The following is a 65,025-nucleotide window of genomic DNA, read 5'->3' as shown; positions in this document are numbered from 1 at the left end:
TTTGAGGATGTCCTTAACATACTTTGATTGACTAAAAAATGTGCCTTCCTCAATTTGCTTAATATTAAATCCTAGAAAGTAACTCAAATCTTTCATTAGACTCGTTTTAAATTCACTACTCATTATTTTAGAAAAATCATCACAAAGATTTTTATTTGAAGATCCAAAAATGATATCATCCACATAAATTTGAACAATGAGTATATCCTTTCCACATCTCTTCAAAAAGAGAGTTGTATCCACACTTCCTTTTCCAAAAGATCTTTCAAGTAGGAAGGTGCTCAACCTCTCATACCAAGCCCTAGGTGCCTGTTTTAATCCATATAATGCCTTTTTCAACTTGAAAACATGATTTGGGTATTTAAAATTTTCAAAGCCTGGAGGTTGTTCTACAAACACATCCTCTTGAATTATCCCATTTAAAAAGACACTTTTGACATCCATTTGATACAATTTAAATCCTCTAAAATAGGCAAAGGCTAGCAAAACCCTAATTACTTCAAGTTTATCTACAGGGGAAAACGTCTCCTCAAAATCAATCCCTTCAATCTGATTATACCCCTTAGCTACTAATCTAGTCTTATTTCTAATGACCACTATTGAGTCATTCATTTTATTTTTAAATACCCACTTAGTTCCAACTACACTTTGATCCTTTGGCCTTGTAGTTAATTCCCAAACTTTATTTATTACAAATTGATTCAACTCTTCTTGCATGGCCAAAATCTAAAATTCATCCGATAGTGCTTGATCAATATTTATGGGTTCTATAGTTGAAATGAAGGCTGAATGATTGACTTTCTTGTTTAATCCACACCTAGTCCTTACACCCTCACTAGATTCACCTATAATCAATTCCCTTTGGTGGTTTTTAGAAAATCTCAAATCTCTAGGCAAAGGGTTTTCTATCTCCAAATTTTCTTCCACATTTTCTTCCAAATTTACTTTATCAAACTTTTGAGAGTTATCTACAATCTCAACTTCTTCAATATTTGGCTCTTTCATATTTCCAGATTCATCAAATACAACATGTGTGGTCTCCTCAATTACCAAAGTTCTTTTATTGAATGCCCTATAAGATTTTCCAACACTTGAGTAACCGACAAAAATTCCTTCATCTGATTTTGGATCAAATTTTTCTAAGGCAGATTTTTCATTGTTATGAATGAACACCTTGCAACCAAAAATATGCAAATGAGATAAATTAGGTATTCTTCATTTTAGTAACTCATAGGGTATTTTATTTAATTTTGATCTCGCATTCACCCTATTCAGAACATAACATGTAGTGCTAACCGCCTCAGCACAAAAATATATTGGAAGTGAGTATTATGCCAACATTATTCGGGCAGCTTTTATTAATATTCTGTTTTTGCTTTCGACTACCCCATTCTGCTGAGGGATTCTAGGTGCAGAAAAGTTGTGATCAATTCCTTTTTCCTTACAAAATTCATCAAATTTCTCATTCTCAAATTCTACTCCATGATCACTTTGTTTAGAAATAATTTCACACCCTAGTTTTCTTTGAATCCAAGTCAAAAAATCTCTAAATTCCTCAAATTATTCACTCTTATGAAATAGAAATCTAACCCATGTAAATATTGAGTAATCATCCATAATCACAAATCCGTATACCTTCCCTCCTAGACTCATAGTTCCAACAGGTCCAAAAAGATCCATATGCAAAATCTCTAAAGGTTTACTAGTTCTATGATCCTTATTGGATTGAAAAGATGAATTCACTTGCTTTCCTAGTTGACATGCATCACAAAGGTGGTCCTTGATAAAGTCTAGTTTAGGTATACCTCTCACTAAGTTCTTTTGGGTAATCCTCCTAAGGTTTTTCATGCTAGAATGACAAAGTCTCCTACGCCATAGCCATGACTCATCAGATATAGTTTTCAAACAAAAAGCAGTAGGAGAATTAATGCAATTTAAATCTAGCATGTAAACATTGTTTACCCTTTTACCATTCAAAACATCTTTATCATTTAGGCTTAATATACAGCTAGTAGGAAAAAATTTTACACAATAACCCTTATCACATAGCTGGCTTATACTTAACAAATTATTCTTTAACCTTCTACCAATAACACATTGTCAATGAAAAAATTCTTAAAATATCCAATCATACCTGATCCAACCACCTTCCTTGTGGTGTCATCTCCAAGTGTAATCTTGCCTTCACTCCTGGCTTCTAGCGTTATGAATTGAGCAGTATCTCTAGCCATATGCTTTGAAAATCTGCTGTCCAGGTACCATATGCTCTCACGAGGTCTTGTGTGAGAGCGACCCAACAAAATTATCAAACGTTAGACCTGGGAACCCAAACGAGTTTGGGTTCACCTTTTAGCAATTTATAATCAGATGCATGTATGATATGTCTAGGTTTATGCATCTTAGGTCTCCACACCAAATTAGTTTTCATCTTCAAAGTACAGGTGTGAGCTATATGTCCAAACTATCCACACTTATTACATTTTACTTTAGGAAATAGATTTTTAAGTCTTCTACCATTTACTTGTCTATTTAGGGATTGCATGAATTTAGGATATAGAATATGATTAGTAAAATCTTCAAGTCTGGGAAGTATTCTATTATCCTCAAGAGATTTTATCTTTAATCTAAAAAATGAGTTCATATCTTTCAAAATTTAATTTGTATAATTAGTTTTATAAAGTTTTCTCTCAAATTCATTCTTAGAATTTTTAAATTCACTTTCAAGTTTTGCATAGGATGTTTTTAAATTCTCATGATTTTTATTCAAATCATCAAACTCATTAAGTAAATTCTTGTGGTTGTTGTCAATTAAGGCATGATATTTCCTAAAGATTTCATATTCTTTTTTAAGCTCTTCCAATTCTAAACTAAGGCTAGCATGCATTTTCTTCATTTTCTTATATGATTCATGTATGTGTTCAGAAACTTCAAAAAGTTTGTCATAAGTTAAATCACATACCTCTTCTTGATCTGACTGATCAAGATTGTCGGCCATTAAGCATAGATTAGTGACTTCCTCTTCCTTTCTATTTCTGACGAGTCCAAAGCTGAGTCCGCCCAAAAAGCTCGTTGAAACTTCTTGCCCTTCTTCACAAATGGTTTCTCCTCTACCTTCTTCTTACTAGGATTGGCTTTAAGTTTTGGGCAATCCGTCTTTATATGTCCAGGTTTCCTGCACTCATAGAAAATAATTTCATTTAAAACCTTGGCATTTTTATTGAATTTACCTCTATTCCATTATTGGCGTCACTTTTGATTCCTCTTCAAAAAGCTTATGAACTGTCTAGTCATCAATGTGATGTCGTCTTCATCCTCAGGTTGTGAGTGTTCACTCTCAGACTCTTCCACATTCAGTGTTATGTTTTTCTCCCTTCGTGGTTCACCTGCATCAACCTTTCTTTGGCTAACTCCTTGCTCGTAAGCAATAAGCAAACCAAGAAGATTGTCAATAGAGTAAATGTTTAAATCCTTAGACTCTATAATTGAAATAATTTTAGCATCAAGTAAGCAACGAAGAATCTTATTAACCATTTCAACATTTGTTAACTCCCTACCCAATGCATGCAAAGAGGTGACTATTTGTGTGAATCTTGTGTACATATTAGAAATAGATTCATTTGGTTTCATGTGAAACAGTTCATAATCATGCAACAAGATATTAAGTCTAGATTTCTTAACCTCATTAGTCCCCTCATATGTTATACAAAGTCTATATCCCATATTTTCTTTCCACTTTTGCAAGTGGAAACCCACATGTAGTCTTCTGATTTTAAAGCACAAAAGAAACTATTCAAGAATTTGGTATTTAGTTGTGCTAAGTCACGTTCTTCTACTGTCCAGCCTGCAAAAGGTATTTCAACTCTAACTCTGTCAACTAATCTAGTTGGTTTTGTATATCCTTCATGGACTAAGATCCACATACGATAATCAAGTGAATGTAAAAAAGTAAACATGCAAGTTTTCCAAAAATCAAATGGTGTATTGTCAAACAGTGGAGATCTAGTTATAGAGTAACCCTCAGGTGTGTTTCGGTTTCCAAATATAGCCATCTACGTTAATAAAAAATAGTCTAAACTTATGATTTTGAAACAAAGCTCTGATACCACTTATTGAAACTCGTTCACTATAAATTAGGTTGTTAAGCCTAAGTTTATGTCCCACGGCTAACCAAGAGGGGAGGAGAATTGGTATTTTAAAAATTAATCCCTCTTTTGAGTATTTTAAACCAAAATTAAAATTTAAATGATATTTTGTAGAAATAGTTTTTCAACTACAGTTTTAAAATAATAAATCACAAATATAAAAAGTAGCGAAAAAATAAAGACACCAGATTTATAGTGGTTCGGTCAAAACTAGACCTACATCCACTCCCCGGAGGCACCCTCCGAGTATTGCACTAATACCACTAGTGACTCTCCTTTTTCACCCACAGTAAGGCGGAGAAACCTTTACAAAACTCTTTTCACCACTACCCGGTGCGGCAGAGAACCGTCATCCTTTTACACTATCCCCAGTGCTGGCAGAGAACCATCCATCCTTTCACACTCTCCTAGTGTGGGCAGAGAACCCTTCGTCCTTTCACACTCTTCTAGTGTGGGTAGAGAACCCTTCATCCTTTCACACTCTCCTAGTGTGGGCAGAGAACCCATGGTTGTTCACACTTTCCAAGTGTCGGCATAGAATTAGATCTCCTTGATAGATCTTCTCACAAGAATTCTAGAATGAAGAAATAAAAGAGTGAAGTAATCTCAAATCACAAGTAGAGATTCTTACCTTTGAACACCAAGTGAAGCTTTCACGCTCCAGTGGTAGGAATTCTCCTTTGAATGCACTCTCACACTCTCTCCTTGACTCTTCTTTCAATAGGCACGAAGATCAATGAGCAAAAATATTGGGTGGCAGTAAAAATTGGACCTTATATAGGAGAGTCAAGAAAAACCATCCAAAAACTATAAATATTCAAGTCAACACGAAATGGATCGTCCTGGATGATTTTTCTTAAAGTGTCGGAAACGATCCTAATGAATATTTATACGAACTATGTTTTTACATGATCATAATCCTGTACGAACTAGGTTCATCCGGACGAACAGTTTTTTCATAGGTCGGTTCCCAAAATACCATAGGATGTAACCAACTTACTTATGTCAGTTCCCATCGTCCTGGGATGAACAGAATTTCATCTGGAAGAAATGTTTACAGAGAGTAACTCGTCCAGGAATGATTATAAATGTCGTCTGGATGAAAATTTTACAGAGACCAACTCGTCCGGGGACGAAAATAATTTCATCTGGATAAAAATTTTACAGAGCCTAGCTCGTCCTAGCATGATTATAATTTCATTTGGAAGAAAATTTTACAAAGCCTAACTGGTCTTGGGACGAAATAATTTCATCCTGGACGATCAGGACTTAGAAAAAATTTTCTCCAAAACCTGTTCGTTCCATTGCTCTTATAAGGAGATAACTGACCTGATCGTCCTGTACGAATTGTATTCGTCCCGTACAATCAGTAAAAAAATTTTAACATCTCCTCATGTGTGTGTGTGTTTATTCACTCAATTATAATCACTCCCTCTCAAACTTAATTCATACAAAAATTACAAGCTTCAAAATACAAGATATCTCATATTGAATTTGATTTGAAGTCTTCAGTAGTTTGGAGTTTGATTTTCCTGAAATGTTAGTACACACAAGATCAAAAAAAAAATTCCAAAAGGTGTTAGGAGATAACTACACATAAAACAATAATATTTGGAATCATCAAAATTATGCAAGTTGCAAGAATGTAAAACATGCAAATAGCGACTCTCTTAACATGTTTTACTACACAGTCCACTTCCAACATTACCCTCCACTAAAATGATTTGTTCATCCTCCTAGTCATTCACAATAGATTGAGAAGGCACATTATTAGTATAATTATTATTTACCAACATAAAGTCCATATCAGGCAAGTTTTTCTTAAGAGCACAAGGAGTAATAGCAGAAGTTAAAACCATATTTAGATTTGTAGTGATAGCCAGAATTTGTTCATTCCCATTTTGATAACCATAATCTAAATAAGAGATAGAATTAAGATTTTCTCCCTAAACAAGACTAGGTTCATTGACATTGGTGGACTGCGGTTCAATATGAGCTATGGCAAGTTGTATAGATTCCTTAATAATTTTTTGTACCTTAGGAACATTCCCCTCTATAACAACAGGATTAGGAATCACATTATCATGATCAACCAAAGGGACATCATTTCCAAGCAATTGTTTGGTGGATTCCTTCTCCTTCTGAAGATGGGGGTGTAACCTATTACACTCATTCAACCCATGGCCTTGCATCATATATTGAGAGCAAAAAATGGGCAAATTTTTAATATCAACTTTTTGTAAATAACATTCAACTATGAACCAATCCAAATCTCATTTGAATGTCTATTAGAGATATCCAACTCAACTAAAACACGGGCCATAGACGAATGAGAGATAGAAGTCATAGCTTGGTCTGTCTACAAAGGCCTACCAAAAATTAATGCAAAACTAAATAAGATTTGCAAATTAAAAAAGTGAAGACTAAGGTTCATGAAGGAGATCCACACAGGGGTAATAGAGGATTCCTCACAAACATCAAAATGTGGTGTTCATTTGAGTAATCTCTTCTGACAAGCTTGAATGTAGTAGGATCGTCTTGAAAAATATGACTATAATCCAGATCATTACTAAGTTGAATCACAATAAGTTTAAGATCTAAAAAGTCGGTATGAAAAGATCCAAAAAGTTTTACATTAACGAAAAGCTTACGAATGACATCCATATTAGAGCGCTTAAGAAGAAAAATACCATCCAAAGCAAGAGAAAAAGGAATGGCTAGCTACAAAACCATAGAATCATCGAACATAAAAGTCAGACAACCTTTAAAAGAAGTTTGAATGAGTGAAGTTTATTAGAAGAAGAAGAAGAAGAAGAACCAGCCAAAACCTCCTTAAAAGATTGAGACTTGCCATCCGGAAATGAAGTTGTCACAACATTAGATGACGACAGAGACAATATCTCCCAAAGCCAGTGAATTAAAAAAAAAAAACTTCAAAACAAAGCGCAAAACCAATGAATCAAACAACAAGAAAACAAATCTAAGAGAAAAAACCATGGTAAGCACTCCATGAGTGAGAAGAAAGGAGGATGGGAGCTGGAACCCTCGATCACCTCCAATTCACCAGAGAGCACAAGCGCACAGTTTGTCAATGTTTAAAGGAAATTTAGTTTTCAAAAGGTTTTAGAGTTTTAGGGTTTTCAAGGTTTTTTGGTCTACCACGATCAACATGACAAATAATTATGGGCTTATTTTCAAAGTAATTTTCCATAAGATGTATTGCCAAATGGTAAAGACAATGTTTGAAGGTTTTGAAAACTTTGAAAATAAATTTAGTTTTTGTGGTTAGGATGCTAGGAATGCTTCCAAATTGATGGGATTGAACCTAAGGAAATGCCTAATTAATATGCTTTGATTAATCATGAATATAAGGTCATTTTATAGGGTTTTGAAGGATTAGAAATTTCCCATGAAATTGGATTTGCCAAATTAATTTTGGAATTTAAATTTGACTTCTAATTTGGATTGATTTGGGATTGAATATGATTTGATGTTCTAGACCTCACACAAAAATGGAGATCATCAATGGAAAAAACTAAAAAATAATTTCATTTATTTTATCTTATAATGCCTTAAATATAATATTAGTATTTTGATAACCTCACTAAATATCTCACTGTTATAATTTTGTATAAATTGATCCAATACTACCTTCACAATATGGATAACATTATAAAAAATATGGGAAATGCCATCTATTAAATTAAATTTCAGAATTATTACATTAGAGATACTACTAATTAGTCATTGCATTATGGATATCTCCAAGAAATTACTAGCAACATTAGGGGTGTCAAAATGGGTATTCGGGGCAGTTTTGGGTCTCACCCAGAATAGAATTTGGTCCAATTTAGTTGACCAAAACCTTAAATAATTTTATAAATGGGTTAGAAAAATAGACCCGGACCTGACCCCCTGGGTTATCGGGATTACATGATCCAATCCATTGATCCAAACAAACATAGGTAATGGTTATACGGGAGAAAAAACAATGCTACAGGCCTATGAGGAGCAACCACGAGTGAGCATCTACAGACGATGGTCATGTGGGTGATGTGCTTGGGAAACTAGGTGAGGTGACGAGCACAAAAAATATGAGAGGGCTATATGTATTGGCTATGTGGGTGAGCCGAGGAGAGGCGATGATGCGATCGTGACTATGAGGTAACATGTGTTGGAATTCATGACCTCTAGTTTGAGCTTTTGATGATGACAAATAATACGGTCTAAATATCTATTCATTGAATATCATTTGATTTCTGTTAATGCTTGTGAGTACTAACATTTCAGGAAGATCACAAATTACTTAGGAAAACAGGAAGACTCAAGACTGGTTAGATTAGGAGTGTGAGTCTGAAATAATGTAATTTTCTATTTATTTTACTTTTTCTTTTCTTGCATCTGGCCACAAATTGCATGTAAGTTTGAGCAACCAGGCACATAAACAGGGGGAGAGGGTTTTTTAAAAAGGAAACAAAAAATGAAAATCTTTTCTATTGATCGTACTGTATGACTTTATATCATACTATATGATCTCATATGGTAAAATGATTTTCTGTGAACAGATCGTACTGTATGATTTTTCTTGTACTCTACGATGTGTTACAAATCCAAAACCCTAGCCGCCAGATTAGTTCAAGTATGTTTTATTATCCATTCGTACTGTATAAAAATCTTCGTACTGTATGATTTTATTTGAATACTTACTTAAATTAATCCATAATTAGTGGATTAAATCAAGGACTAATCTCTAATTGGACATCATACTGTACAAACCCGTTCATACTATACGATGAACAGAGGCTAATTTTGATCATCATGGAGATCATCCTGTACGATCCCTTTATTTGGCCTCTTCGTACTGTATGAAGTTGATCGTACCATACGATTAACAGAGATGAGTTTTGATCGTCCTGTCTATCATCCTGTATAAACAGATGAGTGGAGGTTTGTATGGTATGATCTTATATCGTACTGTATGATTTATTTTGAATTGTTCGTAAACCTTCATTCCAGGATGAAGACAGTTATACATATCGTACTGTACGATGTCATATCATACTGTACGATAGTAACGGCTACTTTGAATATTTCAGAGATTTTGGAGCCTATTTTATGTATCAAATTAGTAATCTTTTGGAGGGAGACATAAAGAGGGGAACATGATTAGAGAGGGAATCCTTGGGAGAGAGCACTTGAGAAGTTTTTAGGGTTTGAGAGAGGAAGGAGAAGGTGAGCTTGGTGAGGGAGAAGAGGTGTGAGGGAGATCACACGATTGCTCTGTTCTTGCTGCATCTTGCTCCTCCTGTGGCCCGAGAAGAACTTGTGGGAGGCTCTCTAACGGGGAGACACATATACATCCGTGACCTCGAAGGTACTCTGCCTTCTCCAGGAGGGAGAAAAATGAGAAGGTACTTTGCCGTTTCCAGGAGGGTGAAAATAGCGCTTGGCACTCCGCCACGCCGGGTTCGTAAAAGTGAGTCTTGTAAGGGCTTCTCCGCCTTGCCAAGAGGGGCAAAAAGGAGAGCTATAGTTTATAGTGAAATTCCTGGAGCGGAGGACTCCGGGGAGTGGACGTAGGTCATGGTATGACCGATCCATTATAAAATTTTGGTGTGCTTTTTCCTTATCATTTTTTATTATTTGCTTGCACTTTATTTTCATAATATTTGCTTGGCAAAAATTGTGAAAGAAAAAAAAAGAATTTCATTGTTGCACGTTGAGTTAAATTGTTTGCCTTCGTAGTAGTTAAAGTTTCATGTTAGAAAATTTAAAAATAGCAAAAATTAGAACTCCTGCTTAGGTTTTAAATTATTACTACAAAGTTTTCACAATTTACCCCCCTCTTGTCAATCTAGTAATTTTAATTAGTATCAGAGGCTGTTTTCAAAAAAAATGTTTTAGAAAATCTTGAAAAACTATCTTGTCGCATTTTGGTAATCGTAAGACTACGGAGGGTTATTCAATAACCCGTCCACCACTTTTTGATAATATCCCATTTCATTTCTGGAAAATTAGAATGTATACTTTTTTACAGTCTATTAATTACTGTATGTGGATGTTAGTCAATGATGGATATGTTGCACCTTTTAAAACTATGAATGGAGTGAAAACTCAAGTACCTTTTATTGAATGGAGCAATGAGGATAGGTAATTAGCTCAATTAAATGCGAAGTACTTAAATTGCTTTTTCTGTGCATTAAATTTTGAGGATTATATGAGAGTTTTTACCTGTGCTACTGGTAAGGAGATTTAGGATAGATTGTGCAGCACATACGAAGGAACTAATGAAGTTAAATAGTATAGGCTTAACATTTTGTTGCATGATTATGAACTCTTCCGTATGAAACCTAGCAAAATAATATCTGACATGTACACTAGGTTCACCCAAATTATGGCATCCTTGCATGCATTAGGTAGAGAAATTTCAAAGTCTTAAAGGTTAACAAAATTCTTAGATGCTTACCTAGTTCCTATTATGCTAAAATTACTTCCATCACTGAATCTTAAGATCTTAATGTTTATTCTATTAATAATCTGCTTGGTTCACTCATTACATTCGAGTAAGGAGTAAGTCAAAGGCAAAGTAATGCAGGTGAAAAGAAGGAGCGAACGGTGGAATTAAAAGCAAATAATTCAGAAAGCGAAAGTTCTGCAGGCGAGGAAGAAGATGATATAGCATTGATGACCCGACAGTTCAAGAACTTCTTAAAGAGAAAACAAAGGCAACATTAGAACGGCTGGAATAAAGGTAAAAGCTCGAAGTTTAATAAAGTTTCATTTGATACAATTTATTTTAAGTGCAGAAAGCTAGGCATCTTTGAGCTGATTGTCCCAACTTAAAGAGCCCACTTGCTAAAGAACAGAGCGAGGACAAAGCCAAGTATAAGAAAGGAAAAATGAAGACACAAAAAGCTTTTTGGGCTGACTCTGCCTCAAAATCATCAGAAGAAGAAGCAAAGGAGGATGTAACAAATTTGTGTCTAATGGCTAACGATAATCTTGATCAATTGGATCAAGATGAGGAATGTCAACTTTTATATCAAGATTTATTACTCATTTATAAAAAAATTCATGACTCGTATAGGAAGTTGAAAAAGATGCATGCTAGTCTTAATATTGAGTTTAGTAGTTTACAAAATGAGCATGTTAACTTAGTCAGAGAAAATTATGATTTAGATAGAGATCATATGCTACTTCTTGATAAAGTATGATTCATTAAATAAGAAGCATATTGAACTAACTGAAATGCAAGAAACCTTGAAAACCACTCATGTTGAACTAGAAGAAGCTTTTGATAGACTAGACAAACTTGCATTAGAAGTAGATCACAGTGAGCATTTGTTAAAAATAGAAGTTCATGGATTGACATATCAAAATAATACTTTTAAAGAAAAAATCAAAGAACTAGAAAAAAAATGCACCACTCACATTAACCAGTCTAACTAACCCCCCAACACAGCATGCATCACACAACTTTAGGAAGAGGCATCACCACCCACATAGGTTAGTGAACCTATTTTCTGGTGTTAGGTACTTCTCTTGTGGCATGCTAGGTCACATAGCCCGCACTTGCACAATTCACCGTAGGACACACTTAGTATGGAGATCTAAAGTGCATCCATCACAGCATAGCATGCATACATCTCATTCATGCAAGCATAAGGAGGAACCCAAACTCACTTGGGTTCCCAAATATAATCCTTAAATAAAATTATAGGGATGCTCTATCAAAAGACCTAGTGAGATCATATGGTACCTAGATAGTGGCTTCTCATAACACATAACTAGAGATATGAAGAAGTTCATTCTACTGGAGACTAGAATGGGAGGAAAAGTAATATTGGGAGACAACACTACCAGGAAAGTAATAGGCTCATGTATTATTGGTAACGCTAAGAATTTTTTAATTGAAAATATTTTATTAGTTGATGGTATGAAGCATAAATTACTTAGCATTAGTCAACTATGTAATAAAGGTTTTGATATTAAATTTCTATCTAATAAATGTATGATTAGTTTAAATGAAAAACTTGTTTTAGAAGGAAAATGAATGAATAATATTTATTTGTTAGACCTTGATTGCATTGATAGTTCAATTTTTTTTTTCCTAAAAACAATAGTTGATGACTCATGGTTATGGCATAGGAGACTATGCCATGCTAGTATGAAAACACTTAGAAATATCACTAAAAAAAACCTAGGTATAGGCGTACCAAAGTTAGACTTTACTAAGGATCATTTATGTGATGCTTGACAACTAGGAAAATAAGTCAAATCATCCTTTCATTTTGTTAAAGATGTGATCACCTCTAGGCCATTAGAAATCCTACACATGGACGTATTTAGACCCGTTATCACAGCTAGCCTAAGAGGGAAAAACTATGGACTTGTGATTGTAGACAACTTCATTAGATTCACTTAGGTTAGATTCCTAGCACATAAAAATGAGTCGTTTGAGGAATTTAAGGTATTCTCCACATGAATTCAATGAAAATTAGGTTGTGAAATCTCAATCAACTATAGCAATCATGGTGGAGAGTTTCAAAATGATAGATTTGAATCATTTTGCCAAGAGATAGGAATAGAACATAATTTCTCAGCCCCTAGAACACCTCAATAAAATGGTATAGCATAAAGGAAGAATAGAACCTTGGTAGAAGCCTCTAGGGCAATGTTAGCGAAGTACACCCTTCCAAGATACTTTTGGGCAAAAGCAGTCAACACAGCATGTTATGTTTTAAATAGGGTAAACATAAGATCTAAGCTGAATAAAACTCCTTATGAACTCCTTAAGGGTTGAACACATAATCTTTCACACTTACATGTCTTTGGGTGCAAGTACTTCATATTGATTAATGGAAAACTTCCCTTAGGAAAATTCGATCCCAAGTCTAATGAGGGTGTCTTCTTAGGTTATTCATCTGTAGGTAATGCCTATAGAATCTTTAATAAGAGAACCCTAATAGTAGAAGAGTCCACCTATGTAGTATTTGATGAATTAGATAAGACCTCTGAATATAAAATTGAAGATGATGAAATAGAGGCAATTCAAGGAGTAGATACTATGACTTTAGGAGAAAGGGTAGAACCTCAGGAAGATTTGCCTAGAGAATGGAGATATTCTTCTAGTCATCCTAAAGATTTAATTTTAGGAGACCCTTTAGAAGGTGTAAGAACTAGGCATGGACTTAGGAAAGAGGTTAGTCATTCATCATTCATCTCTATGATAGAACCTACAAGTATAGATCAAGCCTTAGGAGATGAATTCTGGATTCTAGCAATGCAAGAAGAGCTGAACAAATTCACCAGGAATGATGTTTGGGAGTTAGTCAAGAGGCCTAAAGAATAAAGTGTTGTTGGAACAAAATGGGTGTTCAAGAATAAGGTGAATGATTTAGGAACAATAATAAGAAATAAAGCCAGATTAGTAGCTAAGGGGTACAACCAAATTGAGGGAATAGACTTTGAAAAAATCTTTGCCCCTGTTGCTAGACTAGAAGCCATAAGAGTGCTTTTAGTTTTTGCTTATTTTAAGAACTTCAAACTATATCAAATAGATGTAAAGAGTGCTTTTTTGAACGGGGTAATTAAGGAAGATGTCTATGTTGAGCAATCCCCCGGATTTGAAAGTTCACAATTTCCAAATCATATATTCAAATTAAAAAAGGCACTTTATGGATTAAAGCAAGCACCTAGAGCATGGTAAGAAAGACCTAGCTCATTCCTATTGGATAGAGGATTTGAAAAGGGTAGTGTAGATACTACACTCTTTTTACAAAAAATCAAAAATAAAATTTTCATTATTCAAATCTATGTAGATGACATCTTGTTTAGATTTTCAGATAAAAATATGTGTGATGAATTCTCAAAAATAATGAGCAATGAGTTTGAAATGAGCATGATGGGAGAACTTAACTATTTTCTTGGCTTTAATGTGAAATAAATGGATAATGAAATATTCCTTAGCCAAACAAAATATATTAAGGATGTTCTAAAAAAATATGAAATGGATAGTTCTAACCTCATGAACACTCCAATGAGCTCAACAATTCAATTAGAGAATGATCCTAATGGAAAATTAGTAGATCAAAAAAAATATAGAGGAATGATTGGATCCCTTCTCTACCTGATTGCTAGTAGACCGGACATAATGTTTAGTGTGTGCCTTTGTGCCTATTTTCAAGTTGATCCTAAAGAGTCTCACCTAACTGTGGTCAAGAGAATCTTTAGGTATCTACTAGGCACCCCGAACTTAAGAATTTTGTATCTTAGACACAACACTTCCTTTTAAATCTTAGGGTACTCAGATTCTAATTTTGTAGGATATAGGAATTAATAAAAAAAGCACCTCTATTACCTGCCAATTCATAGGAAAATCATTAGTCTCTTGGTCCAATAGGAAGCAAAACTCAGTAGCCCTTTCCACGGCCGAGGCAGAATATATTACAGTAAGAAGTTGCGTTACACAAGTACTATGGTTAAATTAACAAATTATTGATCTTGGCCTACTTGTAGGAACCATCTTAATCATGTGTGACAACATAAGTGCAATTTGCATCTCTAAGAACCCAATTCAGCACTCTTGAACAAAACACATAGACATTAAACACCCTTTCATAAGAGATCAATTTGCTAAGGGGGATATAGAATTACATCACATCGCTACAAGAGATTAATTGGCTGACATATTCATAAAATTACTAGCATTCAACACCTTTAACACCTTGAGAACTAGACTAGGTATCATAGACATTAATGCATAAAAAATAAAAACACATAAAAACACAAAAAAAAAAAAAAAAATCTTCTAAGGATGTTCTTGATCATCACACACTCACTACACAAAACCACCAAATTTGATATTTTATTATCATAATGTACGATCCACTATCGTACTATATGATATATGTAAATCTACACAAAATATAACCCATATGCGAATTTCATTTCTGCTGATCGTACGGTACGATACCCATCATCCTGTACGATACAGCTAGCAGCCATTCAATCCGTCTGGTATGATATTATTGATCATCATATGGTATGACACCTCCTCTTCGTACTGTACGATCCACATCAGTGAACGGATTGTGATAAATTTTAACTCTGCTTGGTATGATATTATTGGTGTTCGTACTGTATGATACATCCACTTCATACTGTACGATCCACCTCAGCAAAAATGGATGAGAACGACTTAAAGGTTCCTGGTACGATATAATTATCGTTCATACTGTATGATACACCTATTCGTACAGTACAAATTTTTTTGTCAAAGGTCGTACCGACGACCCTCGTGATGATCCAAATCCTTCTTATCGTACTGTATGATACTGATCATACTAGACGAGTTGACCACCTTTTGATGAACCTGCTCGACAAAACATTTATTGCCCTATAGTACTGTATGATATTTCATCATACTGTATGATGTATGAAAAATTATATAAATTTGCTTTCTTGGCAGTTCTCTTCACTCATAATTCTTCACTCATATCTCTTATCACTTAGTCTACTTGCCTTCCGGATAATGTCGAGTTCCAGCAAGAGGGGTCATTTGGTAGCTGGAAGCTTATCTTCCTCTAGCCATCAAAGCGCTCACTTTATAAAAGCTGAAAATAAAGAGGCCTATCACAAGTTCAAAACCTACAAAATTACACCGTCCAAATTGCTCAATCAGGCTGCTCTAAATTTCGAGGTACTAAACCTCTTCGCTTCCGCCACTTTCTAGTTCCTTCTTACTCTAGCTTTTCCATTCAACTCTAAACTCCTATTTGAATTTCTAGCAAATATTACCTACACTGTCGACAATACAACTTTCCATTCCTTTGTCTGTTGTCAAAACATAGAGATTACCAAAGATGACATCGCCCAATATATTGGGCTATCCACTGAAGGACCTAGGGTTCATTCCTTTCTCTAAAAAAAATTTGACTGGAGTGATGTTAATCGTGTCCTTAGGAATGCAACCTTATATCAACACCATCCACTCGTCCAATCACTCAATTGAAATGCCAAAATTATTCAGCATGTCCTTAGAACCTCTATAGTACCCAAAGCTGGCAACCGAATCAACATGACTCTAACTTTATCTGTCACTACCTATCTTATCATGTCCAACACCAAATTCGATGAGGTAGATTTGATAATTTACTACATTCATCATATGATTTTCGTTCTCCTCCCTACTACTCGTTGATCATCTTATAGGATACATCCTTCAAAATAAATACCAATTGACCTATCCTGGTGAACCTGATAATCTCACAATCTTTTAAATGGATGCCTCTTTCTATATTCTTTTCCATTGGAGACAAGAGCTTGAAGAACCTGACTTTGATAATGAAGAAGGAAACGCTGCCCCTGAATCAGCTCAAGCTCAACCATGATGATATGCAGCACCTCGAGCACCTACACAGCTTATCCTCATGATGATTTGGTCAAACGCTTCGACCAACTTCAGACTCGTCTCAATACACACATACAAGAGAAACATTAGTAACATGAGGATGACATGAAATGGTTTGGTGAATGCTTCACTGTGATTGATCATTGATTTGACACAATCTTTCACTATTTCCAACAAAATTCACCTCCACCTCCAAGTGATCAGGATCCTTTTTTTTTTAAGTGTATATATGTTGTATTTTTTTCTTAGTGTTGTTTGCTCCTCTTTTTGGTGCTGTCAAAAGGGGGAGAAGTTTGTTGTAGTCTGCTCTTATGTTTTCTTATGTTTAAATAGAATGCATTTCTTTTTCTATTTTGTACTGCATTTTCTTTTTTCTTATTTTATATTGCATTCCTTTTTCTTATATTTAAATAAAAAAAATAAAACAAAAAAAATGCCATTTAAACTTGCCTATAACAAATATTATTTGTCATCATCAAAAAAGGGAAGATTATTGAAATCCATAACCACTAGTTTGAGCTTTTAATGATGAAAAATAATACTGTCTAAATATCTATTCATTGAATAACCTTTGATTTCTGTTATTGCCTATGAGTACTAACATTTCAGGAAGCTCAAAAATTACTCAGGACAACAGGAAGACTCAAGACTGGTTAGATTAGGAGTGTGAGTCTGAAATAATGTAATTTTCTATTTATTTTACTTTTTCTTTTCTTGAGTCTGGCCACAAATTGCATCTAAGTCTGAGCAACCAGGCACATAAACAGGGGGAGAGGGTTTTTTAAAAAGGAAACAAAAAATGAAAGTCTTTTCTGTTGATCATACTGTACAAATTTATATCGTACTATACGATCTCATCTGGTAAAATGATTTTCTGTGAACAGATCATATTGTACAATTTTTCTCATACTCTACGATGTGCTACAAATCCAAAACCCTAGCCACCATATTAGTTTAAGTTAGTTTTATTAACTATTCATACTGTACAAAAATCTTCATACTATACGATTTTATTTGAATACTTACTTAAATTACCCATAATTAGTGGAGTAAATCGAGGACTAATATCTGATTGGTCATTATACTGTACGACCCCGTTCATACTATACAATGAACAGAGGCTAATTTTGATCGTCACGTAGATCTTTTTGGACAATCCTTTGATTTGGCCTCATCGTACTGTATGAAGTTGATCGTACCATATAATGAACAGAGATGAGTTTTGATCGTTCCATTTATCTTCCTGTACGAACAGATGAGTGGAGGTTTATATGGTACGATGTTATATCATACTATACGATTTATTTTGAACTGTTCATAAACCTTTGTACCATGATGAAGACTGTTATCCATATTATATTGTATGATATCATATCGTATTGTACGATAGTAATGGCTACTTTTAATATTTTAAAGATTTTGGAGCCTGTTTTATGTATCAAATAACTAATCTTTTGGAGGGAGACATAGAGAGGGGAACGTGATTAGAGAGGGAATCCTTGGGAGAGAGCTCTTGAGAATCTTTTAGGGTTTGAGAGAGGAAGGAGAAGGTGAGCTTGGTGAGGGAGAAGAGGTGTGAGGGAGAAGAACTTGTGGGAGGCTCTCTAAGGGGGAGACTCTTCTACATCCGTGACCTCAAAGGTACTCTGCCTTCTCAAGGACGGACAAAAATGAGAAGGTACTCTGCCGTCGCCAGGAGGGTGAAAATAGCGCTTGGCACTCCGCCACGCCGGGTTGGTGAAAGTTAGTCTTGTAAGGGCTTCTCCGTCTTACCGAGGGGGGCATAGTTTGTAGTGAAATTCCTAGAGTGGAGGACTCCGAGGAGTGGATGTAGGTCATGATTTGACGGAACCACTATAAAATTCTGGTTTGCTTTTTCCTTATTATTTTTTATTATTTGCTTGCAATTTATTTTCAAATATTTGCTTGGTAAAAATTGTTAAAGAAAAAAAAAAGGATTTTATTATTGCACGTTGAGTTAAATTGTTTTCCTTCGTAGTAGTTAATGTTTCATGTTGAAAAATTTAAAAACAGCAAAAATTAGAACTCCTGCTTAGATTTTTAATTATTGTTACAAAGTTTTCACAATTCACCCCCCTCTTGTCAGGGCTATGTGGGCATGTGCTACATGTGGGAGTGATGCTAGCACCACTGCTCTACCAATGCTGGTGTAGTATGATGGAGTTAATGTTATGAAGGAAGGTTGGTGTGTAGCCAAACTCAGGTCATCTAGGTTAAATTTAGGTTATCAGGTAGAACAAAACCTGACCTAATAATTAACACCCCTAAGCAACATCAATATCCCCCGTCGTATATTCAACCTCAATTTAATTATTTGATTAGACAAAAAACTTCTAGGATGTGGCCCATATGCATTTGGCTGTGGCAATAATTTGATTATTTAAACTATTTCGTAGAGACTGCTATATTCCCTATTAAAGCATTTTTTAAATAATATTCTTATGTGATCCAATTAAAAAGTATGTTTCATTATTATTTTCATTAAAAAGAAGGAACCTTTCAAAGGGTGAATGGATCTACATATATACATGATAAATTTATTCTTTTTATCAAATAATGGTAGATCTATACTCTTCTCAACTTTTATTTTAGGACCAACACCATAGGAGCATTTTCTCATATTTTTATTTTTCTCATTTTATTTAGGTTAGATAATTAACACTATCTTAAAAGCTTGTAATTTTGATTAAAAATTTTAAAAACTTCTTCAAATATGGCATTCTCAATAACACTGAAAGAGGAACCTTAATTTTAATAAAACAAATAAAATTATATGTTATTTATGGAGGTCTGGTTCATATTTCATGCTTAAGTTCCTCCTTCTAAGCATTGAACCTACCACCATCTTAGTAGGCTTTTGCCATGACACCATCATGTCATTTATTATGACTTGATGATGGGCCACTTCAAAATTTCTTACAAAAAAATCCTCCAACCTAGTAAAATTTTTCAAGGTCACACAAGATAATTTACATCCAATTCAAATACAAAATCGGACAAGCTTGATATACATAATTAAAGAAGAAATTCATAGTTTTTACCCTTCTTAAAGCATAGTGCGCTATATTAAATGATGTGCTGCCTAGGATTAACTATCCCATCACACTATTTGAATAGAGATGGAATAAAGCCTTTAAAATATGACAAAACCTCTTACTCCTTAAGATAAGGTCTCCCTTTTCTCAATCGTTCTTCACTATTTTTAGCAAGCATGGCATTCTTTACCTTTGCATCAACCATAAATTTCAAATGGGAATTAATAGTAATTTGAGGAGATGATATAAAGTCAATAAAAAATGTTAATATTGATTTCACAATTACTAGGGTCATGGGTACAATAACCATTCGGCTACTCAAAGTACACTAAACCCTATCATATTCACTTTTAGCTCTGTTTCCTATGATACAATGAATTCATCATAGTTAATATTTTACTTTATCACTGATGTATTTATTCATTTTGATACTTCTCTCATTACTCAATAAAGGTTGCTAGTCGAGCCTTAATATTCTTTTGATGTTCTATTTAATTAAGCTATAGGAAGATTTTTTAGATGGGAGTTTAACCTATGATAATGGAGGTCTGAATTCATCTTTAGAGTGTAGGTCATTATTATCAAAAAAATCCAAATGGTGTTTTGAAGGGTGAAGGGAGGTGTTTTCCTAAATATCTACCTTAAGGTCCACCCCAAATTTAACCTATGATAATCCTAGGGTAGTATTGATAGAGGTCCCCTCCTTTGTAGTAACATTACACTTAAAATCCACTTCATAGAATAGTTTACATAGAAAAACTTTTTGAACCCATTATTTATTGGATGCATGACATGGGTTGATGAAAGTATTCCTCAATAATTCAATTCTCGTGAATATGTTTGGATAGGGAGGCTACGAGGATAAATCCAAAGTCTTCATGTGAAATATGCATCTTACTTATACTAAATGAAGACGAAAAGAAAGTGGCAACATTCTTTCCTTTATTCTTACTCTAAAATTTATAACAAGTGTAGATATGGTTATAAATATAAACATTAGTAATAAACTAGGTGCAATAGATACATGATAGGTTGTACAGTAAGGGGTATTTTAGATGGAATAGAATTGGGTCATGTGGTAGACACTATAAATATCTCTATGGAAAGTGTAGTAAGAGAACACTTAAGGGACAAATTTTAATGTCTTAGAAATATTAACAAGAAGCACCTAACCTTGGACTAGCTCTGTCCCCATTTTAGATTCAATAACTTTAATTATCTGATGAGTAAAAGTGTGTTTAGTATTTGATTTTAGCTCATGAATTGCCTGCTATAATTAGGCTCCTAAGTAGTGAAGAAACTTTCTTGGAGATCTCAATGGAGATCTTATTAGTGATCCTTGTTTATGCACCAAATATGTTCAAAATGGTAGGAATATGAATCTTATTAGGTGTTCGTATGTCAAATTGCTACTCTTTCGAAGCTCTTAATAATATATTCCTCATAATTTAAACTCTCATGCCTATTTTTGATATGTTATGAGCATAAGAAAACTCTACAAAAAAAAGTGTGAGGAATGATAAATAAGGTGGCGGGATGGCAAGTGGAAGAAGTAATGGAGTAGTTGGTGGAGTGGAAAGCAAGGCTAATAGCCTAGTTATGGGCAAATTATTGCGTCAGGTGACCGAACGCAGAGATGCGTTCGGTCTCTCTCTGTCTACAGTAACCTGCGCTTTACTGTAGCACTGCTACAGTAAAGCGCAGGTTACTGTAGACAGAGAGAGACCGAACGCATCTCTCTGTCAGGTGACCTGATGCAATAATTTGCCCTAGTTATGACACTAACCACTTCGCAAGGGAAGGACTAGCATCAAAATTAGCATTTATGACTAGGACATCATTAGGTGCTTTACTCACCTTCCTTTTGGGATGAAAGGCCAAAAACTCAATGAGTGTAAGATTCCTAAGGATAATATTTGTTGGAAACTTGATGTGACTAAATGTAATCAAATTCTTTTAAGAATGGAAGATGGAAACCAAAAGGAATGATGTCCCCCTGCACATACTCAATAATAATATTATTGTATTCAACTTTACCTATAGATAAAAGATACTACTATCAAAACCTAAAAAGAATTTTTCATTTAACTAAAATTTATAATTGAACCGATTACATGAAAAAAAAATACATTAATTCTACTAATACTATCACATACGGGTGAAAGATACATTAGTTAGTTATATTAGTATCAACAAAAATGACATAAAAAATATAAAATATTTGGTATTAATTATCAAGTCTGAAAAGATTAGGCTATGGATAAAAAAATGGAATACAATAATGTGAATAAATTCTTATCTTCAATAATATAGTGAGTTCTTTTCATGGACCTTTGTTTCTCCTTTTCATCCCACCATAGCCCTTGCTCAAACATAATCCTTTTTGAAGATTCATGGCATCAATTCATCAAAACTTCTCCTTCCAATCTTCTCTTTAAATTTATAAGATAGAAAAAGAAAATTAGAAGTTGATGACTGTGAGAAAGATGAAGATAGCGAGGATGATATATATATATATATATATATATACAGAGAGAGAGAGAGAGAGAGAGAGAGAGAGAGAGAGAGAGATCAAGCAATAGGAGTTAGATCAACTTTAGTTGAATAGGTTCATGAAAAATATTCACAAAATTTCTCCATAAAAAACTAGAGATCAAATTTAATTTTTATTCTTGGCATATGAGCATTTTTAAAAGAACATTATTAAAATGGTTAACTATATTGTGAGGCATAACCAAGAACACTATCAATTAGAGTGAAATTTTCTAGTGCTTAAAATCTTTTAATAGATTAAATTAGGTTTAGAAAAAAAATATTTTTAGGATAAAAGCCACTTAAAATACTAATTTGATTTTTTATCAAATCTCCTCCCTTTTTCTTTTTTTATGCAAACACTTTTTTTGGTAGATCAAAGCCTCCATAAATAGAGTGACCTAGATTGAAGATCAGGTCTCTCCATCTCCTATTCCTCTCCAATAGAATTTCCCCAGTGGGAGAACATTGGTTTTATTTCAATAATTCCATTTACCAAATTATTTCCCTTAATTGTAATGCATATTTGGAAAATTTTTGAAGTTATTTAAGATGTTAAAATCCCTCTAAATTTTAAGTGATTTTAAAATGGGCATCACAATGAGAGGGAAACTTATTATTTCAAAGATTATATTTGTTGTATTAATAATAATAATAATAATAATAATAATAATAATAATAATAATAATAATAATAATAATAATAATAATAATAATAATAATAATAATAATAATAATAATAATAATAATAATAATAATAATAATAATAATAATAATAATAATAATAATAATAATAATAATAATAATAATAATAATAATAATAATAATAATAATAATAATAATAATAATAATAATAATAATAATAATAATAATAATAATAATAATAATAATAATAATAATAATAATAATAATAATAATAATAATAATAATAATAATAATAATAATAATAATAATAATAATAATAATAATAATAATAATAATAATAATAATAATAATAATAATAATAATAATAATAATAATAATAATAATAATAATAATAATAATAATAATAATAATAATAATAATAATAATAATAATAATAATAATAATAATAATAATAATAATAATAATAAATTTTGTTAATGCCTTCCAAAAATCAACATTCACCTAAACATATGCATCTAATGCCTCTCTTCTCATCTGCTTGAACTTTGACCTAGTCAACCAGCACCATCCTTAGTAATAATTTTAATAACACCTCAAAACTTCTGCTAGAACCCCCACATATGATGTATTATCAAGTTATAAGAAACAAAGCTATTTATAATGTTTGACTCACATTTATAAATCATCTTAACTAAGCTAAGACATTTTTTTCCCCCTCGAATATATCACATAAGAAATTACAGCTCAAAGGAGTTGCTCTTACAACACATACATACACATATAAGATTGTATGTATGTGTGGGAAAGGTGTTTTTATGCAAAACTAATAGGATTTAAAAAAAAAATTGCAAACACTTTGACACACAATAACTGAAATGAAACTAATTAAATGTTAATTTTGTAACAAAAAATAAATAATGTTTTGTTGAATAGCGATTATATCTCATTCAATCATGTAGCATTAGTCGATCCAATTTTTCATGCTAAAAAGTATTACCTTTTTTAATTTGTGAATTGTTGCGTCATGGAGTATTCGCGGTGGTAGAGAAATATATAGTTTAACGTCTTAGTGTTGTACAAAGATCCAACACGCACACATATAAGAGAGAGGGTGCAGCGTTCATAATAGACACAAGAGTTTTTAAGTGGAAACCTTTGAAAAAGGGGGAAATACCACAGGGCCTAACCCAGTTTGAATGAATCCACTAGTATTTACAATCGATTACAAATTAGGCCCTTCCTTGGGAGAAGGCCTTGACTTGATGTCACAAATGTACATAATATAAAGCTTACATGGTGGGAGTTATAATAATCAACATAAACAAGTTTGTTTGGTCGATAGGATCATAGTCGATAGGATAGAGGTCGAAAAGATTGTTGTAGGAAGGAGACTACAGTCAAAAAGATTATTGTTTGGAGATGGAGGTCAGAAGGATTGTAGTAGGCGATGGGGGTCGGAAGGACCATAGTCGGCAAGAGACAGGGGTCCGAAAAAATGTAGTTCTAGGGCAGTACTCTGGTAGAACTCTAGGCATCAAGTGGTGGTCTGGCAGATGTTCGGGCCACGGGTGGTGGTTTAGCAGAAGTTTGGACCTCAGGTGATCATCCAGCAGAGGTAAGAGCATCAAGTGGTGGCCCGGTGAAGGTGAGGGCCTCAAGTGGTGGCCCGGCCGACGTGAGGGCCTCAAGTGGTGGCTTGGCGGAGGTGAGGTCTCAAGTGGTGGTCTGGCAGAGGTGAGGGCCTCAAGTGATGGCTCGGTGGACATGCATTAGGGCCTCAAGTGGTGGTCTGACAGAACGACGACGATAGATGGTGGTCGAGGAGGAGCGAGAAAGTAAGAGCGATCTCCGTTCTCTCTCTTACTCTCTTGCATGGAGCCCCCCTTTTCAAGAGAAATGAGGGGTCTATTTATAGATTTCCTAGAGTGGTATGACCCATAAATAGAAGAAGGATCAAGGGCAAATTGGGAGTGGTTTGGATGGACGGCTAATGTTGAATCTTTTAATCATGGACCATTTGATGGACATTTGAATGTCTTAATGATGCTAGAATTTAAAAATCTTGGGTTCGTTAGATTCTTCTTGTCGAGCCGCTCGATTCGACTATAAGCACGTCATGTTTGGAAACCGTTTGGTAATCCAAATTGTGATTTGAACCCTCCAACAGCGATTCAGACCCTTGATTTGGACCCATTTGAGCTCGGATTGAGTCGAATTTGGTGTCATTGGGTTTGTATTTTTGAGACGTTCAGTTAGACTATAAGTTTGCTAAAATCGAAGTTTAGATGATCCCAATTTTATTTTTGGAAGTTTTTCAACTTTATTTTGCCTTGAGATTCGTGCCTGATCAAGATAATTTTTTGATGATGTATCATGAATAATAAATCACAAATTTATATAATTTGAACTTAAAATCTTCTAGAAATAATATTTTCTCTCGAACAAGTGGATCACAAATCCTGTTTGCAAATATTATTTCGTTAGAGAAATAGCATTGCATGCCAATCATATATGTTATATCTAGAAGTTTGTAAAGTAATAATAATAATAATAATAAATAAGTCAAGGGCCAAACTATCATTAGTTTTTAGGATGGACAAACTCACTATAATAATAATATATATCTATATATATATATATAAGTGCAAAATAAATATAGGCAATTATTTTTCATTGATTTTTATTGCAGTCTAGAATATATGCGGTGATAGAGTTTAAAAATTTTTTTTCTTAGCCTTGTACGGATATCCAATACAGACAAAAAATAATGTAACACTAAAATTTTAACGTTGAAACCATGAAAAAGTGATTCAACTAGTGTTTGTTTAGATTGCAAGTGGCTGACTCGTCCTTGAAATTGAGGACGATCAGATTATAATAATCAACTCTCAAGTTGAAATTTTGTTACAAACAAAGATTGGAAATCTACTAACGTTGGTGGTCGGGTAGAAATCTTGCTTTAGTTGGCTATTAGGAAGAACTCTAGCATCAGTTAATTGTCAGGCTAAATTTTGTCGCCAGTTGGCGATCGGGCAGAACTCCAGTGTTGGTCGGCAGCCGGGTGGAAGTCCGGACGTGGTTGAGGAGGAGTCTACTCCTTGTCTTCATTTTTTCCGTCTATTCTTTCTTTCTTTCTTCTTTTGTTTTCTTTCTTCCTTACTTAATTTTGGCGTTAGTTGGCGATCGAGCATAACTTCAGCGTCGGTCGGTTGTCGGGTGGAACTCTGGAGGTGGTCGAGGAGTCTATTTCTTATGTTCCTTTCCTTTCTTCTCTTCTCTTTAATTCCGGCGACAGTTGGTGATCGAGCAGAACTCTAGCGTCGGTCGCTTGCTGGGGGATGTCCGACGGCGGACGAGGAGGAGTCACTTTCTTCTCCGCTTCTTCTCTTCTCTTCTCTTCTGTTTTTCTATTCTCTTCTCTTCATGCTTGGTCCCCTCTCATAAGAAATGAAGGGTCTATTCATATTTTTATGAGGGTGGCATGATCAGTAAATAAAAGGAAGATCAAGAGTAAATTGTGAGTAGTTTGAAAGGATAGCTAATGTTGAATCCTTTCATCATAGACCATTTCTTGAGCATTTGAATGTCTTAATGATATTGGAATTTGATGATCTTAGGCTCGTTGGATTCGTCTCGTTGAGCCGCTCAATTCGACTAGAAGCACGCCCCATTTTGATACTATTTGGTAATCCAAATTATGGATTGAACCTTTCAAATGCATTTCGGTCTTTGATTTGGACCCATTTGAGCTCGAATTGGGTCGAATTTGGAGTCGTTGGGTTCATATTTATGAGACGTTCAGTTCGACTATAAGTTTGCTGAAATCAGAGTTCAGATGATTTCCAATTTAATTTTTGAAATTTCCAACTTAATTTTTGCCTTTAGATTCGTACCCGATCAAGATTATTTTTTGATGATATATTAATTTTAAAGTAAAATCAATGCAGTGTAAAATTTCATGATAATGATGGTCTGTGGACAACGACATCTTTAGCGGCGACAACATGTGATGACAGCAAGCTACGACATCAATAGTACAAAGAAATTAATTTTTTTAAATATGTTAAATTGAACATTTTTCAAAAGCATCAAAATTGAACTAGGTGATGAATTTTAAATATTTTAAAATTTTACTATCAATTCTTCATTCCAAATCACATACAATCTTTTCAAAATCTATACATTGCAAATATTTTACTTCATATAAAAATAACCCCAAAAAATTTGTATTTTAAATTAATTTAAAATACAAGAGACTAAAAAATATTAATTCTCAATAATTTCTAAATTCAATAATCATTAAAAATGAATTGGTACTATATACATAATAATTACAATAAAACTAATTGACCGCCATCTTATAAATAATCATTTGTATTTTGTCCACATAAATTTATTTTAGCCTTATTTATGTCGTGCAAAATCTGAATTTGTTCTAGCGTATTTTTATATTTTGATTTTGATTTTGCATGATATAAACATAAGCTAATAAAATTTTGCAGGAGAGGGGGTATTGATATCTATATTTTTATATTTATTCAATAAAATTTTAGAGTGTCAATTATATCAAAATGTATACATTAAAAAATAAATTTTATTTTAAAATTTAATATTAATAATTATTTCTAATGTTTTAAAATTTTTAATTTTATATAAATATAAAAATCTTAATAAAAATTTATAAAACTGTTATAAAAGGCATGAAATTCTCTTTTTTTTAACTAATTTATTCTATTCATATACATTTGTTTTACAATACCTTAGATCTGTGATGTAAGCTGAAAATCGGAGTGCTAACCATGACCAGAAATGGTCAGTGCGTACGTGCCAATTTTCCAACCCATAAAGAAATCAACTAAAAGATTTCAAAGTCGCCGTTTCTAGAAGAATTCCTCCCTTCTGTCACCAGATTTCCCTCCCAACGCTTCCCCGTTTCCACGCGTCTACTCCCAGAAATCTCCTCGACGATTTTCTCGATGTCCAATACCTCGGCCCAGACCTTCGGTTCTGCCACCTCCGGAATAAACGGTGGCCGTGCAATTACCACAACAGACTCCCAATCCACTCCTCGGAAGAACTCATGGCTACGTATCTCCCCGCCGGCGATTCTCTTCGCCGGATCCTTTTCTAGAAGCCGTCCAATCAGATCTCTTAGAGCCGTCTTCTCGCCGAAGAGCTCCGGTGACTTGGTAAGTATCCGGTAGAACGTCTCTTTCCGATTAATCCCCCGAAAAGGCGTCCGGCCGTAAAGCATCTCGTATAATACCACGCCGAGGCACCACCAGTCGACCGTAAAATCATGGCCGTTGCCCTGGATGATCTCTGGCGCGACGTAATCTTCCGTACCAACGAACGAATTCGACTTTGCTGTCTCCTGCGAGTAATCAGAACAGAGAGTCGCCGGCGATACATCGGAACTGCCGGAGAAGCATCTGCAAAGAGATCGGTTCATCTTTTTCTTCTGAGCGGACTGGGGTTCTGATCGGGGTATTTCTGGCAGCGATTTGAAGGGCGGAAGCTTGGTGGAGAGGTCGAAATCGACGAGCATTATGTGCCCGTTCTCCTGAATCAGAACATTCTCGGGCTTCAGGTCTCGGTAGACGATCCCTAATCCGTGGAGATACTCCAATGCCAGCACCATTTCCGCCGCGTAGAACCTTTAAATAAAAAATTCATGAAGATATTAGGAAAAAGACTTAAACGATGCCGGAAAGTTTCAGCCGATAGGAACTGACCGCACTAATTAACTCACCGGATGATCCCATCGGAGAACATTTTCTCCGTCTGGCGCCGCCGAAGCGCGGTCAGATCGCCTCCAGGGCAGTGATCGATGGCAAATCCGACAATCTTCTCTGTAGAAACAACCCCGCGGAGGGAGGGGAACAATGGGTGATTGAGAGCAAGTAGCACGTCACGTTCAAAGTAGATCCGCCTGTACGCACTTTGGCAGTCGTCGCCAACGGCGGCGGCGCCGCCGGCTCTCTTGCATTCTATGTATGGCCTTGAAATTACCTTAAGAGCGAGGGATTCGCCGGAGGAGTGCTCATGGATGTAGAAGACGACACCCTTTGCTCCACGGCCGATGACGGAAATAGCCGTTAGGTCATGAAGTTCGATAGTCGCCGGCGGCGGCGACGAAGGAAGAGGAGTAAGATCGGATCGGTCGGTCATAGTTCACGAGAGAATTAAACGAAATTGAAAGCGATTAAGGAATCGGCATCTTTATAACGGATACGTTTCTTGGCGAAGGGGCATTAGAAGACGGGAAAAGGGTGTCGTAAGCAAGGAAGAGATAAAAAGGTCGCTGCCTTTGACAGTTGGAAAATGTATCCCGTGATGCTCGCCTGCTCGGAGGCGCTAGCATTCAAAAGTTCGAATAATGTGTAGCGGCTCATGTAGCCAGGAAACGTTTTTTAATGGTCGGTATTCGAACAACAAAAATGTTAATAACTAAAATTAAACTTAAAATTTTAGTGGATAAATAACTTTGATTTGTAAAAATCATTAAATATTCTGGCCGACAAGACTTTTTAATCAACTAAAAACTGTTGGCGGTCTTGATCCACCAAGATTTTTAAATGCAATTCAGAACCGTAATAATTCAAATACAGAGGATTTTTAATATGAATTATATAACATATCTAGTATATCAATTATAAATATTATTAATTTTAAGAAAATTATAAGTATTATTTGATTGATGACTCTAATCTTAGGTGAGGCACACCACTCAATTTTTCTAGAGAAGTATTGAGAAGTCTTCAAAAAAAAAAAAAATATCGTGATCGGGCATGAATCTTGAGGAAAAATCAAGTTGGAAATTTTCGAAATTAGATTTGGGACCATCCAATCTCTGATTTCATCAAACTTAGAGTCCACCTGAACATCTTGAAAATACGAACCCAACGACACCAAATTCGACTCAATCCGAGCCCAAATGGGTCTGAATTGAGGATCTGAAGCGTTGTTGGAAGGTTCAAACAACAATTTGGATTACCAAACGACTTCCAAACGTAACATGCTTACAGTCGAATCGAGCGACTCGACGAGACGAATTCAATGAGCCCAAGATTACCGAATTCCGACATCACTAAGACATTCAAATATCCATCAAATGTTCTTATGATCAAGGGATTCAACATCGACCGTCCATCCAACCAATCTCTATTTCCCCTTGATCTTTCACCTATTTACGGGTCATGCCACTCTAGGAAATCTATAAATAGACCCCTCATCCCTCATGAAAAAAGGGACCTAAGCCTAAGGGATTCACGAGAGAGATCGGAGATTGATCTTGCCTCCTTGCTCGTCCTCGACCACCGCTTGAGTTCCGTCGGACCACCATCTGAAGTCATTGCTCCGTCGAACCACCACTATTGCAGATCTATTTTCATGGATGATGATTTTGATGATAGCAAACACTTTTATTTCTCTACGACTGCCTTATCTTCTGACATTTCAGATCCACACGATCAGACTGCAATTTGGAATCAGCTCAAGATTGGGTAGACTAAGCTGAGTTAGTTTGTACATTTTTTTCCTTTCTTCATTCTATTATAATTGGTGTGGCTCCTGATGTTTTATAATTTGGAAGATTTTTGACTGTTCTCTAGAGTTTACTGTCTTTGGTAACATCGTCCGGGATGATTTTATATCGTCCTGGATGATCGATTCAAAAGCAGAAATCCTGATTAGAGCATCCTCATTAAAGCAGTCGTCATTATGCAAAAAACATCGTCCTGGACGATTTTGTATCGGCCAGGACGATAGGCTCAAAACAGAAAGAATCTGCCGCCAGATCTATTTAGGAATTACTTATTTTTGGACATCGTCCAGGACTATAAAATATCGTCCAGGACGATCGAGGATAATCTTTTCCAAAACTAATCTGGCATTTAAGGAAAGCAATTATAATTTGATTGGACAATCAAATCTCCCTGGACGATCTCAGGATCGTCCGGGACGATACGCTGGACGATTGGACATCGGACAGCTCTTTTTCACGGCGATGTTCAGGACAATATTCCACGATTTTTATTGATCGGTTAGGACGTTATATTATCGTCCTAGACGATATGAACAAATTTCTTCTGATCATCTCAAATCGTCCCGGCTGATTGGGCTTATTTTGTGCTGATCGTATAGGAAGATATTAGTATCATCCTGGACGATAAAGTCGGCAACTTGCATTAATAAGCTCGTTTTGGGATCTTCTATTTAAGCTATGACATGACACTTGGTAAGTGTCTTTGGCAGCCATTGTAGCTTCATTCTTTTGGGGGAAACTTGAAGAGAGAGCTTGAAAGGGAGTGAGGAAAGGGTGGAGTTTGAGAGAGTGAGAAGATCCTGTGAGGGGGGGACTCAAGGGAGTGTGGCTCCGGCAAGCTCACACCTGAATACCGTCGGATTCAAGGCTTGTCTCGAGGGAAGTTCACCAAAGAAGAAGATCTCTTTGGTGTCAAAGGACCTGGCGACTCCACCGTACCAGGGAAGGTGGAAAGGGTTTTGTAAGGGCTTCTCTGCCTAGCTGTGGGGACTAAAAGAGAGACACTTAGTTTAGTGCAATACTCGAATGGTGCCTCCGAGGAGTGGACGTAGGTCAAGGTTTGACTGAACCACTATAAATCCGGTGTGTTCTTTCTTTATTACTTATGCATTAATTTCCGCATCGTTGATTTCTTTGTGGTGATATTGGTTTTGAGTTTTGTGTTTTGATCGAAAAATAGTTTTTACTAATTCACCTCTCTTTTATTTAGCCTTGGGTCAGTTCTTAAGGGTCTAACATCCCTAATGAACTTTCAACCACTTGATACCCCTCCGCTAGACCACCACTTCAGGCCCTGATCTCCACCAGATCACCACTTGGTGCCCGAAGTTGTGTGGACCACCACTTGACGTTCAGACTTCTAGCAGACCACCATCTGAGGCCTGGACTTAAGAACTAGCCTGAGGCTAACCAAGAGGGGGGGGTGAATTGGTATTTTAAAAATTTTTCTTCGGTAAAGCACAACAATCATAAACCAAAATCACCACAGAATTTGAAGTGCAAAAAATAAATAAATGCGGAAGCAAAACAAAGGAAGATCACACTAGATTTATAGTGGTTCAGTCAATCCTTGACCTACGTCCACTCCTCGACCTACGTCCACTCCTCTGAGGCACCCTCCGAGTATTGCACTAACTAAGTGTCTCACTTTTAGCTCCCACAATTAGGCGGAGAAGCCTTTACAACAGACTCCTTTTCACCAACCCTGATGCGGTAGAGAACCGACTCCTTTTGCTTCCTCCTAAAGCGGGCAGAGAACCCAGACCTTTTGCTGAAGTAGACCTCCAAAGAACCTCCCAAGGATGAAGGACGAAGAACGGAGATGACGACTTGGAACCTTGCTTGGAGCAACCTTTGTGAACCCTCTCACAAACTCCCCCTCATAAGTTCCTTTCTCTCTCTCTCTCCCTTTCTCTTTCTCCCTCTCGTAAGGCTCTCTCAGGTCATGACAGCATCATTCAAGGTCTTTTGCATGAGAAAAATTGGGTTCTTTAAATAGAATTTTAAGAACTGACATTATCCTCCAGGACGATATTTCTATCATCCTGGCCAATCAGTACAAATTAAGCTCAATCAGTCAGGATGATTTGGGTTAATCAGAAGAAAATTGGTTACATCGTCCAAGCCGATATAATATCGTCTTGGATGATTAGTTCAAATCTGAGAAAAATCATCCTGAACATCACCCTGAATAGATTATGGTCGATGTCAATCGTCTAGTTCATCGTCCTGACCGATCCTGTGATCAGCCCGGCCGATGTGATCGTATCAATTTAGCCTTAATTGCTTTCCATAACTACAAGATTAATTTATGCATAATTATGCTGCATCGTCCAGGCCGATGTTGTGATCGTCCTGGATGATTCCCTAAAATAAAGAATACCTAAATTGATCATGACGACTGATTCTTTCTTAACTGAGCCTATCATCTTGGCCGATATAGGGATTATCTAGGACAATCTGCTTAATGACGGCTTCCTTAATGAGATGCCTTTATTAGGATTTCTATTTTTAGTCTGATCGTCCTGGACGATATGGTCATCGTCCAGGCCAATGTTTTCAAAATAGAAAACAATAGAAAAACCCTTAAGTGTGTGTGTGCAAGGTTACTTAGTATCAGGACCACTTTTATAATTGACTCAAAAAAAGAAAAATTACAAACTTGATTCAATCTAAATCTACTCATTCTTGAGCTGGCTTGAATTGCATTAGATCACGTGGACCTGAAACGTTAGTAGGCAAGGCAGTCATAGAAATACATGAATGTTTGATATCATCATAAATCTAATCCAAAATATCAAATTCGCAACAATACAATCTCATATAGGTTAAACATCCTTGGAGGATGTCAAACAAATCTTAAATCCTTGATTCAAGAAATATGCAATCTTTATTGTGTCTCAATAACTGGATGATCGATCCTATGGGGATTGGATCCGACCACTTCCTCACAAGTTAATGTCATCGAGCAAAGGCTTTCATACAATCTCGAATAATTTATATATCTTTAGTAGATTTTCTCGATCTCTTCCACACATGTTAATGTCATCAAATAAAGGATTTTACATATAACCTCAGATAGGTCATACATCCTTAGTGGATTCTCTTGACCTCTTCCACACAAGTTAATATTATGGAGCAAACAATCTGATATATAACCTCAGATAGGTCACACATCATTTATGGATTATCTCGACCTCTTCTATAGAGGTTAATATCATCAAGCAAAGGCTCTAAGATGCAACCTCGGATAGGTCATATATCATTAGTTGATTCTCTTGACCTCTTCCACACATGTTAACATCATTGAGTAAAGGCTTTGTTATACAACCTCATATAGGTCATACATCCTTAATGGATTCACTCGATCTCTTCCACAAAGGTTAACATCATCGAGTAAAGACTCTAACATACAACCTCAAATAGGTCATACATCCTTAGTGGGTTTTCTTGATCTCTTCCATACAGGTTAATATTATCAAGAAAAGGCTCTAACATACAACCTCGGATAGGTTATATATCATTGATGGATTCTCTAAACCTCTTCTATATAGGTTAACATCATCGAGAAAAGATTTGACATACAACCTTAGATAGGTCATATATCCTTTATGAATTCTCTCGTCTTATTTCATATAGGTCGACATCATTGAGCAAAGGTTCTAACATACAACCTTGGATAGGTCATACATCCTTGGTGGATTCTCTCGGCCTCTTTCATATAAGTTAACGTCATCAAGCAAAGGGTTTTCCATATAACCTCGAATATGTTATACATCATTAGTGGATTATGTTGACCTCTTCCATATATATTAGCATCATCGAGCAGAGGTTCTGATATATAATATTTAATGTGTCATATATCTTTGGTGGATTTTATTAACCTACGCTCTACTACCCTTTGATGGACTTTAATTGGACTTCTACCCAACGCTAAATTTCTACCCATCCCCATACTACTACTCATCACTGGATTCTCATATGACTTCCACCTGATGCCCGATTTCTAACCGTCGTCAAACTTTCATCAGACTTCAACTCAATGCCAAAATTTTGCCCATAGATGGGCTTTCATTGGGTTTCTACCCGATGCCGAGCTTCCTCCCCTTACTAGACTTTTTCCCATTGTGGGAGTTTCATCGAACTTTTACCCGACACGGAACTTCCTCTCATTGCTGGACTTCTGCCCATTGCGGGACTCTCGTCAGACTTCTACCCGATGCCAAATTTTCACCTGTTGATGAACTTCTGCCCATCGCTGGACTTTCATTGGGCTTCTACCTGATACTACATTTCTACCTATAATCGCACTCTCGTTAGACTGCTACGCGACACCAAATTTTTATCCGCCATCGAACTCTTGTAGGACTTCTACCCGATACCAAATTTTTACCCGTTGTTGGACAATTACCCATCACCGAACTCTCGTAGGACTTCTACCAGACGCTGAATTTTTACCCATCACTGGATTCTCGTCATACTTCTACCCGACATAAAAATTTCTACCCATCGCCCGACTACTTCCTGTCGCCGGACTCTCGTAGGAATTCTACTCGACGCTGAATTTCTACCCGTCATCGGATTCTTATAGAATTTCTACTCGACGTCAAATTTCTACCCATCGTCAGACTATTACCCATCGTCGGACTCTCATCGAACTTCTTCCTGACATCAAACTTTTTTTAGTTACCATACTTCCATCGACTAACGTCGGACCTCCATAAGATCTCTCAAAAAAAGAAGAGAAGACTCTTACTCAGTGAGGGGCCCTAGATCTAAAAGGACTAGGGTAATGCCACAATGTGAGGGAGATAAAAGATGGAGGAGTTTCCTTCTTATAAAGAGGGGCCCTAGATCTAGATATGGGATACCGCCTGTGCAGAGCCAAGGGAGGGCCTCAACAGAAAGAGAGGAAGATAGGGAAAGGTGAAAGAGTTTCATACCCCTGGGGGGTATTTATAAGGAGGGGAAATTGAAGCAATTAAAGCTTAACTACCAGCTATAAGCTGGAAATTTAGTCAACCGCTGGTGATTAGCTAATCGCCAGTCCCGGCTCAATGCCACGACCTACGGGGCGTAGGCCACATTAGTAGCGCGGGTCAGCTCGGGCAACGCTGGTCATTGGTGCAATGAAGCCTGGCAAGCTAGGAAGGCACGCGGAGCAGTGCGGTGTGGGACAGCGTGGCAGCGTTCGGTCGAGCAGGGCAGTGCGACAGCATTCGGACGTGCAGGGTAGCACGAAGCAGCATCGGTAGCGGAAGGGGCGGCTTCTAGTGGCAATTGGTGGCGGCCGGCAGCCGGACCATTCCAACACTTTTTGTGCCCAATTTATGGCATGAGAAGGTCAAATTGGACGTTTTTGGGGACCACAGGACCATTTTTCAACTTCCTAGACTCAAAATTAGCACTTTTAAAGCCATTCAAGACCTATGCACAAAATATTAGATTATTTCCAAGTTTTAAATTGCACAAAAAATTTCCCCTAGAGCTATAAGCTACATGAATCTCGAGGAAAAATCAAGTTGGAAACTTCATAAATTAAATTTGGGACCATCTAATTTTTGATTTCATCAAACTTATATTTTATGTGAACATCTAAAAAAATACAAATCCAATGACACCAAATTCGACTTAATTTGAGCCCAAATGGGTCCAAATTGAGGATTGGCTCGAAGCGCTGTTGGAAGGTTCAAACCATAATTTGGATTACCAAACATGACATGCTTATAGTAGAATCAAGTCACTCAACGAGATAAATACAATGAGCTCAAGATCACTTAATTCTGACATCACTAAGACATTCAAATGTCCATCAAATGGTCTATGATCAAGGGATTCAACATCGGCTGTCCATAACCTTACTCCCCATTTGCTTTTGATCTTCTACCTATTTATGGGTCATGACACTCTATGAAATCCATAAATAGACCCCTACTCTTTCTTAAAAAAGGGACCTAAGCCCAAGGGATTCAAGAGAGAGATCGCAGATCGCTCTTGCCTCCTTGCTCATCCTCGACCACCGCCTAAGTTACGTCGGACCATCGCCTGATGTCATTGCTCTGCCGGACCACCACTTGAGTCCCTCACTTCTGTCGGACCACACCTTGAGGCCCTGAGATCCACCAGACCACCACTTGGCACCAGTAGTTCTACCGGACCATCACCTAAGGCTCGGACATCTATTGTACCACCACTTGATGTTTGGACTTCTACCGAACCACCACCTGAGTCCCAGAGTTCTGTCATACCACCACATGACGTTCGGACTTGTACCGGACCACCACCTGAGGCCCAGAGTTATGCCAGACCACCACTTAAGGCCTGGACTTCTACCGGACCACCACCTAACTCCTATACTTCTGTCGGATAACCACCTGACACCCGGAGTTTTGCCAGACCACCACATAATGCTCGTAATTCTACTGGACCACCACTTGAGACCTAAACTTTTGCTCGACCACCATCTAAGGCCTAAAATTTTGTCGAACCACCACTTGAGGCCCGAACTTTTTTCGTGCCACCACCTAAAGCCCAGAGTTCCACCGGAGTACTGCCCTACTACCATAATCTTTTGGACCCCTGTCTCCTGCTGAGTATGGTCCTTTTAACCTCCATCACTAGACAACAGTCTTACGAACCCTAGTTTCTTACCAACTATGGTCCTTCCAACCTCCATCACCAGACAATAGTCTTTCCATGTAAAAACTCTGGTGTCTCTTATGAACGCTACACCCTCTCTCTAATCTTCTTGTGTGCTGGATCTTCATACAATACTAAGTCATAAACTATATATTTCCCTAGCACCACGAATATTTCAGGACACAATAAGTATACTTAAAAATGGATTAATAAAAAATAATATATATATATATATATATATATATAATTTGTAGATTTAGCCAAAATTAAAGTTATCTTTGTTCATGTTAAATCGGTCCAATCTGAAATAGGCTCACCAAAGCTTCTAAATAATTCACCAAAGTAAGCAACTATATATCTAAAGTCATCTTGGCAACTCCTAGCTTAAGTTAAGTTAGTAACATCATTAGGTTGACTGGGTAATATGACATCATGAGGTTACCAAGATACACGTGTATAGTTGGGCTATACATATCTTGAGTTTTATTAATTCATGGATCTATACATAGCCAATCTTAGTCCCAAGCCCTACACAATCATATAAATAAATGGATAGAGCAAGAACTCAAATTACACAATATTTGAAATCTTAGCCCATTCAAGGAAATCCAAAATTTCACTGATTAGAATTCATTTCTCATTATATGGTGCTCTTATTAATGTTTAGGTGTGTTCCATGAAAAAGTTTGGTTCTAATATCCTAAAAATTGTAGTAAGCGTGAATGCCATAAATTAGAAGAGAAGTATTACACGAGGTAGTATTTTTAAATAGGGAAGGATCCATAAATAGGAAAAACAAAAAGGATTTGTTCACTACAATGCAACTTATAAAATTCAAAGAATGGATGACTTAAAGAATCTTGGTTGTGTAAGAGAACATGCAAATAGATACACTCAAGTAACAAATCTAGGCATAAGTACAGTGATTTTGATGATAAAAAATATTATTGTTTCTAGTTTGTTTGCCCTGCTCACTAACTTTTTAGGTTTACAAATTTACTTGTAACATAAATCAACTCAAAATAGGATAGAAAATGGTTGAGTCTATCTATAATTTAAAATTAAATATATTTTTATCTTTCTTGAGTCAAGTCATATACAAGCTAAGTAACCTTGCACACACACACTCAAGGGGAGTAATTTGGTAAGTTAGAGGATTTTTTATTTTTTTAACTAATTGTATAGGATGATTAGTTAAAAATAAAAATCCTAATTAGGGCATCCGTGTTAATTACATGGGCTTAAACTAATCAAACTATAAGATCCATATCGTACAGGACAATCAGTTCAATTTATGGAAAGTAGCTACCAATAACAATTTAGATAATATTTTAATTTTAAAATTTTTGGTTAAATCATACAAGATAATATTCATTATCTTGGACGATTGATGATAATCATGCTTAAATTGATCTGATGATTAGAGAACAAATCAAGATTAGATTGATCAATCATATCATACATGATGATTTATTACATTTAGCAGGACAATCCCCTATCATTTAAGATGAAAACTATAATTTTCATTTATTCATCCAGGAGATAATATTGGACATCCCGAGAGGTTTACGGGAGGATATGTAGATCACCACCTATCATCCCTTATTATAATGGACGATCAATATAACATCTTAAACTAATCATCCTGGATGATAATAGAATCGTACATGATAATTTATACAAATACTTGTACTAATCGTATAGGGTAAAGATGATCGTCTTGGCTGAAAAGGTTGTTTTATACTAATCGTTCTGGATGATCTATCGATCGTACTTGATGATCTTTAATAACAAGTTGAAAATTAGGGTTTCTTTTGAGGATCTCTATTTAAGCTCTCTTATTGTCTCTTGAGATAATCCTTTCATGTAGAGGAGATATGAGAGAGAGCATAGAGAAGGAAGAGGGAGAGCTTGGGAGAGAGAGATCCTTGTGAGGGGGAGTTGTGAAGAATTCACAAAGGTTGCACCAAGCAAGGTGTTCATTGTCTTCTTCAAGTTGCTTCTCTGGTTCCTTGGTGGCCCTGGGGAAGATCTTTATCAGCATCAGATCTAGGTTCTCTGCCATCTCCAGGTGGGTGAATAAGGATTCAAGTTTTTTTTTCCTACTCTAGTAGAGAGTAAAAGGATTCAAGGTTCTATGCCTACTCCAAGAGGGAGTAAAAGGATTTCCAAGTTCTCTTCCTTCACCAGGTGGGTTAAAAAGGATTTCTAGGTTCTCTGCATACACCAAGAGGGAGTAAAAAGATTTAAGCTACTACATCACCGGGTCAGTGGAAATACTTTGTAATGGTTTCTCTGTCTTGTTGTGGAAGAAAAAGAGGAGACACTACTTTTAGTGCAATACCTAGAAAAGAGGTTTCAAGGAAGTGGACGTAGGTCATGTTGATCGAACCACTATAAATATGTGTATTCTTTCTGGTTACTTTTCTGCATTTAATTTTTGCATTATTTTGTGGTCAAAATCTTTGATTTTTGTTATTATTAAATTACTATTGCTTCTGCATAAATCATTTAGTTTAAAATATTCAAAATGATTTTCTTTTTTGTTGAAGAAAATTTTAAATAACTAATTCACCACCACCCCTCTTAGTTAGCCTTGTGACTAGTTTTTTAGGGTTTAACAACCATCACGAACTTTCACTCCCAGCATTGGGTTCTCAATAAGATCTTTTGATGATGTTGAAAGAAGAGGTATGCTACTAGAGCAAGGGTGTTATCTTTAGCACTAAATGTTGATGAAACATACTACCCAAATAATGGAGATGCAACTTTCTCCTATCATAGAGAAGAAAGACGAGTTATTGCCATCGACCAACACTTTATTGGGAGATTGTAAAATCGAAACAACCAATGATGTTCAAGATCTCCAACTTAGATTTGTATAAGGGGAGGACAAATCCTGTGAATATCTTATTCTACTTTGTAATTATTATTATTTGATTAACATTGACATTTTTATGAATTACAAATTATTCTATACTACTTCTAAGGAGTCACTTCTATTGTGGTTCTTCTGCCTTCCACATAGAGTCATCACCTCATTCATTAAGTTCATAAGAATATTCATCACTCAATTTTTTATTGCATTGATAATCCTAAATAATTTGTACACTATGGATGAGGAAAAAACTAAGTAAACAGTTTTGAAGTTTCATTAAGTTGTTATAGAAGGAATTTCGAGATGTCAGAAATCTAAAGATGGTTGAAGCTCAAGATACATTAACTTGAGGTCTTCATGAATGACCCTTTCACTATGACTTGGCCTATAATAGCCATGAGCTATGGCTGTGCTACATGAACTCATGAACAATCATAAAATTATAAAAGAATGTAATAACAAGATGAACTTATATGATTAAATTCATTTAATCATTATAAAACTTACGAAATTTTATAGGACTAATGAAGTTGATCTAAGGATTAAGAGCTAGATGAAAGGTGTAGTGATAGAATAAGGGACTAGTATATTAGAGAACTCATCGTTATGATGGCCCAGTGCTAGGTGATGCATAATGAGGTGAGCATAAAATGGAGTGGTCACCACCACCTGAAATCCACCAACTCCTAATTTTAACTCAATTGATAATCCCTATGGTAAAACTTCTTAAAGTCGTTCAATGTAAGGACTGGTCTATTTAACCAATGCTATGAAAAGCTAAAGGACATATCCATGATCAAGCAAAATACTACACTTTTCATCAATCTTAAGAGCAAGACATAGAATAATGTCGACATCTCATTACTTTGGTGGTTTACCTAATTAGTGTAGGTAAATTAATAGAGTTTTTTTCTTAGATATGGAGCTTACATATAAGGGAAGATCTAGCTAGAGGAACATCAAAATGATCATATATTGGCATAGATAATTCACATTATTAGGGTGGGCCTAATAAATTTAAGGAGTTAAAGTAGAAGCTTCTTGCTAAGTTAGCCTTAGGAAAATTTAATCTCAAGATGTAAAATTAATAAGTATTTCATGGGTGTCAAGTTCTAAAATACCGTTATTACCCTTACCAAAGTGGATCGACCAGCAACTGGTAATCCATTCAATGATGCCATGGTCATTACCCAGTGCTAGGTGATGTATGATGAGGTAATCAACAAAGGGTGTGGCCACCACCTCCTCAAATCATCCAACTCCTAATTTTAACTCTATTGAGAATACCTATGGCCAAACTTCTTAAAGCCGTTCAAAGTAAGGAGTACTCTACAAAACAAATGCCACAAAAAAAACTAGAGGACATATCCATGATCAAGGAAAATACTACACTTATCATCAATCTTACGAGCAGGACATAGAAGAATATCGACATCTCATTAGTTTGGTGGTTGACCTAATTAGTGTAGGTAAATTAATGCACCTTTTTTCTTAGACAAGTAGGTCACATATAGGGGAAGATCTAGCTAAAGGAACATCAAAATGATTATATATTTTCATAGATAATTCACATTATTAGGGTAGGCCCAATAAATTTAAGGAGTTTAAATAGAAGCTTCTTGCTAAGTTAGCCTTAGGAAATTTTAATCTCGATAGGTAAACTTAATAAGTATTTAATGGGCATCAAGTTCTAAAACACCTCTATTACCCTTACCAAAGTGGATCGACAGCAACTGGTAATCCATTCGATGGTGCCATAGTCATTACATCCATAGTTTTTATTTATTAGAGTGGAAGCATCATGATAGACATAATGCGCTCAATTAACATTATTTTCAAGAGTCTTTATGAAAATATAAACTCATGTGCTTATTATCTAAAACCAACTTCTAGCCCTTTCTTTGTCTTTTTGAGGTGCAATGGGAGATTACTTGAACATTTGCTTTGTTGATCTTGGGGAGAAGGAGAAAGGTAATTCACCAAAATGGTTGAATTCATTATAGTCAAGGCATTGACTACCCATAATGCCATCTTTAGTTGACCACTACAAAACTCCTTTTGGACAATCTTCTCTACCTATGATATTAATATAAATTAATGGAAGGTGATCACATAGCAATGGTTAAAGGTGACATGCTCTAGTCAAAGGCATGCTACTTGATAGTAGTGGAATTTATGTAGGAAGAAAATCTCCTTATTGATGTCTAAAGGGTGATTTAAACAGAGACTCAAAAGTCATTTAAGAAGTATCTATCCTTGAGGAAGAATAAAGGTACAATTCCTGAATGAGCACGAGCTATGATAAAATGATAAGGGGTTCCTCAGAGTGCAAATGTTGATGTATTTTCCTAAAGAGCTGGCAAGATGAAAGGTGTTAAAATATTTGTCATTTGCTATACTACAGGAAAATCACATATTACCGGTGGATTTTTTGGCAGAAATTTGTGAGTTTTCAGGCGAATTTCAAAATTTTCTAACAGATTTTTGGCGAAAAGTTTTTTGACGGTAAATTGAGTGTCAGTAAAGTTTTTTATCAAAAAAAAATTATGGCAAAATTTTTCCAAAAAATTTTAGGTGATTTTTCGGCAATAAAAGTCCACCAAAAAAAAAAAAAGTTTCCTACTCATGCTACTAGCAGCTGCCCGAACGCGCACGCTGGCCCTCTTGCTCTACCAGAACGCTAGGCCTCCCACATTGTTAGAACGCTCATGCCGGCCCGCCTGCGGTTGCCCAAACTAGCAAGCCAGTATGCCCGCGGTTGACCGACGACCTTCACACCTACCCGCCCTGCACAGTTATGCCACCTATCCTCAAAATTAAAATTTATTACTTTCAATGAAAAATTAAAAGTCATAGTTAAACTAAAATAAATTAGTATTTAAAAAAATAAATTAATATTAAATTATTGAAATATTGTTAATAAAATCTTTTAAATTAATATTTAATTATTTAAAAATTAATTATTTAAGATAATAATTAATTACAATTTATTACTTTAATTAATAATTAAAATAATTTATTAAATTAAAATTATTTAAACTAAGTTATTAAATTAGTATTTAATTAAATTAATACTTTAATAATTAATTAAAAATTAATAAAGTCCATCTGAAACACCACTTGAAACACATCTAACGGAAAATCAACCTAAATTTAGTCGGAAATAATTCAACATGATCCGTCGGAGACAGAATTCCGATAGAAAATATGCCGGAAAATAATCCGCCGGAAATTCACCAGGAATTTCATCGGTAATAGACAATTTTTCTGTAGTGCTGCTGACTCAATGTTGAAAATACTGTGAGGCCAATAAAATCTAAGACCTCCAAATACTATTGTTTAGGATGGTTATTTTATTTAATTACTATAAAGCATTTGTAGAGGATAAGTTTATTTATGCTCCTTCCTCCACTTCACTACATGCCGACAAGACATTTAGGCTACTACTTCGAGTATGCAAATTCAACCTGTAGGTTTCCATAGACAATTAATTTCTTAACAGATTATATGGTGAAAAATTGTGCTTCCTTACTAACCTCTTTAATGGGCTTCTTCGTACCCGAGTTATACTAAATTCAATTATGAGAATAGCTATGATGATCTTACATATTAGTGCAATGAAGATTCCCTAGAATATTATTCAATTCCACAACCTTTTTTCTTCATGAAGAATTTCAAGAATGGGTGTGTCCAATATTCTTCCATTCATTTTTGAATAAGACGATAGGTAAATGAGGTGAAGGATTGGAAATTCATGTATTTCCTCAAGAGGTTGGTGATCGAGTGGTCGTAACTAACAAGGCCTATCCCCTTCAACAAAGAAAAGATGGATCTCGCTCTCACAAACGTGAAGGAGTACAAGACCTTTCATTGAATTAAGAGCCTAGTTCTAGAAGCTTTAACGCTTATCACAATGAGAACGGTAATGAAAATCTTTTTTGGTGGTTACTCTCTATTATAATATTTATGTTAAGTCACCTTTATTGTGTATTCGTTCAAGATACTTATATGAGTAATATAAATTTTAGGTGGGTCTAGTTTATCCTCCATTTTGGATGACCTGGAGGTGCTTGAGTTCTTTATAATTAAGGCCTCTGAGGACTCATATGAAAAAGTGAAGTGGAAGAAGAAGAAGATGAAGAGAAAGTAAATAAAGAAACCAATGCATCTTATGATGTGTGTGGTTACCCTTAGTTTTGGAGGACTGACTATCACTCTAGTGGATCCACTAACCAATTAAAAATCAAGTGGTTAAATGAATAATGGAGAGTTTCACCAAGTACCACTATCTCACTTAAGTTAGTCATCATAGTGTGTTATCCTCCACAGTCAAGTGGTGGACTTGAATTATTACTTTATGCCTAGAGGTCATTATTGCTAACCTTTGAAGAAATTGGGTTCTATATTATCCTATAGGAGGCACCCGACCACTCCATCATAAGGGATTGTGATTAATGAGAAATAGACAAGGAAGAGGGTGGGGGAAAGTATTTATTATGGGTTATAATAGTTCGTAGGAAAGGAAATGATGTTATTATTAATTGAAATCTCGAAGAAATCAAAGAAGTGACTTATAATAGTACAAGCATAATAAAGATTGAGAAAGTATTTGAGTACATATGCCCAATTTCATAGTCCGTTGGTACCCATGAAGCCTCACCATGTAAAATTTACTCACACATTACTTAATGTAAACATGGGTATAAAAAGGAGAGAAGATTTTAAGGCTAGGATTTTTTAATCACAAATGAGGATTTATGGTTTGATGTTAAAGGTGTGGTAAGTGGGTAAGAGCATTTTGATAATATCCTTGAACAAAATGGGAAAGTGAATGGGTAGAAGTGATTTAATAGTGTTTATAAAATTTAAATAATAAGACCATAAGAAGTGACTCAAGCAAATAAAATAATATTATCTTAAAAGATATTTATCACCTTTTAAAATTCATTGGATGTAGCTCGTACTATGAGTGAGACTCAATATAACAAATAAGAGAGGTGACTTCATAAAGCACACATTATCTATCAAGTTTGGGGCCTTAGATCTCCTTAAAGGAATAATCAATAATTAAACTTGCTGCTTTTACTCATAGCCCTAAGTTAAGGTCAATTTGATCTTAAAATTTGAATCAATTTTTTAATTTTATTTAAATCAAGTTCTTCTCTTTGAGGTTAAAATTTTCCTATGATGCCCTCAATGCTTACCCATGTTAGTGGTTGTCCTCCTCAAACCTAGGCATATTCTATGAGTTTAAATTTTTAAATCATCATTCAAAATACTCTTTTCTTATTTATGTTGAATTAATATTAAATGAAAATTCTCTAAGCTTGATTTCAAAAGAGTGGAAGGCAAGTTCTCCAAATTTTAAAAGGATGTGTAAGTTCCCCAAGTTATAGTGATTCAACTTACATCCATCAATTTAAATTTATCAATAATTATTTAAGATCACATAATTTATATAAAAAAAAATTATTGAATTTTTCTTAATATGAAGCTTTTTTTATCTTGATTTAACTTTTATTATTATACATGTGTCATAGGGTAAACATCATAACCTGAAGAATTGAGTGAAATGAGATCATCTTCCCTATCGTGGTTAGAAAAACTTTGAGTCTTTCCCACTCCACTTCCTATTCATCCCCTTTCACAGTCACATTTGTAGCTATTAAGGCCTAGGGTAAAATTACTTTTTTATTACATAAGTCCTGTCCTATTTCAAGTCTAATTTTCCAAGTACTATTTGTGCATCTATAACCTCAAATTTTCTCATTAATAGGCCCACATAAAGGAAGGACATTTCTTTTACATTTTGGTTATTATACATGAGGATTTTTCTTTCAGCTTCTTCCCACTCATTAATATTTGGATGTAAAGCACTTATAGTAGATCTACAACCATCTACACACCTACCTTATTCGTTTCTTTTGAATATGATAACTCTCATTCAAAAATAAAGTATGCTACTACTCTTCAATTATAAATTCTTACTCAAGTGGGAGTAGGGCCTCTGTCCCATGTGATATTTTGAAGGGGGTTTAACTTAATACTAAGGATAAAATGGTTCTTAAAACACATTCAATTGATGATAACATTTTAACCAATTTAATTATATGGGCCCCTTTACTCTTTTTCATAAGTAGGATAGGATTAGCTTTTTCAATACCATTAATTTCCCATTGAAGGTGAGAAACTAAGGGTGATTTGAGGTTAACTGATCAAGCCTAATAAAAATCTTTGATCATCTTATTAAAGAATTTTGGACCATTTTCTATGATGTTATTAGTAGGATCACACATCCATAAATAATGTCACATTATATGAATTTGAAAGAACATGTACAATAGGTTTCCTAATTAACTTATTTCAATACATTTTGAGAAGTAGATGATCATCACAAGAATGAATCTTCACTAGCTGATGGGTATTAGGAATGACCTTATTAAATCCATCACCTATATTATTGATGGAAATTTGCTAAAGATTGAATAAAATTTTTGGGATGGATATAGTTGAAATGGAGAAAAAATTTGAGACTATAGGTTTTTTCTAAGGAAACATTAGCATCTTTACTAAGAGTTACAAAAAGTGATCTAATTTGAGAATATGGTGTGCCAACATCCTTCCTCTTGAGTGTATCCTAGTCTCAGCCAAATGAACTTCTTCAAGGATTTTTTAGACTTGATTTCATTCGCATTCATCAAACTTAAAGTGGTGGCAAACCATCTGAATAATGCAAATCCTATTATCCGATTAGTATGTACTGGATATTCTTGATTTCGAAGCTTTTTGAATAAATAAAACATGGTAGAATTTATCCAACTTTACATACTCGATATATGCATCTACCCAACTTGCCAAGATTTCTTCTTAAACTCCCATATGTTCTATTTTTTTAATAAAGATATATGATAATTCAAAGGCTGGTTGCACACCTAAGCCTCAAGTATTAGAGATAAAGTTATTGAGTTAACTTTAGTACCTTTGAATTTGTTATATCTAGAAGTCCTTAAACTAGTTGATATTTTCTTAACTTAAATAAATATTTTTAAATGAATTCATCTTAAAATTTATGTTATCTATTAACTTGATACACTATAATATGCATGTTTGTCATCAAAGATACATATATGGCTCTAACTCATGTTAAAAACCTTAGTCCAATGAATAAAGCCTCGTACTCGACATGATTATTAATGACCTAAAATTTGATCGAGATTATATGAGTTAACATTATCATACCAGACTCCTCGTAATCATGTAGATCTAACTCCTTGTTTGTGTGAAGCTTCATGCTAGTGAAATTTTTATTATAAATTTGCTATCCTCTTTTATGATGAAAGTTTTATACTTCAATATTTAGTGCAGGTGAAATTAATTAAAAAGAAACGAAAAATTAGAAATTTTTTTAAGCACCACTTCACCCGACTTTATAATGTTGTGGCACTCAAACCTAAAGTCAACCAAAAAAAGTCACAAAGCAAGGGGTCACAATAGAGGGAAGTTAGAATTGTAGTGCCAATTCATATAGAATCTTTTAGCATTGACCAGGGTGCCACGACACCAAATATCTAGATCATAGTGGTGCAATAGTTAAATTGATTATCATAGGGAAATGACCCATCAATTCAATCATATCATCATAATAGTGGACTTCATGAGCACCATAATGTTAGCTTAGCACCACCACTATCAGTATTACCACCCTTGAGTCACTTATTTGTATTGAATATAAATAGTTTTGGCCAAGTTTTGTGAGTAGGGTTGGCTATTTATTTTATTTGAAATAAGTCTTAGGAAAAGTCTAAAGGGATGGAAAGAGTTAGTGAAAGTTAATGAAGCCCAGTTCAGAACTAAGGAGAGTTTTTATTCATGTTATCAAGAACTTACTTGTGATATATGCTATGTTCTTTTCTCTTGTACTTTTATTTGTCATTGCAATGAATTTGTTATGTTTATATTAATTTCCATGGCTGGCTAAAATAATTTCTTTGGACTTATGATGTGTTAAAAACCATGTTTACATAAGATTAGATCTAGTTAAATTTACAAATATTATGTTGTTTTCAAATATTTCATACTTTATTTAGTTTATGTAGGGGCCTTACATGAATTTAAAGTTTAGAGTGATTTGCTTCCTTGGCAAAGGAGTAGTGGAATAATTAGGGATTATAAAATTTAATTTTACTATACAAAGACAAATGGAGACTAGTGTTCTAGGATTATAAGGATATATAGTCACAATATTTAAGTAAAACTTAGCAAAATACTCAAACAAGCATAACCGATATAAGGAATATTTATATTATGATTCATAGCAACATAATAAGTGATCTAACTTTTGTATTCATGTGTTTTTAACTATCATAGGTTTAGAGTCCCTTAGATATATAATTTTTTATAGAAAACTCATCTGACAACTTTCTTTCGCTCACCATTTGATTTTAATAAAAGAAAAATAAATTAATTCATGTATGTAGTACTAGAGTGATATTTGGGAGATCCCTATCCTTGTGGGATGATACATTACTTACTTCTTTATTACTCTCTAAGACACATGCACTAGCATAGATCTAGTGATAACCTAAAGTAAACATATAGTTTTTAGTGTTTATGGGCAAATAGCCTACCATGTTTTTGGCATTGTTGATAGGGATAGTGGTTATTTACATTTTTATTCACTTTATATTAGTTTAAGGATTGCTAATTTAATTTTATCATTATCTTTATTTATCTAATTTTGTATTAGTACTATTGTTAATTTTGATTGTATTTTATATTAATATATTATTAATTAATCATTTATGATATAATTCACATTTTTATATTGTGTGTGTTATTATTGCATGAATAGTAGAGCTCAAATGTCTGATAGAAAATACCTTTCAAAAAATTAGAAAATAAAAAAAAATAACAAAAATGACTTAGAAATGGTCGACCCAGTCTAATAGAATGACAAACCTAGACGACTAAGAGAGTATGCAAACCCAATGGTAGAGGGAATTCACCAAAGCATTAATATACCTACCATCTAAGTCACTAACTTTGAGTTGAAACCTACAATCATTCAAATGGTTTAAAATTTTTAGTATGAGGAAGCTCCTGTAGATGATCTGAACTTACTTATTGCAAGTTTCTTTAAGATATGCAAAACATTTATGTATAATGAACTCTCTGATGATGTAGTTAGGCTTAAATTATTTCTATTCTCATTAAGAGACAAGGAGAAAAATGTGGTTTAAGTCTTTAATACTAGGATGAATTTTAATATGGAATGACATCTCTTAAGTTTCAATCCAAGAACTTCCTTCCATCCAAAGTAGTAAAGCTTAGGAATTACTTCACCACATTCACTCAATTAGATAGAGAATCAATATATGAAACTTCAGAGAGAATTAAGGGATATTCAGTTTGAAAAAAAGGTTGTAAAGTATTCCAAATGTATGGCTTTTAAAAATATTTGTGTTTGGTTGAATGAACAAGGAATGCAAAGAAAGTAAAGTAAATATAGTGTAAATCATTTTAATTTATTTTTGGGGAAACTAAGCTCACCCAAACTTGAGTAAGAACTATTTATATAGCAAGAAAAATTGCATGATCATTGCCACTACCTCCTACTACTATCACCTGAGGTTAGTCTCTAATGTTGCTATCACCCGCCAGCCACCACCACTGTCGTCCAGCACCACCCACCACGTTCACTCACCTCCACTCATCATAGTTGACTTCCACCACCTTCTAATCACCACAACCGCCAACCATAGTTACCTACTGGCCACCAACACTGTCAGCCACCACCTCTACTAACCACCACCACCACCACGACCCACTAGCCACCACTATCGCCAGCCAACAACACAACAGATCATGTATACCTATCATTGGACACCATAATCGCCACCACTACTACCAACCACCACTATATTTAGACTTTACATTATGTTCATTTTACCTCAAACCAAACAAAAAATGTTTTCACCTATATTTACTTTTTTCTCTTTTAAAAAACTTCAATGTATTCTTATACATTATATTCCTTATAGATTGCATTTATTTTACACTATATTCCTTTTTTATTCTACCAAATATCCACTTAATAAATCACTCAGAAAGTACCCACACCATGCTTTACCTGATTAGCTTATAAATAAAAACTTTTAAAATGGTCTTTTAGAATCTCGTAGAGCAATAATTAATGTTCCTACTAGAGGTTATTTAATGACCAAACCCTTTGATGAAGATTATGCTTCATTTAAAGAGGTAGGTGTTGTTAACTTCCAATGGCCTTCTGAGAGAGTGAACCCTAGGAAAGTGGTAGGTGTCAATAAATATAATGCAGTTTTTATTTTGATTACCCAAGTAGCTATCATCTCTTAGAAATTTGATAATCCTAAAGTTAGTTCATCTCAAATCACATCTATCCAATGCAAGAGAGTATCTATATAATATCCAATGAACCAAACTCATTAGGGGTTAAATCCATAAATGCCATAAATAATAGATAAAGTAACCCTTATTCTAACACCTATTATCCAGGTTGGAAGAACCACCAATATGTTTAATTGAAAAATAATTATAATGGATGAAGTATTTGGAATCCTAGCAAACCAAACCATTTAGGAAATTAGAACCCACCTAACCAATAATTTGGAAACCCAAGGCTTAGTTATCCTCTAGGATTAATTTCTAATAACAAATTTTAAGATAATAAACCTTCCATAGAAAACCTAGTTTTTCAAATGGTGACCCAATTATAAAGCTAAGCTACATCCATAAGGAATAATGAAAATTAGACAGGTCAATTAGTCTGTACTTTAAATAGTAGACCCTAATGAACCAAGCCTAGCAATATAGAGGCCAATCCAATGGAAAGAGATGAGGATCATTATTTAGATATATAACTAAGGAGTGGGAAAGAGTTAGAATAAATGTTAGGAAAATGGATTAACTTGAGGAAGAGATACATATAAAAGAACCTATAAACCCTAAAAAACCAAAAGAAAAACCTTGCCCTAAGGAAATAAAATGCTAATTAAATAGATCATAGAGAGGACACCACCACTATTTCTCCTCAAGTAATTAAAGTGGAACTTACATAAGTACTTCTCTTGATTTTTGGAAGTCTTTAAAGAGTTAGCTAGTGGCATTCCATTGGCATAAGCCTTAAAACATGTGCACCTATGCTTAAGTTAATGAAAAATTTCTTAGAAAAGATGATAAAACAAGGAAATTTTAAAATTCTTATAGTGACTGAGGAATATAGTGCAATCCTACAAAAGAAACTCCCTTAAAAGCTTAAGAAACTTGGTAGTTTCCGTATTCTTATGGATATAAGTGATATATTTTGCAGGATAGCATTATTGACTTAGGAGCTAGCATAATATCATGCCTCTTTTCATATGCAAGAGACTTTACCTAGGATAAGTTCAACCCACCACTATAACCATTCAATTAGATGACCAATCATTCACTTATGTAAAGAGGGTGATAAAATATATGTTATTCAAGATAGATAAGTTTATCTTCTTATTGATATTATTATCATGGATGTAGATAAAGATAGGTACATAACAATAATTTTGGTTAGATCTTTCCTTTCCATTGATAGGGCAATGATTGATGTGGAAAAGGGAGAGTTAACCATGAGAGTTTAGGATGAAGAGGTGACCCTCAATGTCTTGAAAATTAAAATTTTCCTAAGGATCATATTGAGAATTATCTTAGTGTGGACATATTAGATGATTATGTTGGAGATTTTAATTAGGGGTTGATGTTTTATTGTTCTTCAGAGTGTTCATTATGTGAGGATGCATAAGAGAGAAAAACAAAGACTATATTCATGTGATTATCGAAGCCGTTAATGTTTTTAGGGAAAGATAAGAAGTGTTAGATACATCATCTCTAAGGAAGTCTTTAAAAAAAATTATTATAGAGGTGTATATTCTAGAGTTAAAAGAATTATCTTTCCACTTAAATATGTATTCTTAGAAGAGGAGTCAACTTTACATATCATTCTTTCTACTAAGCTAGGAGAGGAATAAGAGGGCATGTTGACTAGGACTCTTAGAACATATAAGAGAGCATTTGGTTGGACAATAGATGACACTAAGAGAATTAGTCCTTCATTATATGCATAAAGTTTTAATTGATGAAAATTCTCAACTAAAAGCTGGCCCATAAAGGAAACTTAACCCTATTCTGAAAGAGGTAATAAAAAAAATAAAATTTTATGTAGCTTGATGTATATATTATTTATCCCATTTTTGAAAATGAATGGGTTAGTCCTATCCATTTTGTGCCCAAGATGGGAGGCTAGATTGTTGTAGCCATTGAGATGAATGAAATGATACCCACTAGGAAGGTTATAGGTTGGAGGATTTGTATAGAGTAAAAGAAATTGAACAAGGATATGAGGAAGGATCATTTTCCATTTCCCTTTATTGATTAGATGCTTCATAGGTTAATGGGGAACCCCTTTTATTACTTCCTAGATGAATATTCAAGATATCAGTAAATTCCAATAACACCAAAAGAAATAGATAAAACAACTTTCACTAGTGCTTATGGAACTCTAGGAGGATGACTTTTGGACAATGAAATGCCCCTACTACTTTTTAAAGAAGCATTATATCAAATTTTTTTATTTAATTGAGCAGGGCATTGAAATATTTATCAATGATTTATCTATGTTTGGTACCACTTTTGGTTTTTTTTTGGAGTATTTATGTGTTTTTTTTAAAGAAGCGTAGAAATAAATGGTGTTAAAATGGGAGAAATGTCAATTAATTTTTGTACAATGCATAATACTAGGACACAAAATTTTAGAGAAGCTTTTTATGATATCCTTTTATTTATAGAAGATTCATTATATATTTTTTAAAAATAAGTTAGCCTTTTTTTCATATCATGAAAAGATGTACCATTTGAATTTAATGATGAATATCTTAAATATTTTATTCTTTTGAAATAGCATTTAATCACCACACTTATTATTTTTGCTCATGATTAGACACTTCATTTTGTTATCCTATATGGTACTACTAATTATGTTGTTGTAGCTATTTTTAGGAAAAGAATAAATATAAATTTATAAGCCATATAATATGCTTGCAGGAATTTAAATGCAGTCCAAGTTAATTATATCACCATTAAAAATGAATTGTTAGCTATAGTCAACAGCTATAGTCTTTATGTTTGATAAGTTTGGACCTTACTTTATTATTACCAAGGTCATTATGTATACTGAACATGCTATCAATCACTTGGTCATAAATAAATATGCTAAGCTGAGATGGATTATCTTATTATAAGAGTTTGATATAGAAATTGTAGATAGAAAATAAACTAAAAAGCAGGTGGTTGATCATTTATCTAGACAAGAATTGGAAAAACCTACATATAATTATTGTGAGTTCAATAAGTTTTGTTTTTTGTTTTTACATTTTATTCATGTAGTGTGCCTTAGTATACTGACATTTTGGAGTGGGGTGATCCCATTTGATATGTTATACACACAAAGGTGAAAATTTCTACTTAAATCTAAATTCTATTTTTGTGATGAGCCATATTATTTAGGAGATACAAAAATCAAATCTTTAGGACGTTTGTCCCAAAAGAGGAGATTGAAACCATTATTAATTAATGTCATGATTTAGAATATTGGGACATTTTGGAGGATTTAGAATCATTTTTAAAAACCGTAAATCTTGGAATGACCTACCTATTTAGAGATGTAAATGAATATGTCAAAAGATGTGATATGTGCCAAAGGATAGAAAATTTTCAAAGGGTCATGAAATAACATTGTGCTACATGCTAGAAGGGGAAATATTTGATGTTTAGGGATTACACCTCATGGGTCTTTTCAATAAAAAATTTGGAAGTTAATATATATTGATGGTAATTGACTATGTACTCAAGTGGATTGAGGGAGTGTTAACACCAAAAACGGTTTCCCCTAATGTCATTATTTAAAAAAAAAAATATTTTTTCTAGATTTAGAGTATTTAGGGTAATCTTTAGTGATGGGAAAGATATTTAAACAATAAGATAGTGGATGCTTTATACTTGAAATATGGAGTTAAACTTAAAGTAGTAACTGTGGGTTGAAATTAGTAATAGAGAAACCAAATTTGTTTTGGAGAAAATTGAGAATCCAAGTAGGAAGGATTAAGCATTGAGATTAGATTATGTACGTAGGGCTTACAAAATTGCATTAAAAACCTAATTGAAATGTCTCCCAATTGGTTGGTCTTTGGAAAAGCTTGTCACTTACCCATCGATTTATAACATAAAGCCTATTGGGTGTAAAAAGAATTAAACTACATTCTTAAGGATATTGAGGATAAAAGGTTGATACAATTGAATGAGTTAGAGAAATTTGGAAATGTTGCTTATGAAATGTTATGCTATATAAGGAGAAAATTAAAAAGTGGCATGATTTTGTTAACCTCTTTTTGTACGAGGTCACTAAGGCCTACCTGGGTTTCTTCTTGGAGACCTAAAGATTGGAAGGCGTCCACTTGTCAATAATATAGGTCGTAGCTAAAATCCAATATAATCTTAATAAAGTTCAATTCCAATTTTAAATTCAATCTCCAGTCCAACTTTCAACAAACTTTCAATCAACCATCAAATCATATCTAATCAACCTCAACCATTCAAATGATTACCATCGATGTGGATAGTTCAAAATAAACCATTCAAATCCAAAATCTAATCCAAATCATGGGTTCTAAATCAAATCCCATGGTTAGGAGTTCAAGTCCTCAAACCCTTTCTTTGTGATTTTTCAATTACCTTGATATCCAGTCATTTGTCTAAATCATTATCTATCAATTGTACATTATATAGACATATCACTAAGATTAGCCCACCAAATATGAACTCAATATGAGGCTCCTAGCCTTATAAATAGAATTAATTTCCAAAGGTTGTAAATCCTTAATATATTCACAACCCATGCCACTAGACTTTCCAACTTGTTTAATTTGACCTTAAAACTCTCCCTAAAGGCTCTAGCCACATTAATGACCTTTGTTATGACTTATTAATCAATATTCCACACTTTTTTTGGACCCAACATGACCAAAAGTTAAACAAATCAAACCTCAAAACCTATTCTAATAAATCTTAAATATTATTAGGAACTCATTGGACCCAAACCCAACCATTGGTTTGACCAAGTTGACCAAAGTGTCCCTTAAGGGTTTAAACACCCATTTCAAATCAAATGAACTCCTCTTGATTTGAAACCACTTTGAGGTAGTTCATATCATCAACTTAAACTCAATGGACCCAACCCTTGACCCTATATCAACTTGGTTCACAAAGGCAACCATGTTTTATCAATCCTACATACACATTTAGCCTCTTAAAAACTTTTTGACCAAGGCTTCTCCAAACCCATTCAAACCCATAAAATGATATATTAGGTCTCTAAAGAAACATCCTTGAGATTCAAAGGCTTTGGGCTTACTTGGGTTATCCATTTGGCTTGATGCAAGTTTACAAAAAGATGTTTTCCAATGAGCCAAGTCTTCCCCTAATCATAAAAAAATCAAACAAATGCTAGCATTTGGTACCCCATGACCCAATACATCTATCCTATTTGACATAGCCCTTGGGTCAACCAGTTACGAATTGGGTTAACCCAAAGTGCTCAAAACCACTATGGATTGAGTCATTTTCCAACCTACCCCCACCAACCCAATTCAACACTTATATTGGCTTGCCCTAGGTATAACACATGTACTTTAGTCAGCTCGACCCTTGGGTCAACTTGGTTCAACATTTTGGCAATCCTAAAGTGGTTTATCCCAAAGTGGTCAAAACCACTTTGACCTAAGCCATTTTCCACAACAAACTAGACCATACCAAATTAACACTTGTATTGGGTTCCCCTTAACCCAATTGACCTTGTCTATCAATCCCATGACCTGACCCAACCTAGGTTTCACCCAAGTTGACCAAAATCATGTAAGTTTGGGTTAACTCGAGCCATCAGGTTAATTATTCTACCTATTGCCCAATTGAGCTCATGGATGAGTTCACCAGACCTCCAGCAATCTATCCACCTCAAGTTGACCCAACAAGTGGCCAATATTGACTATAGCAAATGGAAAACCAGCTCTATTGCTACCCCCTCGAATATCCTTGACCAATGCTACCCCAAGGGCTGAACTCATCGCCTTTGAGCTTGAAATAATTCCCCAAGTTATCCCCTTCCACCTGGTGGCCATCCATTGGCTTGCCCGAGCCTCTAGCCATCCATGTCCATGGGATTCATTTCAATAGGGAAGCTCAATACAACCATCCCCATTCACTCCCAATATTTTAAAAACATCCCCATAGCTCTCATAACATTCCTCTAGATCCAAAATTACTTTTTTATTACAGAATTCCCTTCCTGTTTAAAGTCTAATTTTCCAAGTACTATTTGTACATATGTTACCTCAAATTTTCTCATTACTAGGTCCACATAAAGGAAGGACATTTCTTCTACATTTGGGTTATTATACATGAGCATTTTTCTTTCAGCTTCTTCCCACCTCATTAATATTTGGATGTAAAGCACTTACAGTAGATCTACATCCATCTACTCACCAACCTTATTTGTTTCTTTTGAATATGATAACTCTCCTTCAAAAATAAAGTATGCTAATACTCTTCAATTACAAATTCTTACTCAAGTGGGAGTAGGGCCTCTATCCCATGTGCTATTTTGAAGGGGGTTTAACTTAATACTATGGATAAAATGGTTCTTAAAACACATTCAATGGATGATAACATTTTAACCAATTTATATTGGCCCCTTTACTCTTTTTCATTAGTAGGACAAGGATTAGCTTTTTCAATACCATTAATTTCCCATTGGTTTGAAGGTGAGAAACTAAGGGTGATTTGAGGTTAACTGATCAAGCCTAATAAAAATCTTTGATAATCTTATTAAATAATTTTGGTCCATTTTCTATGATGTTATTAGTAGGATCACACATCAATAAATAATGTCACATTATATGAATTTGAAAAGAACATGTACAATATGTTTCCTAATTAATTTTTTTCAATACATTTTGAGAAGTAGTTGATCATCATAAGAATGAATCTTCAATAGCTGATGGGTATTAGGAATGACCTTATTAAATCCATCACCTATATTATTGATGGAAATTTGTTAAAGATTGAATAAAATTTGTGGGATGGATATAGTTGAGATTGAGCAAAATTTTGAGGCTATAGTTTTTTTTAAGGAAACATTAGCATCTTTATTCAGAGTTAGCAAAAAGTGATCTTATATGAGAATAAGGTGTGCCGACATCCTTTCTCTTGAGTGGATCCTGCTCTCAACCAAATGAACTTCTTCAAAGATTTTTTAGACTTGATTTCATTCACATTCATCAAACTTAAAGTGGTGGAAAACCATCTGAATATTGCAAATCCTATTATCCTATTAGTAAGTACTAGATATTATTGATTTTGGAGCTTTTTGAATAAATAAAACATGGTAGAATTTATCCAACTTTACATACTCGATATATGCATCTACCCAACTTGCCAAGATTTCTTCTTAAACTCCCATCTGCTCTAGTTTTTCTTTTTATGAAGATATATGATAATTCAAAGTCTGGTTGCACATCTAGGCCTCAAGTATTAGAGATAAAGTTATTGAGTTAGCTTTATTACCTTTGAATTTATTATTTCTAGAAGTCCTTAAACTAGTCGATATTTTCTTCACTTAAAATTAATATTTTTATATGATTTCCTCTTAAAATTTATTTTTTCTATTAACTTGATTCACTATAGTATGCATGTTTATGATCATAGATAAATATATGGCTCTAACTCATGTTAATAAGCTTAGTCCTATGAATAAAGCCTCGTACTCGACATGATTATTAATGACCTAAAATTTGATTGAGATTATACGTGTCAACATTATCCTACCAGACTCCCCATAGTCATGTAGATTCTAACTCCTTGTTTGTGTGAAGCTTCATGCTAGTGAAATTTTTATTATAAATTTGTTATCCTTTTTTATGATGAAAGTTTTATACTTCATTATTTAGTGTAGGTGAAATTGATTAAAAAGAAAAGAAAATTAGAAAATTTTCTAAGAACCACTTCACCAGACTTTATAATTTTGTGGCACTCAAACCTAAAGTCAACCAAAAACAGTCTCAAAGCAAGGGGTCACAATAGAGGGAAGTTAGAATTGTAGTGCCAATTCATATATAATCTTTTAGCATTGACTAGGGTGCCACGACACCAAATATCTAGATCATAGTGGTGCAATAGTTAACTTGATTATCATAGGGAAATGACACATCAATTCAATCATATCATCATAATAGTGGACTTCATGAGCACCATAATGTTAGCTTAGCACCACCACTATCAGTATTTCCACCCTTGAGTCACTTATTTGTATTGAATATAAATAGTTTTGGCTATGTTTTGTGAGTAGGGTTGGCTATTTTTTCATTTGCAATAAGTCTTAGGAAAAGTTTAAAGGGATGTAAAGAGTTAGTGAAAGTTAATGAAGCCAAGTTCAGAAGTCAGGAGAGTTTGTATTCATGTTATCAAGAACGTCCTTGTGATATATGCTATTTTCGTTTCTCTTGTACTTTTGTTTGTCATTGCAATGAATTTGTTATGTTTATCTTAATTTCCATGGCTGGCTAAAATCATTTCTTGGGACTTATGATGTGGTAAAAACCATTTTTACATAAGATTAGATCTAGTTATATTTATCAATATTATGTTGTTTTTAAATCTTTCAGACTTTATTTAGTTTATATGCGGGCCTTACATGAATTTAAAATTTAGAGTGATTTACTTCCTTGACAAAGGAGTAGTGGAATAATTAGGGAATATAAAATTGAATTTTACTATACAAACACATATGGAGACTAGTGTTCTAGGATTATAAGGATATATAATCACAATATTTAAGTAAAACTTAGCTAAATACTCCAACAAGCATAACCGATATAAGGAGTATTTATATTGTGATTCCAAGTAACATAATAAGAGATATAAATTTTGTATTCATGTGTTTTTAACTATCATAGGTTCAGAGTCCCTTAGATATATAATTTTTTATAGAAAACTCATCTGACAACTTTCATTCGCTCACCATTTGATTTTAATAAAAGATAAATAAATTAATTCATGTAAGTGGTACTAGAGTGATATTTGGGAGATCCCTATCCATGTGGGGATGATACTTTACTTACTTCTTTATTACTTGATAAGACACATGCACCAGCATAGATCTAGTGATAACCTAAAGTAAACATAGAGTTTTTAGTTTTTATTGGAAAATAGCCTACCATGTTTTTTTGCATTGTTGATAGGGATAATGGTTAATTATATTTTTATTCACTTTATATTAGTTAAAGGATTGTTGATTTAATCTTATCATTATCTTTATTTATCTAATTTTGTATTAGTACTATTATTAATTCCGATTGTATTTTATATTACTATATTATTAATTATTCATTTAAGATATAATTCACATTTTTATATTCTGTGTGTTATTGTTGCATGCATAGTAGAGCCCAAATTGAAAGTTCTTTAGGGATGTTATGCCCCTTATAAACTGGCCCAAGGCTAATTAAGAGAGAGGTGAATTGGTATTTTGAATATCTTTCACAATAAAAAGCGAAACCAAAATCCACCACAAAGAAAACATTATGCGGAACTTAAATGCGAAAATAATAAAGGAAAGAACACACCGGATTTATAGTGGGTCGGTCAAACCTTGACCTACGTCCACTCCTCAGAGGCACCCTCAGAGTATTGCACTATACTAAGTGTCTCTCCTTTAGCCCCCATAGCTAGGAGGAGAAGCCCTTACAAAATCACTTCCACCTTCCCCGATGCGGCGGAGTAGCAAGTCCTTTGACACCAAAGAGATATTCTTCTGTGAACTTCCCTCAATATAATCCTTGAATCCGACGGTACTAAGGTGCAAGCTCACCAGAGCAATCGTGTGGAATCCCCCTCCAAGTATCTTCTCCCTCTCTCAAACTCTACCCTTTCATCTCTCCCTTTCAAGCTCTCTCTTTAAGTTTCCCTCTTTAATGTTCTAAGGAGCAATCGTGTGGAATCCGGCTACAATGGCTATCAAAGACACTTACAAAAGTGCCTTGTCAAAATCTTAAATAGAAGATCTCAAAATAAGAACATTAATGCAACTTTCCATTTTTATCATCCAGGACGATAGGAATATCGTCCTGGCGATCAGTACAAAATAAGCTCAATCAGTCCAGACGATTTGGGACGGTGAAAAGAAAATTGTTACTTAATCCAAGATGATACAATATCATCCTGGCTGATTAGTTCAAATTCGAGTACAATCATCCTGAACATCGCCAGGAATAGAGTCTAGCCGATGTTAATCGTCCAGGCCATCATTCTGGCCGATCTTGTGATTGGCCTGGCCGATGTGATCATATCAATCAGCCTTAAATATTTTCCATAATTGCTAGATAAATTTAGGCATAATTGTGCTGCATCATCCAGTGCGATGTTTAGATCGTCCTGGCTAATATCCTAAAATAAAGAATACCTAAATTAATCATGGCGGCTAATTCTTTCTGATTTGAGCCTATCATCCTAGCTGAAACAAGGATCGTGCAGGCCGATCAGCTTAATGACGGCTGCCTTAATGAGGATGATGCCCTAATTAGGATTCATATTTTTGAACCGATCGTCCAGGCCGATATAAATATCTTCTCGGATGATGTTACCAAAAATAATAAACTCTAGGGATCAGAAAGAGAATCTTCCAAGGTGTGTGTGTACAAAATTACATAGCATCAGAAGCCACACCAAATACAAAGGACTCAAGAAAGGAAAAAGTGGTACAAACTGACTCAGACCTAGTCTTCCTAATCTTGTGGACCTAAAAAGTTAGTAGAAAAGGCAGTCGTAGAGAAATAAGATTGTTTGCTATCATCAAAATCATAATTCATGAAAATAGATCTGTAACAATCTCCCCATTTTTCATGTTGGCAAACATTACAGGTTAAATTTGCAAAAAAAACATGTTCTCCTAATCTCCCCCTCACTAGAATAAAACTTTTAAAAAATAGGGGAAATAATTTTTTTTTGTTTTTAATTTTTGAAAGAAAAAAAGATACAAATACAACAATACATTCTCCCCCTTTGACATTATCCAAAAGAGAAGGGGCACGTAAGAAAATCTTTAAAAAAATGACAAAAGTTAAGTCTTAATTTTAATCAAAAACTTAGTAAGGAATGGATTCACAATGTATAATCCAGTAAAGGTAAGAAATTCAAAAATTGTTAATCCAAACTCAGGTTCTTTTAAAGGCTAAAAAACTTTTTAATCCAATATCTAAATCAAGGAATAAATTAGAAAAAGAAACACTAATTTTTCAAAACTCCTTTCATAAAATATATCTAATAGAAGATTGATGCAAAAATTGGTGAATAAAAAAGAAAACATGATTTTCAAGATCAAGTACAAAAAATATCAAGGGTTTTCTTAATCTTTAAGTAAACACGAAAAAGTAAACATACTCATTATGGGCTCATTTTATGCCTCTTGTCAGTTTTTTGGCACACTTTGTGCATCTTTTACTTTTTGATACACTTTGTGTATCTTTCTTAATTTGGCGTCATTGGCTATTTTTTTTTATTTGGCGTCATAGGCCTTTTTTTTTATTTGGCATCATTGGCCAATTTTTTTATTATTTTAGTGTATGCTACCTTTATAAAATTTTAAAAGCAAAAGTAAACCCATTCTATTGACAAAACAGACTACTTGATTAAGAAAATCATGAGATAAATTCAACAACTTGCAAAAGATTTCTATGCAATAGATAAAATGTAGCGAGATGAAAAAGTTCAGTTTTAAAATCCAATTTAAAACATGATGAAGATTTTAAATCAAAAATAGAATAACATCTTTTAGGAAACAGAGATTGAGAGTTAAAATCATGAGTTCTCTTTCTTTAACTATTTTTAGAGAAGTCAACCACAACTTACCTAAGAATTTAAGAATAACAAAAGATATACTTCATTTAAAAAAAAAGATCTTCAAAAAAGTGATAGGTGTGTGTTAATTACTAAAAACTTCACAAAAAAAAAAACACAACACTCAAGACGAAAAAGGAAAAAAAAGGAAACACTACAAAAAAAACTAAAACACGACATGAAACAAATAACTAAGGCTTTAAATACCATCCAGCTCTTGGTTTGATGCATCAGAAATCAGGTCTGCCCAAGAGATTTTTTGCTTTTTATTATTTTCCCTTTCTACAATTTTCTTAGCTTTGCCATTTTCATTTACAGGAAGAGTTCTAAATTTAGGGCACTGATTTTTTATGTGTCCAGGCTTCCTACATCCAAAGTAAACAACGTCAAAAGAAATCTTAACATTCTTACAATTTTTACCTTTGTTCCACTTTTGTTGATGCTTATGCTTTGGTGGCCTTTCTAATTTGCTTGCTAAGTCATTGCTTTCATCACCAACTAAGCCACTTTTCTTTGAGTCTTTCAGTGTTTAACACAATCATCTCACCTATATCCAAAAGTCATTGACCCAAGCTTTGCTTGTAGGCAATGAGTGAGCCAACCAAATTATTAGTAGAATATTCATTCAAGTTCTTTGATTCACAAATAGCAATAACTTTAGCATCAAACTTATCACGTAGATAACGAAGAATTTTATTGACTTTTTCAAAGTTTAAAACTCCTTACCTAAAGCATGCAATGATGTAACAATTTGAATAAATCTAGTATATATGTCTAAGATCGTCTCATAAGGTTTCATGATAAAATGTTCATAATCATGCATTAAAAAATTCAACTTGGATTACTTGATTTTACTAGTGCCTTCGTATATGGTGTGTAATTTATCCCAAATTTCTTTACCAGTAGTACACGTGGAAACTAACATAAAGTCTTCATAATTTAAAGCACAGAAAAAATAGTTCAAAGATTTTGCATTCAATTGAGCATTGATTTGTTCTTCCCTATTCCATTGATTAAAAGGAATATCAGTTTTAATTCCATCTATAACACGTAACGGTAAATAATAATTAGTTAAAATTATATGCCACATTCGATAATCAATAGACAACAAGAAAGTAAATATGCAAATTTTCCAAAAAATTAAAAGTAATATTTTCAAATAAAGGTGGTATGGTGATTGGATAACCTTCCATAATATTACAATTACCATAATTAGCCATGGATCAAAATTCAAAAGTTTTCAAAAACTTGTTTTTATGAATCCCGCTCTGATACCACTTGAAGTTTGTTAGGGATGTTAGGCCCCTTATGAACTGGCCCAAGGCTAATTAAGAGAGAGGTGAATTGGTATTTTAAATATCTTTCACAATAAAAAAGCCAAACCAAAATCCACCACAAAGAAAACATAATACAAAAATTAAATGGGGAAATAATAAAGGAAAGAACACACCAGATTTATAGTGGTTCGGTTAAACCTTGACCTACGTCCACTCCTTAGAGGCACCCTCCGAGTATTGCACTAAACTAAGTGTCTCTCCTTTAGCTCCCACAGCTAAGCAGAGAAGCCCTTAAAAAATCACTTGCACCTTCCCCGGTGCGACGTAGTAGCCGGATCCTTTGACACCAAAGAGATCTTCTTCTTCTACTAAGGTGCAAGCTCTCCTGAGCAACCGTGTGGAATTCCCCTCCAAGGATCTTCTCCCTCTCTCAAACTCCATCCTTTCCTCTCTCCCTTTCAAGCTCTCTCTTTAAGTTTCCCCCAAAAGAACAAAACTATAATGGCTGTCAAAGACACTTACAAAAGTGCCTTATCAAAAGCTTAAATAGAAGATCTCAAAATGAGCTCATTAATGCAACTTGCCGACTTTATCGTCTAGGCTGATAGAAATATCGTCCTGGCCGATCAGTATAAAATAAGCTCAATCAGCCGGGACAATTTTGGACTATCAGAAGAAAATTGGTTACATCGTCCAAGCCGATTAGTTCAAATCCGAGTACAATTATCCTGAGCATCACCTGGAATAGAGTCTGGCCGATGTTAACCGACCAGGCCATCATCGTGGCTGATCTTGCGATCGGCCTGGCCGATGTGATCGTATCAATCAGCCTTTATTGCTTTCCATAATTACCAGATTAATTTATGCATAATTATACTACATCGTCAGGCTGATGTTTAGATCGTCCTGGCCGATATCCTAAAATAAAGAATACCTAAATTGGTCATGGCGACTGATTTTTTCTGATTTGAACCTATCGTCCTTGCAGATACAAGGATCGTCCAGGCCGATCGGCTTAATGACGGCTGTCTTAATGAGGATGATGCCCTAATTAGGGTTTCTATTTATGAACCGATCATCCAGGCCGATATAAATATCATCCTGGATGATGTTACCAAAAATAGTAAACTCTAGGGATCATAAAGAGAATCTTCTAAGGTGTGTGTGTGTTCAAAGTTACATAGCATCAGGAGCCACATCAAATACAAAAGGACTCAAGAAAGGAAAAAAGTGGTACAAACTCACTCAGACCTAATCTAACTAATCTTGAGCTGGTTCCAAATTGCAGTCTGATTCTATGGACCTAAAAAGTCAGTAGATAATGCAATCGTATAGAAATAAGAGTGTCTGCTATCATCAAAATCATAATTCATAGAAACAGATCTGCAACACAAATGTCTGATAGAAAATACCTTTCAAAAAAATTGAAAATAAAAATATAACAAAAATGACTTAGAAATGGTCAACCTAGTCTAATAGAACGATAAACCTAGACGACTAAGAGATTATGCTAACCCAATGGTAGAGGGAATTCACCAAAGCATTAATATACCTACCATCTAAGTCACTAACGTTGAGTTGAAACCTGCAATCATTCAAATGGTTTAAAATTTTTAGTATGAGGAAACTCCTGTAGATGATCTGAACTTACATATTGCATGTTGCTTGAAGATATGCATAACATTTATGTATAATGAACTCTATGATGACATAGTTAGGCTTAATTTTTTCTATTCTCATTAAGAGACAAGGAGAAAAATGTGGTTTAACTCTTTAATACAAGGATAAATTATAATATGGAATGACTCGGCTCTTAAGTTTCTATCTAAGAACATCCTTCCATCCAAAGTAGTAAAGCTTAGAAATTACTTCACCACATTCACTCAATTAG

At 34.4% G+C, this 65,025-nt stretch overlaps 1 protein-coding gene across 1 annotated transcript; it reads right to left on the bottom strand.

The window, feature by feature from the left end:
• Positions 1 to 27,478: 27,478 nt before the first annotated feature.
• On the bottom strand, positions 27,479 to 29,046 carry LOC110101338 (serine/threonine-protein kinase OXI1). Its single transcript, XM_020829200.2, has 2 exons — positions 28,539 to 29,046; positions 27,479 to 28,443 (listed from the first exon to the last, which is right to left on the bottom strand). The coding sequence occupies exons 1-2, from the start codon at positions 28,955 to 28,957 to the stop codon at positions 27,642 to 27,644; spliced, it is 1,221 nt and encodes a 406-aa protein (XP_020684859.1). The 5' UTR covers positions 28,958 to 29,046; the 3' UTR covers positions 27,479 to 27,641.
• Positions 29,047 to 65,025: the final 35,979 nt, after the last annotated feature.

The sequence above is a fragment of the Dendrobium catenatum genome, unplaced genomic scaffold, assembly GCF_001605985.2.
Source record: "Dendrobium catenatum unplaced genomic scaffold, ASM160598v2 fragScaff_scaffold_1497, whole genome shotgun sequence".
Taxonomy (NCBI): domain Eukaryota; kingdom Viridiplantae; phylum Streptophyta; class Magnoliopsida; order Asparagales; family Orchidaceae; genus Dendrobium; species Dendrobium catenatum.
This window is presented reverse-complemented; position numbering and strand designations above follow the sequence as displayed.

Coding starts and splice junctions, on each gene's coding strand:
- LOC110101338 (XM_020829200.2), bottom strand. CDS start 28,957: ATGACCGACCGATCCGATCTTACTCCTCTTCCTTCGTCGCCGCCGCCG. Junction 28,444..28,538: donor TTCTCCGATGGGATCATCCG/GTGAGTTAATTA, acceptor TTTTATTTAAAG/GTTCTACGCGGCGGAAATGG.